This window comes from Pleurodeles waltl, chromosome 5, assembly GCF_031143425.1.
Source record: "Pleurodeles waltl isolate 20211129_DDA chromosome 5, aPleWal1.hap1.20221129, whole genome shotgun sequence".
Classification (NCBI taxonomy): Eukaryota; Metazoa; Chordata; class Amphibia; order Caudata; family Salamandridae; genus Pleurodeles; species Pleurodeles waltl.
Genome location: NC_090444.1, coordinates 284637803 through 284709891, shown reverse-complemented (window position 1 = coordinate 284709891; position 72089 = coordinate 284637803). Strand labels below are relative to the sequence as shown.

At 42.7% G+C, this 72089-nt stretch overlaps 1 protein-coding gene across 1 annotated transcript; it reads right to left on the bottom strand.

The window, feature by feature from the left end:
- Nucleotides 1-16903: 16903 nt before the first annotated feature.
- SOCS5 (suppressor of cytokine signaling 5) lies at nucleotides 16904-60497 on the bottom strand. The gene is made up of 5 exons (XM_069234024.1): nucleotides 60011-60497; nucleotides 55514-55617; nucleotides 46269-46379; nucleotides 44395-44524; nucleotides 16904-20264 (listed from the first exon to the last, which is right to left on the bottom strand). The coding sequence occupies exon 5, from the start codon at nucleotides 20250-20252 to the stop codon at nucleotides 18645-18647; it is 1608 nt and encodes a 535-aa protein (XP_069090125.1). The 5' UTR covers nucleotides 20253-20264; nucleotides 44395-44524; nucleotides 46269-46379; nucleotides 55514-55617; nucleotides 60011-60497; the 3' UTR covers nucleotides 16904-18644.
- Between the last annotated feature and the right edge of the window lie 11592 nt (nucleotides 60498-72089).

Genomic DNA, 72089 nt, shown 5'->3' with positions numbered 1-72089 from the left:
GGACATCAGTTAGGACTTCATAAAGGGTAACAAGGGTTCCGAGGTTGAAGCCCCAGGCTGAAGCACCTCAGTCAGGAGGTTAGTTCTGCCACACAAGGGAGTTTGAGACCGAGGATCTCAGTCGCCCTTCTGACCACCATGGAATAAGACACTCCCTCCTCTAGCCAAAGTAGGGGAAGAGAGCATGCCAGCATCTGGGGAGGTATCCAGACCACCAGTCTCACTCAATTTCTGTGCTCAGTCCATGTCAGGATAGTCTAGCTGGTATTCTAGAGGGTCCCATCCAAACTCTCCACCTACCCATAAGAAAAAGGGTCAGGATCCAACCTGGGGTGAGAAGACCCCATTGAAGACAGATCTGACGTCGTTCAGGCTCGTCAGTGATAAGTATTGGGTCAATGTCGACTGTGGGCCCAACTGACACAGGGAGCGTTGGCATGACTGGCGTCAGCACAGATCCAACAGCAGATCCAGAGGGGACCTCAGTAGCTGGGGCCAAAGCCGCCGCATTTGGGGGTGTGGGGGTTAGGGGTGCGGTCTGCCCAAATAGTGAGGTGCATAGCCTCATAAAAATCACATAGCTGGGTAGGGGAGGCTCTTGCTCCTGGAAACTCAGGGGGCACGAATCCAACCCAGAAGTATGCTCTGCTGACAGAGGCCTGGAGCATCGATCCTCTTCCCGCGTTGTCCGAGCGATGTGGCATAGTCAAAGAACATTTGGTCTTCTTCGACTTTTTTCCTGTGACCCGGAGTGTCCCGAGGGCTTCGAATGGGACATTGAAGGGCAGTGGTCACTTTGCGAGCGGTCTCATGACCTTCCTCTCAAACGAGACGGGAAGCGATGCAGAGTCGAATGCTGGGCCCCCATGAGGTTCAGGGACTGCTCCCTCAAAGCCTTCGGGTTCATAGCCTGGCACTCGAAGCACAGCTTCTGGTCATGGTCGCACTCCATACACAAGCACACGAGGTGTGGATCTGTCACCAACATCATAAAGTGACTGGAATCACGCGGTTTAAACCTGGTCTTCCGCGACACCCTCGACGCACAAAAAAAAAAAAATATAAAAAAATTTTGGTCAAAACCGTCAGTCAAAAACCGAGGGTAGCTCTCTCCGGACCTAGGCATAAGCTGGCATGGAAAGAAAAGAACTGACATCAGAGCACCGGGCTGGTGCCTTTATACGACCACAACGTCATCACAGTGACCCCAATGGACCCAGTCGGCAGACGCCACCTGACCGCGCTCAAGGGTATTTCTCAAAGAAAAATCTCCAGATCTAGTCTGACACCTGGGGGAAATTCTAAGGTAAGAAATCTGCAACCAGATGTCTCTATCAGATGATTGCCTTTTTAACTGGGTTAACGCTGCTCTCTATCCTGACCCTTCTATTACTTTGTGCCTTTGATGTGATGTCTTGCCTTGAATCTTTTTAACCCTACAAATTTGTACTGTTAAAGATTATATGGATAAATGGCATTTGTATACAGGGTGTAACGAGAATTGTGTGATTAATCATGTTGTACTCCCCTTACCTACTGTGATAGCCAGTTATGGTTTTAACTAATAGACTAAGTTTTCATTCATTTGGTAAATATAAAGATTGGAATATGAATATAAGGGAAACCTATGTATTTCTGAAATGTACACCACATACTGAGTTTAGGAGAAAAAGTTATTTGTACATTTTTTAATTTGTGGATAGTGATCCTAGCTTATGATTCAGAGGGCATTTTATAATGAGGCACAAATGCAGAGCAATGCATTTGGTAATAACACATTTTCTACTATTCTGTATTACCATGTCTCCTGATAAGAATGATACCTCACTTTTGAGGGCAGGCCTAGCGCTTGTGAGAGGAAAAAGCCAAATCGCAAAATGGATTTATTGACAATGAAAAACTGACCCTTTCTGTGCAAGGCTGATAGCGGTGGATTTTGGGTCCCATCGCAGTCAGCACCCAGAGAAACCTAGCACACCTGCACATTTTTTTTTTTTTAAACTAGGCACTCCAGTGGAATTCGGGGTGGGGTGACCTGCATGGCTCTCACCAGGTTTTCCTACCCAGAAATCCATGCACACCTCAAACTTTGACAAAAAAAAGAAGCACACTTTCCTCATTTGTTTAAGGCAAACTTCTGGAATCTGTGTGGAACAATAAAATGTCCTACCACCCAGTATCCCCTATCCCTCCACCCCCAGTCTCTCGTTAAAAATGGTACCTCACTTGTGTTGGTAGGCCTAGTGCCCGTTGCTAGAACGGATCAAAGCAGGGTCAATCGGAGTCAAATGCAAGGATTACTATAGGCCCAGCCACACAAGTGAGATAGTGTTTTTTATCAGGCTATGCGGGGGAACGCAGAGTGGTAGGAATTTTCTGGATCCTGGAAGCTACCATCACAGAAATGTAAGAACGATGCATACAATGTTTGCAGGGCATTTTGGGTGAGAAAATCGTGAGGGACTGGTGGAATATTCTGGACTTTCCATCTGGGAGGCTAAGCCAGAAACTGCTCTGTGTTCAGAACAGCTCCGTGGAGAGGGGAAGACTGGTACTCCCGACAACCACAGATAAGCTGCAACCACAGCCATCAACTTGGTGAACACTCGAGGGGCACTGGTAAGGCCAAATGGAGCACAGCGATTTGAAAGTGCTTGTGGCCGACCATTAACTGCAGTTAACGCCTGTTGGCAGGCAAGACAGGAATATGGAAGTGTATACGCTACCAACCAGTCTGCGGGGGTTGAGGGGAGACAAAAATTCTTTTTCAGGAAGAAATTGAGAGGGCGCAGGTCTAGGAGGTTAAGACAAAGGTCTCCATACTTTTTGGGCACCCGATAGTAGGGGAAATAAAAACTACAACCTACGTATAACATCAGTACCCTCGCTACAGCTCCTTTAGCCAAGAAAGCTGCCATTTCCTGGACGGGTATGGAGAGATGGTCCTCAGTCCTTCTATTGCAAGTGGGAGGCATGGGTGGAGGGATAGTCACGAAGGGGAGGGAGTAGCCACTTCAGACAATCTGGAGAACCCAGCAGGGTCTGATATTATCGACCTTCAGTGGTGCAGGTGATGGTGTATCCTGCCACACACTGGGAGCCCATGATAGTTGGAGGTCAACCAGTGGGCGGGCAAACTAAAGAGAATTGGAGACTGTTGCTGCCCAGGGAGGGGGAGAGGGGTGCTGGGTTGGCCAGCCCCTGTCTGTCAGACCCATGAGGTTTGGGGGGTGGGGGGTTACTATGTCCTCAGCCCAGCAGTCGCTGGGGAGCTTGCATGTTGTGGAAGCTTGGCGAGTAAAGATGAGGCTGGAGGACCCTCCTGTGGGCACAAAAGGAGCAAAAGAGACTGGGTTTGGGGTGGGGTGTGGGGCCCATCAAAGGGCGTGTCCATAGCTTGGACATCCCCTGAAAAGCCATGGGCACAACCTGAGCAACAGAAACCCAAAGTGAATTAGAACAGCCCAGTGTTCATGGACCGCAGTGCCAAGCTGCTGGAAGAAAACATTTTCTTTCCTCGGGTTCCAGCCTCTTGGATTCCCTATCCGGTGGAGTGGTAAGAAATGCGCCAGGATTTACACAGGAAGTGGAGACTTGGACCACCGAGCTCTCCGAGATGGACAGGACTCCCTGTGCTGGCTTGGAACAGGCCCACCGAGCAGACCGTCTGTAAGGGTTTCTTCATATGGGAGAAGCGGTTCTGAGGGGGTAACTCCCAGCTGAAGCACCTCTGTCAAGATGTTTAGTCTGGACTGCCACCGAGGGCAGGCTAGGGTCCAGGACCTTGGCCACACTTCTCACCACCATAGCAAAAGAGGTTCCTTCCTCCATAGCCACAGCAGGAGAGACCAAGTCAGTATCTGGGGAGGTGTCCAGTCTAATGGCATCCATCAATTCCTCATATCAGTTCATCTTGGGGGTTAGAGGGTGGTATTTTTTAGGCTCCAGTGGCCACTCCCAATCTTCCCCAAGTCCTAGCCCACAGGAATATGGAAGATAAAGCCCCAGCCAGCACCCGAGTTGGGCCACGCCCTTCCAGTTCCATGTTGGAGTTGGGGCGGAGAACAGGGACAGTACCTCCGTAGAGTGCCAGCAGCACCAGGAGTGGCAAACCTTTGACAGACAGTATAAAAAGAGCAGTCAAAAATTGCCTGGTGGTAGCTCTCTCCGATTTGTGCTGATTGGGCAGAAAGAAAAGAACGGATCGTGCATATATAGGCCCATGTTTGTCACTTCTACTGCAAACACCACACAAGGACAAACAACGCCACCTACCAGCGCACAGGAAGAATGCAGCTATAAGTCTCATCAGATAAGGGAACGATTGCTCTTCTTTGTGCATTCACACTGCAGATGGCATAAGAGTTTGGCAAGCTGCACTGACATGATTGTGGTAGGGATGCAGGGAGTTGTCATACACAAGACTCAGAACCACCCTTCAACTGCATAACAGCTGCTTGCTGCTTTTTTAACTGGGATACATGAGCACTTTTGTGTTTGTAGGCTTTGCTATCAATAGTTTCAACTTCGGTATATCCACAGTTGTGTGGGTGTCGTCAACTTTGGAAAGTGAAAAGGTGCATTAGTGATTCAGTAAGGAGGGATTGATGGGCAAATTAACAATTATTGCCAATGAGAAACTCTTATTGAAGATTATGTAGATAGACAAGTTGGATAGGGACAAAATTGAACACATCTTGATATTTTCTTCCCATGCATAATTTTAAATATTAATGTCAAGCCTTTCTTAGACACTTTTTCCAACAACAACAAAAACTTAATAGAGGCATATTGTTAAATATTTCTTTATTTCTTTAAGACAGAATAATGAATATAAAGCACCAAAAGTGTCAGCTTTAACCGTTAGAAATTGTGATTACCCTAGCTTCTAAATTTGCATCTAACATGATTCACTATAAACTGAGACAATTGAAAAGAGCACAAGCAAAAAAAACTAAAGTACACAAAGCAATTTTAACAGACATTTGTACAACCTTTAGAATACTTCCATAAAGATTTAACAGGTTAGTACAATTGAAGCCTGGTAGCATTTTAACAAGTTAAATACAATAGACATGAAATATACAGAAACTGCACCAAATCCATTGACTAAGGCATGTCTAGTTGCACAGATGCTGGAGTTCAAATCTCTCTGTATATCCTCTGAAAAATGCTCTCAACACTACCAGTTACTGCATGAAATCTGGTAATTCAAACCACTGCTCCACACTTCAAACAGAATATAAAAGTGAAGGAAGAAGTGCCTTCCATGCAGGCTGTAGACAAATATACAAGTTATGAACTAACTGTGTACAGCATATTGACATGGCAAAATCATAAGTGCGTAGAAAGCCAGGCCTCAAGTGCTGAAACAAAGTAGCAGCTGCTTTGTGCTAGCACCCTCTACTAAGAAGGAGCAGCATTAATTTCTAACCACGGGGAATACAAGGGCCTTGCCAATGTAATGAAGAGGCTCTATCCCACTTATTTTACTTTTGTAACAAATAATGGCATTGTATATTTTCCCCCTTCCACGACTGATCTCACAGCAAGAGAAGTTTCAGATGTCCTGTATGGCCTTCAGGACACAGACCAATGTTTCCTAAACAAACTCCTCAGCGGTAAAAGGCAGCATGAGCAGTCATGTTTACTATTAAATCCCAAAAATAGAGGATGAAGTACCAATTACTCGTATTGATTAGAGAGACACCCTTTACTTTAAGAGTCCCTTAAAATGCTGGTGCGGTCTACATTCAATATTTATCAAAATGTGAGTGTCATGCAAGTTTTCTGCAGCATTGGCACAGTGCATTCAGCAATTCATCAGCTGTTCCTTGCAGTAATTAAGCTGGCTTTAGAACTACAATATCTACTACTGACGGTTTCCCTGATTCCCAGTATATCACTAAGATATTCGTATATCCACCAAGAGCATTTTGCCATTTCATTTACCGATACAGAATACTTCTGCCCACACTGTGTATCCAAATGAATCATAGTGCTTAAAACAGCATCTGGACTGGACACTATTTTTTTCAGCACTTTATTAGTTGGTTCAGTCATACAGTAGAAATTAGTAGATATTCCTCTTAACATGTGTTACCCATGATTGGTGACTAGATGTCTACTAATGAACAGAGCCTGTTTGGAAGCTACTTTTAACATTACCGCGCTGGCCTGTACTGGCTAATTTAGGACCAAAAACACAGCCAAGCAGCTGATTACCAGACAAGTTGAAGCTATATTTGAATACATTAAAACTATTTGCATGTGTTATACAACAGCTCCACCATGTGCAAAAAATATAAATTCTACAACAAAGCGAAATAAATTGAAGTTCACTGCAGGTTTTGCGCTTAGTATTCTCCAGTCCACCTTCTCAAAGACTTATAAAGAATGCATACATTAACATTTAGTAATCCATGTTGCATAGCATTAATCTCCAACACTACCCAAATAAACATGTGGGATCCCAACCAACTGGAAACCAATAGCTTTTGTAAGCTAAATGTTTAGCTTGCCATTCATGTGTTCAATGGCCAGTATGAATGCAACAGCATGCATGGTATGTCAAACAAGCACAAACAACATGTTAAGAGTACAGATGAAGAATAGACCGAAAACTGCCATGCAGTGCTGAAACGTGAATGTCAGGTAGCGAAAATTAGGGCATTTTGGTGCTGCACTTGACAAAGTTAAGTGTGAAATGTAGCAGCAATTTCTTAAAATGACCAGTTGCTTGATCCTAGAAAACAAATCACTATTTATTTTTTTATTTAAAAAAGGAACATTTGTATCCCTTTCAGAGTGCCATGCACTATACATGTTACAAGATCTGTCAAGGATGAGCGTAAAAAAAAAACCAAACAAACACAGATTGGTTACATAGGCTGTCCTGACAAAAAGGTAAAAGGAAAATGAAACAGGGCGAAGAAGGGGAAAAGTGAGAAAACAAGATAGTGAAGAGTAGGGAGAATAAATATGAAAGGATAAAAGGCCTTCTCAGCCAACATGTTAAGCAACATGAATACAGAAGCAGATGGGAGGGGTGCGTTCGACGTTCAACATTACAGAGATAACTGACAAATGAGGGGTCCAAAAACATTAACTTTTATTACTTCCCAATCTTCTCCATTAACCCCTTTCTTGGGATAATAGGTGATAAGTCAGTGCTAAAGGATAGCTTATTGATTTGTGCCATACAAGCACCAAAAATAATTTAACACCGAAGCTCTTATGGTAGTCTCAGCCTAGATGCAAGCTTACTTATTAAAAATCATCACAATGCAAGACTAGCAACTGTTTAGCCAATGGAACTGTAGGACCAATACAGTTTCTGTAGGGCAGCAGTTATTGAAACCTTACCATGTGCTAGGTCAGTTCATCATAGTTAACTCAACATTAATTATTTCAGACTTGCCTTTCTTGAGCTGCATCTTCTAAGTTGTAGTACAATCTTTTATGCAATGTGACCTCGCAAGGATGCTTACTAGGGTCCCAATCAGAGCTAAGTGCAAATATCAAGTCCAGAAAAATGATGACTTTTGAAAGAGGTTTCATAAAAGGGAACAGACAAATTGTTTGGATTTTCACGGAACAATTACATTAGAAAGCAGTTTAACATTATACCCAGGCTTTTTCTAGAAGAAACGTGAGATTCTGGTCGATGCAATTTCATGCAGTCACCGATTCTGAAAGGACAGAGACACCTTTAAGATAAGCAATAGAATTGTCAAGGGAACTTAAGATATCACTACTTATTAGCACAAAACAATCTTCTGCAGTCGTTACAACAAAGTGGTTAGTGCTGCCTGCCTGAGATGTGACTAGAAGTAGACACTACGTGCAACCAAGCACAATACATTGCAGTCAATTGTCAAGATGCATGAGAACTTGGGAGTCAAAAATATGGATCCTTTAAATAAAATCAAGAAACCACGAACTACCCATCTACTGTTTTGGGACACCACTTTACTACCTCACTCCTACGCAAGCCCATAGCATTACATTGAGTGGCAGCTTTGGTATGTTACAATACCAGATGGAGGACAATAACTCAAATAATCAAGCATATGCTTACGCAAATAGGGCCATTTATATACTATACAAAGAGGGTTGAACACTATTATTCTGCATGTATATCCCAGGGGAGTCACCAAGCCCAATACGAATTGAAAAAACACAAATGCCTTCAATGAAAATCTTGAAGCAATGTTCAATGATTTTCCACCAGATGCTGAGAATATGTTTTGGCATGAAAAAGGGGTTTAAAGAGATGACACCAACCTACAGCGTGGCACTTTCTCCCCCACTCCCTCATCAGAAAAATTGTTACTGAAGGCAAGTTACTATTGGATACCTTTCTTCTGCAGATTCTTTACCTCATGAAAGTTTCAAAGTGACGAATGCCCAATTAGAAAAGAAACCTGTCGCAGCAAGATTCTAAAAGATCACTTTCGCAAAAGGATTATACTTTACTGCAGCAGAATGCGAAAATCAATAATAGGTAAATGTATGGTTGGAGGACTGGGTTAGCCGGTTGTTCAAGACAGGAATACAGCGAGTGGAAGTCCATCGCTGCATATCTACCACAGATGAATGAGGACTTTCGTAATGAAGCTCGAGATACTATAACATCGACTGCAATATAGTCTAGTCGCTTATTTTGACCAAGCAAAGTGTACATATATAGCTGGTCAACCTTCCTGAACTCAGAAGACCAGTGGACGAAAAGACATTCGAATTCTCAAGATGAATTTGTCCTTGAGGCAATCAAAAAAAAAAAAAGAAAAAAAAAAGAAAAGAGGCTTGTGCCGATATTGATGGTACATCATTAACCTTTAAAGCAAAAGACATTAGCACAAGAAAGATGGCAACCATCAGAATCTTCAAGAAACTGGTGAGCATGTGCTCAAAAAGCTGCCATCAAGTTGAGATCCTAGGGAGTGGCGAAATTGTCTTAGTTGGAACCAAACTAAAACTTCTTTTAAACTGAATTACTGTACACACTGAAAAGTAGGAAAAAATCAAGCAAACTATAACAAAGCACTGGCAAAGCTAACAGGCCTGCAATTTGGCTAAGAGAAGCCTTTATTAATAGTCGGGTGACTGGTGTTGCATCCAGTTGTTGTAGATATAAAATCCCATAAAAAAAGCAAAATATTAGACTATAACAATATGTAAACTGGGAGTAAAACTAGTTTGCAAAAGAGACTTCGTTAGAATTAAGCTGTACCCTCAAACAAGCAGTCTTGAATGAATGGATTGCACCGGCAGTTAGTGCATTGTGATGATACTGCCACCAAGGGGCCACATAACCTTTACCCAAGAGAGGGGAATAGGCGTGACAAAAGACAGTTTGACTGCCACTCAGTGCCAGGAGGTTCAAATGAAATTGGCTCTTCTTGGGTTCCTCTTGTCGCTCACCAACAAGCCTGCCAATCACCTCTTTGCTAAAGTGAGGATATTTATCAGGGCCACTAACCAAAGAGTGATCCTGCTATGCCATGTTCTAGCATGCAACACCACTCAAGATCACTGTAAACATGATCGTAAATAGCGTCCCAGTCAATTCTTAACACGGTTTCTATTAGAAACAGGGTATCCACTGCAGAAAGTGTATCAGTAGGTGAGCCTTCTGCACCAAGATTATGCATGAAAGATTTAGTCTTAAGAGACCCTGAGCACCAACAGACTGCAGGCAAGCAAAAGTAGTCCCTTGAGTAAATAAATCCTCCAATAAGAGTCTGAAAGACATCCAGGGAAACCCCACTATGGAATGAATGGCTGTGCTCTGATGACCTCTGCTTCACTAACTAGTCATTCAGGTAAGGGAAGGCACAAACGTTTTCTCTCGATAGGTGAGAGCCACCATAGCCACCTTGTTGAACACCGTAACTTAGGCCAAATGGGAGAGCAGAAACCGGCGAATGTTCTTCTCCTAAAACAAGGAGGGAAATTTTTTAGCAGGTGCCTAGTTGGAAAAGAAAATATATATCCCACAGAATGTCATGAGGAAGTAGTCCTCTGCCAGAACCAATAGAATATCAAATATTTGTTTAAAAAGCAGCACTCCTATAGAGGATTGCTAAACTCACCCTTTCTTTAGTACAAAAAACATAGCTGGAGAACAAACCTGGCCTCATCCACCTAGGGTACTACAGTCACTTCCCACCCTTAGGTTGAGTCAGGATATTTCAGGCAAATAATGCTATCTTTACATAAAGGCGTTGGAAAGATCAGTGTCTTGGGGAAGGGTGGGTGGAAAGGGGTGAGAGAAGGAAGAGGAGGAATTGACTGGAAAAAGCGACTGAAAAGGCCAGTGGTGATCTACTCTTAGGAAGTTTGTAATTCTACCACTCCCTCCCACACCAATTATTGTGATGTTAGCCTCACTTATCAGTTGCTCTATTAGAAACCAAGTAGATTGGGCTAATTGGTTAACCCATTATCGTGTATTACAGGTCGGCACTTTGATGAGCAAAAATGCTGCTGCTTGTTTGGATATCTAACTCTGTTGCAAAGTCTTGAAAAATCAGAATAGTTCACTATTGTGAAAAGATGGACTGCTGTAGAGAAAGCCTTAAGGACATTTCAGTTGCCTTATTTGAACTACTCCAGAAACTCAACAGTCTTTACACTAATGAGGTGCAGCCAATCAATGGACAGTCCCTATCCCCAAAGAATGCAGGAGGACCCCTCCACATCAATTACCAGCGACAAGATAGCAAGACATTCCCCTAAAGATCTAAAGAGGACTAAATCCCTGGCAGGTTTCCAAAGGCATAGGGTATTTTCCCTCAAACCAAGTCTCCAACAGTCAAGGAAATCCAACTTCATCAATTCTCCATAAGGCGGTAGACTTGCAACAGCATTACGTTCTTAAGAAATGTGTTCTTTTCGTGACAAATTACCAGCCAAAAATCCAAAGCATCTCACATTTTAGAACTCTTGTGAAAGAAGTAAAGTCCTCTTGGCCAGTCATAACGCATGCAGTACCACAGGTCTGTTGAACTGTTGGTCCAGCAAAGGTGAATTGTTAAGTCCACTGGCATCATGGAGGTAAAGGAAAAAGCCCATCTACGATGGAACTGGTGCAAATAGACTCTTATGATGATCACACTCACCTAATGGCTTATTTTTGTCTCCAGAAACCCACTCGCTGCCATCATCAATTCAGAGATCAAAGGTCCTCGAGAATCAATAATTTAAAATATGGCAGAAAGCTCACGCAAGACTTCTTTGTGTGTCATCTTACCTAGCAGGACGGCCTCAAGAAATGAGGGGAAGGCCTTGGGGCAGAGAGCCGATGCCAAGTGCAGCATTCACCTTGGTGCAGAGTAGCTTATCATGGTCAGAAAGGCTTTAATCTCAGCATAGATAAGACTGTCTAACTGAGAGCTGAATAGAAGCAGACTTGAAGGAAAACAGTGGGACTACAGAGGGTGAATAGGAGCAAAGACATGTAAGGTAAAGAGCAGACTGGGAACAAGAAAGGCAATTTTCTTGAAGATGGACAGTGTGGCCCTAAACTAAACCTGTAGCTGATTATAGTGGCAGAGGCAGGGGGAATGGTATCCCCCACTTTTTATAATAGCGCCTTCTGGGACATCAACATTTTTCTTCTTATGGAGATCTCTTAGCAGGCGCTAAATTGACTGAATGGAGAACCAGAACTGTGATCTCTAATACTATAACTCAAAGGAGGGTGACAGTTCAGTCTAGCAAAGCTTCAGTTGAAACGGGGTGGAGGGGCTTTGACTAGTGAGAATGGGGGACGTGGAGAAGGACTGCTGCTGGTCTATCAGCAAAAGTGAACAGCACCCTCTTATCCAATACAATAAGAACAGTGAAGACCTTCATCATTCATTCTTAGACTACCATCAGATTCATCAACTACACTGTTGCATTAGAATTGGTGTGGTGGCAGGAACTAATACAAGGTTAGCACAGTGACAAAAAGCTCAGAAAAACTTGTGTTGAAACCAAACATCTAAACAAGACTGTACTGCAAAAGAGGTGACTAACATAACAGAGTACAAGTGTCTTTATATATAATTATGATGTTCTTATACTGGAGCAATACTTAATGGTGTACAAATATTTCTGAATCTGATCTACAACTGGAGCCAACTGATTTGATTGCATTAACAAATTCTTGCCATGAAAACATTAGCACTCCATTTCAATAAGTTTGCTTCTAATCATAAATATTCCTCCTTCCTTACTTTAGGAAAATACTGATGTGATTAGGTTATGGAAGAGTGTGACGAAAAAACTGTTTAAAAGAAGCATGGCTGAAGTCCTTGGAAACAGAGATACATACATTTCTAGAAAAGAAAGTTACCATATTCTGCAAACATGCAAATGGCAATCTAGGTTATAAAGTTGTGGTAAAATGCAGTGAGCAAAATACAAAGAAATGCCACTACTGGGGCGTTTGATGTGCCAAATAAAAGCTAGGCGCGCCCAAAAGCCCTTCTGCTGGTTTTGGCAGCAGATTTTTTGTGAATAATTCATTCACTGAAGGTTGCTGGCCTCGCATCCTTCTAGTCAGTTTAGTTTTCTGACCCCCTTATCTCACCTGTCTTTTTGTCTGGTTCTTCACAATCTCAAATTCAATCCTCTCTCAATCACCACACTGCTCCTCAAAAACACCGGAGATTTTATTCACCTGCTCACCCCCACCCCACCCTACCCTACCTCTCCCGTCTCAAGACCATGTGCTCTCATCACCTCAGGTGAACAGGCAGAGAGTTAAGGATTTTCTGTATTACAATAATTTTGCACATTTTCTTATTTTAATTATTCTTACTTGAGTCAAAGTATTGTGGAATGCTATAGTTTGTTCCAATGTTATACACATTAGCACCTCAAAATACTTCCAACTACGTTGCAAGACGGATTAAAGGGGTAGTGGTATTTACACTTACTCAAAGCTCTAGCGCTCTGGCCAAATGTGCTTCATTTTTTTTTAGTTTGCACAGTATGGCGCACTACGTATATCTACTCATTTGTTCAAACCATGACAGTGTCAACAGAAGCAAAACTTGCACATTAAGAGCTTGTGGAAGGCTCCTCTTCCGAAATTCCTTCCATGGAGTGTATAGCCCTTCATTAAATTCACCCTTTCCATCAGGACTTTTTAAAATGTTTCTTGTTCCGACTATCCATGCATTAATTACAAGACAAAGCCTTGCTATCTATCATAAAATGATGTACTTGTTGTGTAAACTTATTATGGCCACCAATAAACTTGAACTCTGTGGTACTGCATATTTATATATGCATAAATCCACACTTGGTGGATCACTCTGTTCTTGGCTTGACAATGGTCACCTAAACGTTCTTCAGTATTTGAAATAGCTGCATTAACCAGCCAATTTTTTTTTTTATACTGTTCAGTGTAGTAGGCTGCTGCAAAGCACAAACAAACTATTGGATCATATGTGATCTCAGTTAAATTCAAAGGTTAATGCAAATAAATGTAGTTGAAATATTTTGTTTTAATAATTTTAGCCATGAACATATATGTTTAAGAGACACCACAGGTACAGACTGTCTCATACTAAAAAAATTTAAAATGCAGCTGTTCAAATGCATCAATTCTAGCTTTACTCCAACAAAGTCCTGCCCTGCATCCGAAGGTTCAATGTACTAAAAAAGAACAGAAAGTACCAAAAGAACATGCATAACCCATGCAGATCAAAAACTACGATGGCAAGGGCAGTTTCTAGGCCACCAAGGGAGAGTCGGACTGAATGAAAGACATCAGCTCTACATAATATGTACACAATGTGACAATTTAGTACACAGTCACAGTTCTCCCAAAAGCAAAGGAACTGTTTGCCGACAGGTGTTAGCTAGAGAACAAGAAAAATGAGAAAATTGTATAAAGCATAAAATGTAGCAATGTACATTTTGGTCGATTTGTAAAAGAAAAGCACACTTGCAATCTCACAAAGCAAGGATACTACCTTTATGAAAATCAGATTCTGGAATAAAGGTGAAGAAGCCATTGTTACTCTTGCTCTCAAAAGGGAAGACATAAGATATTCCAGAGAACTCCATTTTTAATTAATACAGAAACGGCATGGTCTTTAAGAGATTTAAAGCTGAAGGATGCAATAGTCTCCACAAATTGCCAGTGGATCATTACAGAGCATTTTTCACTAAATCACTAACCTCTTCAGACCTACTGATGGTTATCAACATTAGGATCTGGTGCAAAAACAAGAACAGGACATCGAGTCAAACAAAACTGAATGTTTTCCACTTAAACGACCGATTAGCAGATGCAATACAAATACTGATCAAAGAATATATGCTGAATGAGACTGACAGTGAATGTCAAGGTACATTGGTCAGGAGACTAGATACAGTGAAACTAAGGTGGATGGATGTTTTCATTATGTTTTACTAAAGCAAGTTGGACAGCTTGGTCGAAAAAAAAAAAGTACTCCTATTCAGAGGATGACAATGATCAGTAGTAACAGGCAGCTAAACCGATGCCGCTACACAGCATGAATATAATGCGTTAATACAGACTTTTAAAAGGATCTACCCGTTTTTACTGTAATGCAAGGCTTTTTTAGATGAACTGGGGAAACATATTTGCAGCAGACCATCCAATTAGAGAATATCAAGGTAGCCAATATATTCACAAGATATCTATTAGATGACAGAATTGGATAATAGTTAACACTTCACATTTCAAAATGTGTTTAGTGATACAAACTTCGCCTAATTTGTATCAAGCACAGTTTTAGCAGCTCTAAAAAGCAAAAGAACACCTGTTATTGAGAATAAAAGTTACATACAAAAACTGCCTAACAGTTAACCTAAGTTCAGACTAATTAAAAACTTTTGTTTCTAAAATATTGACTCACTTCAACTTGTACTCACTGAACATTACTTAGTAGTATTTTACATAAGAGGACTTAAAAGTGCTCCACGTGGAAAGGTTACAGTACATTGCCCCTTACTGTTACGTTCTGGTCGACCATGTCACTATTTTATTACCATGCCACATATAATATTAAAGTAGTTATACAGGCAATGTACACCATAACAACCAATTCAATGCATTTGATTAAGTAAATAGTCACTTCTGTAGTATATTTAGCAGTTACGATGTTGTCTTTATGTGCCACAACAGCTAGTAGTTTGTTTAAAACTAATGTGAATCTTTGGGCAGCAGAAAATAACTTTACAAATGCAAAGGTTGATTTTTATAAAAGAGTGTGTGTGTGAGTGTAAGTGTGAGTGTGTAAATTCAAGACAAATGACTCCGAGGGCTACATGCAACACAACCACCAACCCTGGTACAATGGTACAGTAAAGCGTCGGGGGGCACTGTGTAGGTGTTTAAACGATACCATATAGCAATGCAATGAATAAAATACATGGCACAAGGATAACGTTCGTTTTCAAACTGTGCACTATTGGAGTTTGTGTTAAATATTAAATGCTTGGAAGCTCAGCACTGAAATTACTATACAGTATGAAATGCAAGTTTGATAGATTGTCCATCTATAACATTATTAACGTAAATATTTGAAGGTCTTTAGCACTGAATGATGAATATGCTAAAGGCTTATGAAAAAACCATCAAACGCTATGTGCACTTTAGTTCAAAATACCACTGATTTTACAAAAAGGCATGTCAAAATATGTTTTCTTTAAAAATACTCCATACTGGTGAAAACCACTAAAATAATTCAAGAATAGTGAACTGCCGAACAAGAATTAAGTATTCATTAATATGCAAAATAAGCAAAAGCAAATTTTCAAAAGGTTGCAAGGTTAAATACACTGCATAGTGAAAGGGATCTATTTAGCTTCACTGTTTGAAAATCTTACTGTTTAAATCTAGCTCTGATCCACAAAAAGGGACCTGCATCATGATTTTTTTTTAAAAGCCTGTAGGTCGCACACTCCCTGGAAAAATGCATTCAATTTTAGTTTGTAGATTACCTTTAAATTTTTAGCTTCTATCGTTTTTGGAAAAACTTTATAAAAATATATCACTTTCACAGGTCTTTAGATATTTTTTGGCAGCATAAATCCAGCCTCTATACTTAGACATCTAAATATCAAGCCAAACCATTTGCAATAATATCAGCAGCAGTTACCAGCACAGGAATTTAAGCTGCATAACCTCAGTGCACTGTGTAAATAGCACTTGAGGAAAGGTGAGTTTGTATCAAAGAAATTGCATGCCAAGAGAAATGCAAACAAAAACATTTGTTATTTTACAAAATGGGCTGGACTTCACATCGTTATTGTACAGGAACTGTAGCAAGCTCATTCAAAGAATGTGAACAGGAAATACAGAGAGACACAGCTTACTGACACTTGGTGCAATTTCATGCTGGTGACTTAGTTTAAGGAGCAAGTCAGATTTTTTGTAACTGAAAATTTCATGTTCATAATCACTACACACACACACATATATATATATATATATATATATATATATATATTCACTTAATAGTTACTATAAGTTTTACACTTTCACATAAGTCATAAAACAAGTATCCATTTTCAAATATTTGTTTTCAAAATCTGAAATGCGAGAAAGTGCGTTAAAAGAGGCAACAGGCTAGGGCAGTTTCCTACAAACAAACTTGGCGTCCTTTGAAAAGCAAATGCTATTTGTCAAATCAAATACATGCACCTCAGGACACTTTGCATATAGGTACTTTTCATACTCATTCCAAGTATTTGTTAATTAAAATGTGAAATGCCAGGAATCTTACTGGCTTGAAAAACATGAACGTTTGTAATTCAACCCCATTTTACTGTTTCATCTCTATTGCACATAAAGCTAACAAGGATCCAAATAAGTGTAAAATACTTTGGTTTACTAAAGTTTGGGAAAGAATTAACACAAAACTTTTTTAGACTACCTCTGCACACATTTATTTAAAAATAATCTTTGGCAATTAAAGCAAAAAAGTAGTTTGAGGAGATGTTTAAATGGTCCCAAAGCTCATAACAAACGGTGGAAAGAAGTCATCAGTTATGCCAGGTCAGCCCAATAGTACTCCCAATACAAAGTGGGGGGTGGGGGAGAGGAGTTGGTTTAGCAAGTCAACTTCCCTACGGTGTAAAGCCAGATGTACAATAAATGCAACCAACACCAGCAAGATATGGAAACTTCACCAATACAATTACAAAGAAAACTGTACAGTACACAATATACACTGACAACATAAAAAGTGATGGTATCTGAAAATGTGTAACAATTATACCAGAGCTAAGCTTATTTTCACTATAATATTTGGCGCCATATATCTGCATTTAATTTGCTAACTGAGAAATTATGCTCAAATAATGATAAACATAACCCAATTAGCTGCTACAGAAAATGCAAGCATTATAAACAGCTTACACCACAGAAAACTAAACATACTTGAGAAGCAGTTACAAAAAAGCCATTAAGGGGCATCACAAGAAGAAATACACATTGACAGAACAGGAAATAATGCTACTGTATACAAATATAGTCTGTTTTTCAGCGTGTCAGTCACAGCCTCACAGTCTTTCCATCAAAAGATGAAATTCTATGTAGCAGTGGTAAAGAAACTAGGGAACAGTCACCATTAGTACGTGGTCAGAACAACATTAATTTAAAAAGATAACTTCGCTTATATTTAATAATCACTGAAAGTAATTATATTCCACCAAAAGCTCTCTGATCGTTCCTGTAATTTGAAATTACATTTAACCATAGGTGGTCATCATGAAGCAGGACTTTCTAAAGTACTGAAGTTTCATTAAAGTGCCAATGCAAATACAAAATATTTACAATTCTTAACATTTTTCGTCACTCATAAAGAACAGGTGCTTAGATTTTACAGCAGACATTTTTTAATTGAACATTTCACGTTATGACCCACTCAACTGGCTGAGGAAAGCTCCACACAAACATCATCTAGTATTACTGCCCTAATAGATTTCTTAAAATTTTGAACATTAATGATTTCGCTAATCCAATTTTTTTTTTTAAATCCACTCCAACCTTCTGCAGACAAAAATACGTATATAGCTGCTTCTGTGATCCATAGAAGTCCAAATTATGTGTAGCCTGTCTTTGTTTACAATAGATGTCAAGGTACAACAATGTGAAAAACATGTGGCATTAAGCAACTGCAGTTATTCAATCATCTGCCAGAAGTAAGGCACCAATTAGTTTTGCTATTACAATGCCCTTTTTAATTCCTTCATTATTCATACAACTACATTAAGTAGCAGCAGATGAATCTTAATTAGAGAGGTGTTTCACAAAGAAAACGGTTTTAAAAACTTCAAAAGTATGTGTTTAAGGAAGTTCAAATGTAACACTGGTAACAGCCCCTGCTTCAATTGCCACTACTGTGGTTAAAGGAACACGACAACAGAGATTAGTAAGGATACTTTAGTTTCGGCCCTGAACATGCAGATTAAGTTTCTGCAATGGTCTATTGAGATTTAATGACTAACAGAAAGCAGGAAAAAGAAGAAACTAAAATATAGAAACCCCAACTGTGTACTACTTGAGAACTCTAAAATGTCACATGTGTGCTTATGCATACTCTGTTATGACCACAAAGTAGCAGATCTGAAACTAAAGTCTAATGGGCTCTTAAAGCAGCACCTATCTATTTAACTTTAACAGGCTCCCGTTCCAGCCAGCGGACCCGTACTTTTTGTTTATAGTGATACTCCTTTAGAAAGTCTTGCAATATTGATGGCAATGGAAGTGCATCAATTCCATCGTACGTTGTAGATCTGCAGATGACTGCCCGGCAGACATACTGCAGATTAAATGGAAAAGTTCTGTTGAGAGGAACAGTTAGCAATGGTTCGAAAAACATGCATGAACTTGGATCTTTGTAATGTTCAAGGAGTCCTGTAACGGTGGAGGAGTGAAACACGCAAGGGTCATGGGCATCAAAACTAAAATTGTGGTTCCACTGCTCAATACGAGCATGCAAGGATCGGTTGTACCGACGGAAGCTCACGGAGAAGAGGTAGTCCTCCTGTGCAGAATCTCGGAGCAAAAAAGTGCCTTCCGGTTTGCCCTCTAGAAGTGCTTCTGCTTCATAACGGTCCATCACACCCCAATAACAAGGATTACTTGTAATCTGAATCAAATCTGGTACAAGGCAGTGTATATAATCAATCTGAGTGTGCACTTTCCAAGCACCTTGTCGGATTGTCTGGGCATGACTGTCTCCAGAAACCTGACGTTGCTTCTGCCTACGCGACTGTAAACAGAGAGTTGTCGTGTCCCCTTCTGGTTCACTATTCACCTGAGGGACTGCACTACTTTCACCTGAAGCATCAGCCATTCCAGCAGCTAATTTTGGTCCAAGTTTATATATTGGATTAACCTGTGCTGTGGCCTCAAAAGTATGTATTTGAGCATTTGGAGGTGGGTCAACTCCTTCTTCAATACTGAGTCTCCGTCTCTCTCGAAGCCTATCCTCTTCGTCCTCAGCAGAAATCAAAGTAGAATCAAATGTATCAAAAATAGTTGAATGAGGGCTCACAGGAGCAGTGTGCTGTTTAATTAGATGCCACTTCTGAGCAAGATCTGATCCAGGGGCAAAAGGACAATTCTCTAGCATTAGTTCAGAGAGATGGATTTTTCTTTTAGTCGCAAACATACATCGAGTCTGCTTGCTCCCAGTTCGCATGGGGAAACACAATCCTACAGTATCATGCAGTCGCTGACGTAATGAGCGAGCTCCAACAGTTCGGTTTGACACACTCTCCATATCGTGAACAGAGCTAACCCCATACCTTCGCTCCCTTCTTTGCAGTCCATTCCTTGTTCTCCCAAACCTTTTGTCGGTGTCAACTGAGCCCTGTGTTTTGTTGGAACATGAATGTTTCTTCTTTCCTCCCCAAGGAGCATGACGTGTGTATGAGTCTCTCCGGGCAATTCGGGCCCCACTGCCAACTGCTGGATCATTTTCTTTTTCAACACTTACTTCAACAATCTGTGGAATCTCTGTGGCACAATTTTGACTCCGCCTGAGTGAGTTATTTAAAGGATCTAAAGCAAGGTGTAAAGCAATGTTCTCGCGTAAAGGGCTGCTGTGTGATTGCACATCAGCACTTGGTGCACCATCAATTTGATCCGTCAATAAACAACCTTTGGCATTCACCTCTACAGGTTCATTGCGATTTTCACCCTCGTGGTTAAATAGGCTCTGACATCGGTATTTAAAGTTATTCCACATCTTGCTCAATTTATCCATTGACTTGTTCACCTGCATTCAAAAGAAGAAAACTGTTAGAAGACATGACAATTTTATATTTAAATGTTAAGTAAAACAAAATGACAATCTGGATTTGAAAAGGAATACATCTGCAAAATAAGCAATAATTAAACATAGGATGTAAGAGTTGAGGTCTCAGTTCGCAGTCAATTGAAGCCTAACATTTTAGAACGATAAATTGCTGGGCTGAGTGAAGGAAATTCCATCTGCTCTGGTAAAAAAAAAAAAAAAGTATTTTTTGCTTTGAAGACCCATACGTTTTCACCTCTGTCATTTTACAGACTGTGTTCCCCAGATCCTATCAATGCTGGTGCATGTCACAGCATCATTGCTACAATGGGTTGGCAGTGATGACTGTTTAATTTGAAAACCAACATATTTTAGTTTACTGAATAATACAAGCCCAGTTACACATAGTAGCAGTTATGAGGCTCTGAAGTAGCACATGTGGCCCACAATACTGATCTATGCAACTGGCAAATCCTAAGCATAAACAATCTTAAGGTGCAGCTCTGTTTCTTGAAATGATCCATTTGTTTTTGTAATTTAAGGCCAGGAGGCTTCTGATGTTATGATGCTTACATTGAAAAGATACTTTTGTTTGGAATGACAGGCCAAAAAGTATAATTCAAACGTATTAAAAAAAACAAATAAGCAACAATAGTTTCATATTTTGCAGTCAGAAGGAATTCAAGGAGCTATTTAACATTCCTCAGCTGAGCAAGGAAATCTAATTCAGCTTACAAAAGTTTAGCCTGGTGAAAGCTGCAAGTAGTGTGCAACTTCTACCAGCACAAGTGATTTTATATATATATATATATATATATATATATATATATATATATATATATATTCATTCCTCTGCTACTAACATCTGAATTGCTTCTTCCTTGCAGCTACTATTTATGATCTACAGGTGTAGTGTCATATACTTGTTATATTAAAGGCAACAACCTTTATTAACTGTAGAAGCATTTCATTTTAAAGACACCACTTTTCCAGTGGTGAAATACCAATTTCATTTTACCCACTTGTCCACTGTGGGATTTGATCAGCCTGAAAGCAAATATCAAAAACCCTTTACAAAATTATGCTGGAAGAGAGAATGTTATGAGGGCTAGAATTCGTTTTTTTCAGCTAGACATTCTCTATCTAAAGACATGATTAGATGGGTTTTTAAAATGTCCAGCACAACCGCATTCGAGTGTGTTGCAGGCCTGCAACAAATGTGGGTAGGTGGCATGCTTGGTATTTTCCAAAGAAAAATGTAGCTTGGAAAAAGTCATTTGGTCAAGAGGAAGCTGCTGACCTGTGTTGCGCAGTCATCTGGAGCACTGGAACACTGAACCACAATGGAACCAGTTATGAGAAACAAAGTTGTCTTGTGTGGAACGTATCCCTATATTTCAACAACTACAGCTGTATCCCCTACAAGTTGAAGAGGCAATGGAGAATTGCCCTGCTGATTTAAAAAAAACCTGATGAAAGCATAGCTAACTATAGACATAACCAAAAATGTAAACTTTGTACTAGGGGATGGCTCAACATTAACGTATCAAGCTAGCTGAGAACCACGTATACTGAAGTGATACGAGCGCTCTCAAAGGTTTTAGGGAATCTAACGGATATTTCAATTGCATGTGGAGGTGACCAAAAGGAATCTGGTTATGAGATAGCCTTACCAGGTACCCAGTACGTAGATTGCCTCACTCAATTAATCCAATTCACAGGACTAAATAAAAAATACTCAACTCCCAAAATGGAATTGGAAACCTGAACGAACTACAACATTTAGCTGGTAGCCTTCACATGTAGATCACCTAAGATCTAGGAGTTTGTACTCCTTTGAGTAATGTTGGCCGATGTCCGTGGGTGATAGGGATCTGCCACTAGATGGATCTTAACACATTGGAGCCCTGCTTCGACAGTCTGTCAAGTATCAGACATTTAAAAAAAAAAATAATAATAATAATAATAAAAAAGTTTTTTAAAAATCCCAATACTTTCTCAAAGTTTTAGGTTTTCCATTGTCTTTTACTGTTTTAACATTATTCCAGTGGTGACATTATAGTGAGTCAAAAATTATTATTATTATTTTTTTTTTATTTGTGACATTTTAATTCATATTTGGATGTTGTATAGCCGGGCAATGCTGTAATACAGATTTCTGAATTTATCATGTGTAATTATTTTTGTCTTTCCAATGAATTTTGGGAAAATCTTTTGTCATTTAGTGGTTATTAGAAATATTTTTGCATTTCTTATAACTTTTGAACCCTCAACTTGTTTTCCTCGTTTTTGCTGTTTAGACATTTCGCTACACCTATTTAGATATTTATTAGGTACTGAACTATTTTCATGTTCAGTTTTTTAAATTTGTGAATACTTTACTGACTTTCTAAAAGTGCTGTATATAAATGTAAGCGGTATTTAAGATCATTTGGAGAGAGTTCGTGGACTGGCAACACAGACACATTCATACTCAAAAGTGTTAGGGCAGAATACTCTATACCAACTAGTTTAAACGGTCTGAAACTTTAGGCACCAGAGATGTGGTAGAGCAACAAGAAAATTTGGCAGAATGTAGGGAACTTTAATAGGTATGAGGTATAAGTCACTGCGACTAAGTACAGCCATTAAGAGTATTTATTTGGTTAACAATGTGCTCCTTCCTGAATTTGACAGACAACCAACCTGGAGGGATTCCCGAAAACCGAGCTGCTGAAATTAATGGCAGTTTAGGATTTCTTTTTGTTTGCTAATTTATCTTATTGCAATGATCAGTCATGGCTGTACTTTCTCAATTCCGGGTTAGCATGTTTACCACACACACGTGGGGGTGGGTCATTGAAGGGGGTGGCATTGGCCGTCCTGCAGTATGGTCACCATTTGGTGAGGCTCTGACGGAGAGGTGTGGTAATCCGCAATTTATCCAGGCAGGACAGACCCTCTAGGTGCCTTGCTTGCGGGCACTCGGCAGCAGGACACTTGTGAAGCGTCCGAGTGAAGAATCGGGCCGGCAGGGGGGGAGAAGTCAGGCCTGCGCAGGCAGCATGGCGGCTGATCCGGCCGGGGAACCGGCCGGGGACGCCTTGGTCGAGGCGGCTGCCGTGGATGTGAAGCAGCAGGAGGTGGTGCTGCTTGCCCACTTGGCCCCCCCCACCTTGTTGAGCACTGGTGGTGACGGGCGGTGCACTATCGGGGACCCCGTGTAGAGGTGCGATGGCTCTAGTGTTGTGCGGGGTGCCCCGGCCGCAGGTGCGGTCGAGGCCTAGAGCCAGAGAGGTCATTGAAGCTTGGCTGGGCCTGGAGCACCCCCCCCCCCCCAACCCGCTGCCTGCCCCCCTTTTTCAAGAAAATAGGTGCGGGCCCCTTGGCTGCGGGACTCACGATCTATGAGGCCTGGTGGTGGGGCCCTAGGCGCTAAGGAGGTGTGGGACGTGGCTGTGGACGTGCAGCTGGAGGCTTTGCTCCTGGGAGGACATCGTGGACCTGGTCCATGGCGGCTGGGATCGTGAGGTGGTCTCTGTAGTGGCCTTGTCTATGAGCAGCTGGTTGGGCTGCTGGAGATGGCACTGTATGGTGGAGCCTGATGCACGGTCAGGGTCCATTTGGCGGCGATTTGGTGGGGTGTGTAGGAGGAGCCGAGGTGCTCTTGCTGCCAATCCTCGCTTGTGTGACCAGTAAGGAGCGCGGTTTGGATAACATGGTGAAGAAGGATACGAAACAGGCACAATTGGCCTTTGATGGGAAAAAGAAGGGCAGCCAAGCGGGACGATCAATGGAGGAACCGCCGCAGGAAGATGACCTGCAGCTGTCCTCGGTCAAGGCCATGTTTCTAGACCTGAAACACAGTTTGGCAGCTATAGACACCAGCTGGATCATTTAACTGACCGAATGAAGTATCGGGTGGATGACCATGATGCCCGTATAGGACAGGTGGAATCTAGGGGTTCAGACATGGACGATGGCCGGAACCGAGATAGCGAGCGACTTCTGCAAGTGGTGCGGGTGCTGGAGGTTATACAGAACAAAAACGAGGACTTGGAAGCTCGATCCCGGCGCAATAACATTTGCATCCTGGGGCTCCCAGAGTCAACGGCTATGGGGCCGATGGAGGACTATGCAGAGGCAATGCTGGTGGCGCTCTTCCCTGGCGAACTTTCCCTGTGATGGTGGTGGAGCAAGCGCACAGGTCGCTGGGCCCGCCGCTGGGGACACCAACAAGGCCGGTTATTGCACGACTTCTAAACTACAGGGATAGGGACACAGTCCTAAGAGTTGCATGCGACCGTCGCCCCCGTAGCTACAATAATAACTAACTAAGCATTTTCCCAGACTACACTCCTGGTGTACAGGCGGCGTGGCGGGCGTTCCTCCCGATTGAGCGTACACATATGGAGGCCAAATACTCCCTCATTTACCCGGCTAAGCTGCGCGTCCAACACAAAGGACAATTACATTTTTTTTTTTTTTTTTAACAGACCTGAAGCTTGCGCATAGATTTGCAAAAGGCCTTCCCAAGAGGGTGCGCCGGCACCTGATGAGGATGGGAATCACTTAAGTGACACTGACTAAATAAGGTCATCCATGGTGGAGTGAGGTGGATTTGGAGGCTGCTTAGAGACCCTAGCGGGCCCGTCAGTGAAGTTTTGCCCAGTGGCTATCTGTCCTGCCATGTTTTTTTGTACTGCTTGATGGCTCCTGCCCACCTCCCCATGCTGGATGGGCTGACTGATGGCCTTGACATCGCCCGATGGAGGAGTCCAAGTAGGGGTTTTGAATTGGGTGCGGTTTGCGGGTGGGAGTGGAGGGGGTAGGGAGAGGGGGGCCCTCGAGGTCCAGGGTGAGGGCTAGCTGGATTGGTGAAAGTCATATGGCGGTGTATGCCTGCTATGCTCGGGGAGTGGTTATACTACTTTGTAAAGGACTGTGGTGGCGCACTGATAGAGTGATCACAGACCCACATGGCCGATACGTTATGTTACGAGGCGCGCTACAGGAAAGGCCCTTTTGTTTGGGATCAGTCTACAGCCCCAATGTGGAGGACCCAGAGTTTTTTGGTGAGGTATGGCGATTAATGAACTCCTTGGGCTCGGGCTCTCAGCTCAGGGAGGGGAGAGGGAGGAGATTTCAATGTGGTGCTGGACTCTGAGGCGGAACGGGAGAGCCGGGCTAAGCCGCAACATGTGGCAGCCGCAAAAGAATTGTCCTCTATTATGGCAGAGGGGGCCTTGGTGGACCTATGGAGGACCAAAAATGCCATTGATAGGGAGGGAACATGCTTTAATTACGTACATAATAGTTGGTCCCGCATTGACAGATGGCTCGGTCCTAGAGATGTTGAGATTTGGGCTGTGGCTATTCAACATATGCCGCGCACCTTGGCAAACCACTCCCCGGTCCTGCTGGAGCTGGCGATCCATGGGGGAACCTGCCTTGGGTTTAGCGAGGCGATTCGCACTGCTATAGCAGGCTATTTTGTGCCCTTCTCCGTATAAGACATAATACAGGCCATTCGCAGTCTGCCGGGAGATAAGGCCCCGGGACTAGACAGCCTGCCGGCGGCCTTTTATAAAGAGTGTGCAGACATACTTGCGCCACACCTGCTGGAGGTCTATGTAGAGGCGATTGAGGGAGGTATGCTACCCCCTTCACTTAGGGAGGCCCTCATAGTGACAATCTTGAAGCCTGGGAAGGACCTGTGCTGCTGCGACTCCTATAGACTATTTTCACTAATAAACATAGATAATAAGATTCTAGCAAAGCGTGTCACGACTAGATTGCAATCCCTGCTTCCTTCCCTGGTCCTGCTGAACCAATCAGGGTTTGTGCCTGGATGCTCCACTTCATATAACCTCCCCACTTTCTTTGTGATATCTAGCAAGATCGGGCTGGACAGGCGCGCGGTGGCAGTGTTCCTCGATGCCACTAAGGCATTTGACTCTCTGCCATGGGCGTACATGTTTGGCCTGCCGGCGAGGGTGGAGCTAAGTCCTCGGTCTATTCAATTGATTTGTCTGTTATACATGTCTCTTTTTGCTAGACTGAGAATTAACGGGACGGTGACAGACTGTTTCCCGATAGCTAGGGGCACTCTGCAAGGTTGCCCCCTCTCGCCGCTGTTTGCGGTGGCGATGGAGCCACAGGCGGTGCGATTGAGGCAACACGATAACCATAGGGGGTTGACACTCAGGCAGCGACCAATACTTGTTTCTATGTATGCAGATGATGTTGCACTATGTTTGTGACCCACATCTCCATCTTGATGCTCTGATAGACGAGATAGTGCATTTTGGTCAAGCCTCTGAGATCATGATCAACTGGACGAAGTCGGTGGTGCTGCCTCTGTCGACCGCCACACAGAGATGTCCATCTAGATACCCTCTTGGATGGGCTGAGGGACCAGTGAAGTATTTGCATATATGGCTTAGCAGAGAGGCGGACGAACTGTGGTCGGCCAATTATGTACAGCCATTATGTGGCTCGAGGATAAGGTGGAGCTCTGGCGGTCGCTTTCACCGACGAGCCTTATAGCAATAGCTAAGATGGTGGTGCTGCCCAAATTCCATTATCGGTTTGTTATTATACCTCTAGTTCTGACAACTGGCTTCCTAAAGAGACTTCGATCTTTACTTATCACGCTTGCCTGGGCGGGTAGACAACCACAAATTTCATGGGAGAGACTGACGTTCCTGTTCGAACAGGGTGGTTTGGCAACTCCGAACATGGAACTTTACTATAAAGCTGTGCACAGGCCCATTTTGCACACTTTTGGCTGCAGCATATTAAATATTTACCGCATCTGTCTCCAGAGGGGGACTCCATCTGGCCCGATCGATTATCTGGGGCGAATGGTAGGCGGCTCAAATCCAGACTGAGAGGGATAGATACTGTGGCATGCACGAAGCATGCTTGGAGAGCTCTTCTGAACCGGGCGGAGGTGGAGAAGTCCTTTGCGCCTTCAATGTCGGTGAGGGATATTATGGAACTACAGCTGTCAGAAGAGGGTTGTGTGAGGACCTGAGTCTTCTCAATATGTCCACTCTGGAGTCTTGGTTTCGGCACTGGGTGAGATGCATGATAAACGTGATGTACTGTTTGCTCTTCCTAAGAATTAAGGCTACGATACAAGCGCAATACCTCTGTTTCTCTATGACACGTCCAGTATGCAATGCATTAGAGCTTGTGTATAAACTATCGTCCCCACGTGGACTGATCACGGACCTATATGTTTGTATGCAGAATGCGACGGCGTTGAGCAAGACCATGGCTCAGGTGAATTGGGAGAGGGATATAGGTGAAATTCTCTCAGACGAGGTATTGCGATATTGCTATATGCAAATGTGACAACTCTCCCCTATCTATAGATTGTGCTTAATTCACTTACACTTCCTACACCGTTTATACTATACGGCAAGCAGATTAAAGAAAATGAGTGTGAGGTTGGATGCTCGCTGTGAGAGATTCTCGGCTCCAGAGGCGGATTTTCTGCACCTGGCGTGGAGCTGTGGAGCGCTGCAGTGCTACTGGACAGAGGTGATGGAAGCGATCGCTGAGATGGTTGAGCAGGAGGTCCCACGTACCCCCAAGGTAGCTCTCTTGGGATACGTTCGAGACATACCTCCCGGAAATTGACTGGGCTACTGCTAGCTAAACGCAGGGTTGCGACGTGCTGGGGGGAGGAGGCAGACCCCCTGGTGCAGTGAGTGACTTGGGGATGCTGCGTATTGTCAGGAACAACTCATGGTCTATTGGGAGCGGATGCCGGCAACTTCTAGGGCCCGAGACATATGGGCCCGCGCATTCCGCTCTAGTGACTTGAAAATGAGGAGGGGCTGGGCAACCGGCCAGCAGGGTCGGAGACTGGGCAGGTGGCGGGTTCCTCTGGAGATATGCAATATAGCTTCCCCTCTGAAGGTGGGGAGCAGTGACTATGCAGGCTCCTCCCCCCTCCCTTACTTACTTCCCCTCCCCTCCTGTTTCTTTGTATGGTGTTGAGCTAGCGATGTTGGTCACAATAGCCAATACCACCGGATACTGCGCTGGAACATCCAACTATTAGCAGTAATATTCTCACTGCTCCTTTTGGGACTGTTACTTGACTGAAGCAGATGTTGGAGATATCCTATATTTCCCCGTTGGGTTTACAGCTGTATATGTTACCCCATCATGAGGCTTTTTTTTCCCTAGTTAAATCGACTCAATGGAAAGTTGTGTTTGGCTGTATCTATTGTTAAAATCACAAAAAAAAACAAAAAGTTTACCACAAAGGGAAAATGTGATGGTAACTGTAGGGTGTGCATGTACACAGGAAGAAAAAGGCAGGGCCAGGGAGCACAAAAGAAAAGTACACATTTGCTCATTCTTGTTCTGGTGTAGTTTATATATGTAGTTCCACTTTAAGAATGAACAGATGCAGGTATTATTTTGCATTGGTCCATATTCAATCTGTGTATAAGGCTCTATTTAAACAGATACTAATATGAAGTTAAGAAAAGAGCCCATCTTGGATGGATTTAATATTACAGCACAGATTTCAAGCCTAAGTAATAATGGGTTCAAGTACACAAGTTACAACATTATTTTGAACCGCCTAAGTGGCAGAAACAGCACACAGACAAGAAGGATCTAGTATATTATGCTGATTAAGCAATCTTCTGCGGGGTTCTAAGAGGGGACAAATATGGCCACGTTTCCCCCTTTAGTAATTAAAGTATGTGCAGTAAGCAATTATTTTGTTTTCAACAGGCAGTAAGAAACCTATTTTACTATTTATTTGATGGGCTTTAAAATTATTAGACTGACTTCTGGGCAAGAGATAAAAATGTTAAATCTGCTCTTATTTTGTTTTTACTTGTAACTTACTGTAACTTCGCCACTACATTAATCTGTGTAAAATATGGAACACACTGTGGGGTACCATTTGTCCTGATCTCTAGCTGCAAAGGCTAATTTATGCCATCACAAAGGTCACATTGAAGATGCAGACTGTCCTAACAATTCTGTTGGTTGGGGGCACTGCAGCTTGCAACACTGCACTTTGGCATGAAGTTTCATGTTCAACTGTTCAAAGTATAATTAAAATTGCAGTAAAGAAAGCCAAAAAAAAAAACAAAAAAAAAAAAAGGGGCATTGTTATTCTGCAGCCCTGCCAACCAAAACTCAGTCCCGGTACAGCACTAGACCAGAATTCTGCTCCCACTCCTGCAAATGTCTCAATTTCATTCAGGCAAGAGGAATCAGAAAGATGAAAGGAGATTCAGCCAAGAAGAGAGTAACTATCCGAACTTAAACAGAGGAATGTGAGCTCATTCTCGGCCAATGGAACAGCATCAATATGGGTGTATCCAGCAAAGATTCCTGAGACTTAGCCCTGATTTGGGGTGGGTGAGGGGAGGGGGGAGAGTCACGGGCAACTTCAAGAATTATGTTGTTTTCTAGTCTTTAAAAAATGTTTAGTTGGCTCTCTCAGGGGTGTAGAATTTAACAAAATATCTACTTGTCCATGGAAGGGTTGCTTCTTAATTCTTAAAAAAAAATTGTCCCTTTGGTGCCATGTAGTGCTGCAACAAATTATGGCAGCAATCTCATTATGTAAGAGCTCTGATTACAGCCTCTCTGATTCTGAATATGCCACGGCTATTACTATAGTAGGGCTTGAATACCTGTCATTTCAATCCCTACCATAGCAATTTCCTTATTTTGCCATCTTACGCAAATCTACATACTTGGGCTGGAGGAAGCAGTAAGCAATAGTTCCAGGGCTGGAATGCCTTTGAGTCTGCAAACCTACTAACCCGCATGTTTTAAAGATTTTCACCAGCTTCTCTCTAATATTTTCCCATAATAAGAAAGGTTGGACATTTACTCCTGACAATGGCAGAATTAGAACTTCTTCCAGGGTTGGGAAGAAAGTGGCTGGAGGGAAAATTAACTTGCAAACGCTCAATAGATTTTCACATGAGCAAATCTATACATCGTATTTACCCATGCTAAAATACAGTTCACAAATATTTTTTAGGGGTACGACATATACCATGGGTGCACTTTTGTGACATTCTTTAAGAATTTGGGGCCACATGTCGGTAGGTTCATTTGCGAGTCGCAAATCCGAATGTAGGATGGTGTCCCTGACAACATCTGTGATTCGCAAGGGCTTCGCAAATGCCCACCTCATGAATAATCATGAGGTGGGTCGCAATTTACGACCCCCTTGCGAATGGCGGCCCTCACAGGGATGGTGGCCTGCTGGAGACAGCAGACCACCATGTCTGTGACTGCTTTTCAATAAAGCAGTTTTTTTTTTGTAATGCAGTCAGTTTTCCTTAAAGGAAAACGAGATGCATTACAATAACGAAAAATTAAACGTTATCGTTTCATTTTTTCAGAGCAGGCAGTGGTCCGCTCTGAAAAAATGTTTACAGTGACATTCACAATGGGGGAAGGGGTCCCGTGGGGACCCCTTCCCTTTAGCAAAAGTGTTAGCACCCATTTGAAATGGGTGCAAACTGCGATTGGTTTGCGCCCGCGGTCACAAAACAATTCTACATTGCACTGCGAGTCGCAATTAGGAAGGGAACACCCCTTCCGAATTGCGAGTCACAAACCCGTTTTACGATTCGATAACCAGGTTACCGAATCGCAAAATTGGGTTTGTGCATCGCAATGTGCTTTTTGCACGTCGCAAACAGCGAAAGTCGCTGTTTGCGACATGCAAAAAGCTACCTACATGTGGGTCTTGGTCCCTAATTAGGTCTGGTGTTAACAAAGACATTTTGTTTTTATTAAACTTCTATTTCTCTCTCTTTCGGCTGGCTTTACTGTGAGTGATCGCATTCTGCTCTTCCACAAGGAGCATATTGGCACACAAAGTAGTTTTGTTCAGTGTCAGGAACTACAGTGGCAATCAGTGACGTAACGAAATTGGAGGGTGCCCCTTTGCAAAGAACATGGAGGAGCCCCCTCTCCAGACTCACTCAGGCCAGGTGCTGTGCGGAAGGGGCCCCCTGGAGGGCGGCTGCGGGGCCTTTGTTATGCCACTGGTGGCAACGTGTGCTTTTAGAGTTCAAAAACTTTTTTTTTTTTTTTTGCCAGTGTTTGTTACAGTGTTGAGGGCCTGGTAGCTCCCACAACAATAAAGTGTTAGAAAAGCCATGTCAAAACAAGACACACATTGATGAAACTAAAAGACTTATAAAAATATGTCAGATCAGTTGGCTTTGTCAGTGTTTGTTTATTTTCATGCTTCCCTTAATCATGTTGAAAATTGTTACACTGATTTTCCATTAGAAATATTTTTGGGAAATACTAGCATGCATCAACACATTTTACTAAATGACACTTCATTTGCATCTAATCAGAGAGCATTCTGGAAGCATTTTACATAGCATTATATTGTTAAACTTTTCAAACGTGTAAACTTTTTTTTTGTTTTTGTTTTTACTGGAACCACTGCCAGTAGTGCAGTGTGACCTTAAAACGATTATGTACAGTGCTCACCCTAATAATGAAGGCTTTTAATTAATGAACCATCAATACAAGTTTGAACAGCATTAATATATGGACACACATTACCTGAACTGCAGACTGTTCCCTTCTCTGTAAACTGGCACCCAAAGGAGTTTGTGCTGTAGGGGGTTGGGCCTACTTGTCTCAAGGACAAAATAAACATGAAAACTTGTTGCCCTTGACCTCAAACAATATGTCCCGGGCGTCGGGCAATAGGAATTTCACATCCCTGCTTTCTAAATTTCTCTGTGGAGGCGCAAGCCTTTGTCCAGGAAGCAGCTTGCTCAATTGATTACCTCCGCTGAATCCTCAGACAGAAGGCACATCATTACTGGTCTGGAACTCCGGACGTCACAGGTCTTTACCAGTGGCATTATGAACCTCTCAAAAGCAGGATGGTAAATTCTATATAGTAGCATGAAGTTTGTCAGGGATTTGGGGCAGTACCCACAAGGTACATGCCAATTACATGATATGATGTTTTTAAGCAAGATGGGAAGAGTGACACTGCCTGTCATGAAGAGCAGCCTTTTCTGTGATGAAGTGAAGTTCAGAGAACTGTAGCTAGTTCTCTGGGTATCAGCAAAATAACATTTTCACTAATTCAGTACTTAGGCTAATGAATGCAGCTCTTATCACATGTAAACGCTCCTTGTTAGATTTTTGGTTTGGGTTCTGCAGAGCTGACTGTTGAAAACTGTTCCATTAAATGTGATGTATTTAATCTTGACAACATTTTAAGTAGATTCAGCACGATTGGATTCTCGGAATCTATGGCTTTTTTCCCTCCATGTTCTCCCTATTAAGTGAGTTGATATGATAAATAAGACTGGTAGATTTACATCCCTTTCTTCAATTAATGCGTAGCCTAAAAGAAAAATTATATATACATGGAAAATGTCACTTACCCAGTGTACATCTGTTCGTGGCATTAGTCGCTGCAGATTCACATGCTGTGCACATCCCGCCATCTGGTGTTGGGCTCGGAGTGTTACAAGTTGTTTTTCTTCGAAGAAGTCTTTTCGAGTCACGAGATCGAGGGACTCCTCCCATTTCGGCTCCATTGCGCATGGGCGTCGACTCCATCTTAGATTGTTTTCCCCGCAGAGGGTGAGGTAGGAGTTGTATATGCTAGTAATAGTGCCCATGCAATGGAGTGAATATGTGTGTACATAATGTAATTTAAAGTAATATATTTACAAATATACAGATGTTCAAGATCAACTTCTAAACGGCTACAGGCTCCCGGGGAGACGGGTGGGCGCATGCGAGTCTGCAGCGACTAATGCCACGAACAGATGTACACTGGGTAAGTGACATTTTCCGTTCGATGGCATGTGTAGCTGCAGATACACATGCTGTGCATAGACTAGTAAGCAGTGATCTCCCCAAAAGCGGTGGTTCAGCCTGTAGGAGTTGAAGTTGTTTGAAACAATGTTCGTAGTACGGCTTGGCCTACTGTGGCTTGTTGTGCCGTTAGCACATCTACACAGTAGTGTTTGGTAAATGTATGAGGCGTAGACCATGTAGCTGCCTTACATATTTCGGTCATTGGAATATTTCCTAGAAAGGCCATGGTAGCACCTTTCTTTCTAGTTGAATGTGCCTTTGGTGTAATAGGCAGTTCTCTGTTTGCTTTAAGATAACAGGTTTGAATGCACTTAACTATCCATCTAGCAATGCCTTGTTTAGAAATTGGATTTCCTGTATGAGGTTTTTGGAAAGCAATAAATAATTGTTTTGTTTTTCGAATTATTTTTGTTCTGTCAATGTAGTACATTGAAGCTCTTTTGAAGTCTAATGTATGTAGTGCTCTTTCAGCTACAGAGTCTGGCTGTGGGAAGAACACTGGTAATTCTACAGTTTGTTTTAAGTGGAACGGTGATATGACTTTTGGTTAAAATTTAGGATTTGTCCGTAGAGCTACTTTATGCTTGTGTATTTGAATAAATGGTTCTTGTATGGTAAATGCTTGAATCTCACTTACTCTTCTTAAAGATGTGATGGCAATTAAAAATGCAACTTTCCATGTTAAGTATTGCATTTCACAAGAGTGCATGGGCTCAAAAGGTGGACCCACGAGTCGTGTTAAGACAATGTTGAGGTTCCATGAAGGAAATGGTGGTGTTCTTGGTGGTATAATTCTCTTTAGACCTTCCATAAACGCTTTTATGACTGGTATCCTAAATAGAGAAGTTGAGTGCGTAATTTGCAGGTAAGCTGAAATTGCTGTAAGATGTATCTTAATGGACGAAAAAGCTAGCTTTGACTTTTTCAGATGTAGTAAGTATCTTACGATGTCTTTGGCAGATGCGTGTAAGGGTTGAATTTGATTATTATGGCAGTAACAAACAAATCTTTTCCACTTATTTGCATAGCAATGTCTAGTGGTAGGTTTTCTAGCTTGTTTTATGACCTCCATACATTCAAGTGTAAGGTCTAAGTGTCCGAACTCTAGGACTTCAGGAGCCAGATTGCTAGATTCAGCGATGCTGGATTTGGGTGTCTGATCTGTTGTTTGTGTTGCGTTAACAGATCTGGTATGTTTGGTAGTTTGACATGAGGCACTACTGAGAGGTCTAGTAGTGTTGTGTACCAAGGTTGTCTTGCCCATGTTGGTGCTATTAGTATGAGTTTGAGTTTGTTTTGACTCAACTTGTTTACTAGATATGGAAGGAGTGGGAGAGGGGGAAAAGCGTAAGCAAATATCCCTGACCAACTCATCCATAACGCATTGCCCCGAGACTGATCTTGTGGGTACCTGGATGCGAAGTTTTGGCATTTTGCGTTTTCCTTTGTTGCAAATAGATCTATTTGTGGTGTTCCCCAACTCTGGAAGTAAGTATTCAGTATTTGGGGGTGAATCTCCCATTCGTGGATCTGTTGGTGATCCCGAGAGAGATTGTCTGCTAACTGATTCTGAATTCCTGGAATAAATTGTGCTATTAGGCGAATGTGGTTGTGAATCGCCCAATGCCATATTTTCTGTGCCAGGAGACACAACTGTGTTGAGTGTGTCCCTCCCTGTTTGTTTAGGTAATACATCGTTGTCATGTTGTCTGTTTTGACAAGAATGTGTTTGTGGCTTATTATGGGTTGAAATGCTTTCAGCGCTAGAAATACTGCCAATAGTTCTAAGTGATTTATGTGAAACTGTTTTTGGTGAGTGTCCCATTGTCCTTGGATGCTGTATTGATTGAGGTGTGCTCCCCACCCTATCATGGAGGCATCTGTCGTTATTACATATTGTGGCACTGGGTCTTGGAAAGGCCGCCCTTGGTTTAAATTTATACTGTTCCACCATTGAAGCGAGGTGTATGTTTGGCGGTCTACCAACACCAGATCTAGAATTTGACCCTGTGCCTGTGACCACTGTGATGCTAGGCACTGTTGTAAGGGCTGCATGTGCAACCTTGCGTTTGGGACAATGGCTATGCATGAGGACATCATGCCTAGGAGTTTCATCACCATTTTGACTTGTATTTTTTGATTTGGATACATGGCCTGTATTGCATTGTGAAATGCCTGAACCCTTTGTGGACTTGGAGTGGCAATGCCTTTTGCTGTGTTGATTGTCGCCCCTAAGTATTGCTGTGTTTGACACAGCAGAAGGTGTGACTTTGTGTAGTTGATTGAGAAACCTAGTTTGTGGAGGGTTTCTATGACATACTTTGTGTGTTGTGAACACCTTTCTAGCGTGTTGGTTTTGATTAACCAATCGTCTAGGTATGGGAACACATGTATTTGCTGCCTTCTGATATGTGCAGCTACTACTGCCAGGCACTTTGTAAAAACTCTTGGCGCAGTTGTTATTCCGAATGGCAACACCTTGAATTGGTAATGTATCCCTTGGAATACAAACCTTAAGTACTTTCTGTGTGAAAGATGTATCGGTATATGGAAATATGCATCCTTTAGGTCTAGTGTTGTCATGTAGTCTTGTTGTTTGAATAGTGGGATTACGTCTTGTAATGTCACCATGTGAAAGTGATCTGATTTGATGTAGGTATTTAATGTTCGGAGATCTAATATAGGTCTCAGACTCTCGTCTTTTTTGGGTATGAGAAAGTACAGAGAGTAAACTCCTGTTCCTTTCTGGTGTTTTGGTACTAATTCTATTGCTTCTTTTAGTAGTAATGTCTGAACTTCTAGTCCTAGAAGATCTATATGTTGTTTTGACATATTGTGTGTTTTCGGTGGGACGTTTGGAGGGAATTTGAGAAATTCTATGCAATAACCATGCTGGATAATTGCCAGTACCCAAGTGTCTGTTGTTATCTCCTCCCAATGTTTGTAAAATTGGCTTAGTCTCCCCCCCACCCCCCACAGGTGTTATGTGTTGGGGATGTGTGACTTGGAAGTCACTGCTTGTTCTGAGGGGTTTTGGAACTTCCCTCTATTTTTTTGGAATTGTCCCCCTCTATATTGCCCCCGAAAACTACCCTGATGATATTGGGTTTGATAAGTGGGCCTTACTTGTGAGGTTGTGGCCTCTGTAGGTTGACCTCGAAATCCTCCCCTAAATTGTGTTTTGCGAAATGTGCCTCTGCTTTGTGGGGAGTAGATTGCGTTCATGGCTTTTGCAGTATCACTATCTTTTTTTAGTTTTTCAATAGCAGTGTCGACTTCCGGCCCAAACAACTGCTGTTCATTAAAGGGCATATTCAGCACAGCTTGTTGTATTTCCGGCTTGAATCCTGACGTACGCAACCATGCGTGTCTCCTTATCGTTATTGCAGTATTTACTGTCCTTGCAGCCGTATCTGCTGCGTCCATTGATGACCGTATCTGATTATTGGAGATACTTTGTCCTTCTTCTACCACTTGTTGTGCCCTTTTCTGGAACTCTTTGGATAAGTGTTCTATGAAATGCTGCATTTTGTCCCAATGAGCTCTATCGTATCTTGCCAAAAGTGCTTGTGAATTGGCAATACGCCATTCGTTTGCTGCTTGTGCTGCAACTCTTACCCGCAGCATCGAATTTGCGACTCTCCTTGCCTGGAGGTGGTGCATCTCCCGAGTTATGAGAGTTTGCTCTCTTGCGGGCTGCCCCAACAACCACAGAATCTGGTGTTAATTGCTGCGTAATATAAACAGGGTCTGTTGGTGGTAGCTTGTACTTCTCCACCCTTGGAGGCTCTGCCTTTTACAGGATCCTGAAATATTTGTTTGGAATGTTTTATCATTCCCAGGAGCATAGGTAAGCTTTGGTATTGGCTATGAGTGGAGGAGAGTGTATTAAACAAAAAAAGTCATCCTCAATTGGATCTGAATGCAAGGTGACGTTATGAAACGCAGCTGCCCTTGAGACCACCTGCGTGTAGGATGTACTGTCTTCAGGTGGCGACGGCCTCGCAGGGTAACAGTCTGGGCTGTTATCTGATACAGGAGCATCATAAAGGTCCCATGCATCAGGATCATCTTGACTCATTGCAGTATGAGTCGGGGATTGCATCAGTGGTGGAGTGGCTTCCGGTGATGTGTGCATTGATGGTGGTGGAGTGGTTTGTCTTGCCACCTTTGCCTGTGGCTGCTTGTCCTTTTCTTGAAAGGCAAGTCTTCTTTTCATTTTAATTGGGGGAAGAGTGCTTATCTTCCCTGTGACTTTTTGAATGTGGAGCCTTCTTTGAGTGTAGTCTGGCTCAACAGATTCAAGTTCCTCTCCGAACTTATGTCCTTGCATCTGGGAGGACAATCCCTGTTCCTCTGTGTAGGAACCTGTTTTCGGTTCCGAGGCTGGATGTTTCGGAATTGAAATCTTTTTGTTCGCCTTTTTGGGCTCCGAGGAAACCTTCTTTATTTTCGGCGTCGTGGTGTCTCGGTGCCAAACCATTTCGGTGCCACTATCTCGGTGCAGAGTCTGCTCGGAGCCGCTGTCTCGGGCCCGAGATTGTTGTGTGGCGGTATCTCGACGGGAGTCGGATGACTTAGTCACATGCATGCCCTTTTTCGGTGCCGATGATCGGTCACCTATTTTTCGGGTTAAGCCATGGCCTGTTGGCGGTTGCGTCCCCTGGGCTTTTGTTGTCTTCTCATGAGTCTTATGTTTCGACGTCTTACGGTTTTCGGCGTTTCTTCTGGATCGAGCTCGTCAGAGTCCGATTCATGGATGGAGAAGGTTTCTTCTTCCTCCTCGAAACGCCCTTGTCCTGTCGGCGCTGACGCCATCTGCAGTCTTCTCGCTCTTCGGTCTCTTAATGTCTTCCTCGACCGAAACGCTCGACAGGCTTCACAGGTATCCTCCTTGTGCTCTGGAGACAGACACAAGTTACAGACCAGATGCTGATCTGTATATGGATACTTGTTATGACATTTTGGGCAGAAGCGGAATGGGGTCCGTTCCATCAGCCTTGAAGAGACATGTGGCCTGGCCGACCAGCCCCCGACGGGGGAATCGAAAAAACCCCAAAGGGCCACCGGAGCTCTTCAAAAGTCGGTGTCGGTCCGTTGTAACTAACCCGATACCGAACGCAAACAATACCGACAATTTTTCCGAGATTCTAACTATCCTTTCGACCCGAAACACGGAGCGAAAAGGAACACGTCCGAACCCGATGGCGGAAAAAAAAACAATCTAAGATGGAGTCGACGCCCATGCGCAATGGAGCCGAAATGGGAGGAGTCCCTCGATCTCGTGACTCGAAAAGATTTCTTTGAAGAAAAACAACTTGTAACACTCCGAGCCCAACACCAGATGGCGGGATGTGCACAGCATGTGTATCTGCAGCTACACATGCCATCGAACATATATATATATATTGTTGATTAACTGTTTCTTTTACATACACCTGTGCTGAGGACTGATCATCAAAGTGACTTCAATTTGATCTCATACCACGGTTTCTAGGCTTTTTGACTATATTGCTGTGTCTGTTTGCAAATTGTATGATATCTTTAGCCACTCCTTGGGACCTTGCCAGTGTCTTCTCTGGGATGACTGGTTGGATACTATTATATTTGTTGTTTTAAGTATTTTACTGCACAATTTAAATAGTTTGCGCAATGACCTCTTGGATATTGTTTCCTAGATCATTATTTTATATTTCAATGCAGTTATTTTCAGAAACGTTGTGGAGGAGACATTAACTGGAAATACCAAAGTTATTGAGGATATCTTGTGGGAAAATTAAAAATATATTGGAATTCATGGGTGATAAGGAACTTTAATAAAAGTATAATCATTTTCAGTCCTCATTTTTGTCTTATATGAACCACACTGGGTACTGCCTCTAATATGAGACAAAATTACTTTTTCTGATCAAGAAATAAAAATATGGATCCTGGAGATTAATTCCAAAAAAGATGCTCCATTGATCAGGAAGGTGCTGTGGATTGCAATGTGACAATTTTAAACTTGTATTTCATGATATGTTTGTTGAGGCACCAATGGTCTTAAATGCACCTCTTTTCCCCCTTCTGATTCTTTGATCTATCAGAAAATATCCTTAATACACCTGTCATTCGTAAAACAACAAACCCTCTACTGCATCCTTTGACAGAAAGATTTAAAAGAGGTGAAAATGTCTTCCCTTGCTTTTAACAGGTCTTGGTTATATAGTCAGTGACTACTTACATGCATCTCAGGCATAATTTTTATTTCCTGATGATGATCCCAACAATCAAATAAGGGATCGAAACATTGTGAACATTTTGTACTTGTACTTAATATAGGTTTTGAGAGGAGCAAGATTTTAACTTTGCTTTCTGCCACATGGGATATACCTGAGCTGTTATGATTTATGGTTTCCAAGACCTTTTTCACTACACTGTTTTCTTACTTTTGTTTGGAATAAATATACCGATTTATTGTATGTTTTCCATATATTTCATTGTGATTCTAAGGGACCCTTGTTCCTTTATATTAATAAAATAAAAAAATAAAAGAAGAAGAGGTGGTCATCGAGATTGAACCTGAAACAGAAGGGGCAGCCAGTAACACCACAAGTCTATTGTTATTATCGGTTACCCGCCTCCCCTATAAAAATGCTAAAACTTCTCCATGACCCAAGACTACTTCCTGCCTACCATGTCACCTACTCATCAGAATCACCAGTGCCACTATCGCACAACTACAATGGCTGAGCAGGGGCCCTTGTTTCATGGAATACTAAATGTGAAAATGCTGAGGGCAAGTGGGCTTTATCCCTGGATGAGGAATCTGCTAAAAGGGGATTGTAATGCCAAAAAAGTAGGAATATTTTCTGCGATATCCCAGTGCGATACCAAAGAGAACCTTTTCTCGTGGTGAAAAGGGGAAAGTTGGGCTCCAATTAGGTCTGAAAACAAATCAACTGTGATAGCAGCAAGAGGCCAAAAAACAGACGTCTCAGAGGAAAGTCACCAGCTTCAAGAGAGGTAGCATCAGAAACTCAGATTCAGCATAAAGATGTTTACAAAGATAACGAAAACCATGGAAAGAGTGTGTGACTCCTAGAAGGGTTTGTGCCTAATGATTCAAGGAACTGAAGGAAACATGCGGTGCTTCAAACTCCACATGCTACCCGTTATAAACCCCATTTTTAAAGACTTGTTTTTTTGACTAACACCTTTTCATTATCATGAATGCAATGTCCAAAAGCCTTTACTATAGGAACTCTAAGATACCTCAAGAAATATAACACTTGGCTACAACGTGGCTGCATTCCAAGTTGGGAAATGGAAATTAGCGGACAACATTTTCATGTAATCCACAGCAGTCGTCCTAAACATTTGAATTCTGTGGACCCCCACTTTGTTACTGGAACCACAGCCAACTCCTACCCCCTACTGAATGATTATTGCAATTGTGTGAGTGGTTTAAGGGAGGGAACACAGATTGCATCATTCTATACTGTGGAGAGAGTAATAACCCAAATCTCGAAGCCCTGCCAAAAGTCCTATGAACCCAGAAATTAATCTTGAAAGTCACAGTGGTTAAAGCTGGAGCACATTAATTATCACATTGTTTATATATCTTGGCCATCCTTGTAAGCAGAGTGGAGTTTAAGCCAGTCCTCCTACACCTTTCTGTTTTCTAACACAGAACTATCATTTCGATTTAGCCCTATGCTTACCTTTAATTTAAAACAAAATCCAGATTGAGATGGATTTCTACAGTGAAAAGGATAAAAAGTAGGATCAAAGCTTTAAGCTCCAGTACGTGGGTTTTGGGGCTTTGAGCACCTTTTGACGATTTATTCGGACAGTTGTCAACAGAATAACAATGACTGGAATACATTTGTAACAAGGTTTTGTCTACCAACTTAACAGCTTAACGGGAGGTGCTGGAAGTTAGTACTGCTCTGCAGAAAGTTCAGGATATATTTGGTACTTTTTTGGGGGCGGGGGGAGAAACACACTTCTAGTTACTTCAAGTCCAGGAACCCATTCAAAGTTATATTTCATGAAATATTAGATCCTGGAGAGACATCAAGGTCATGGCAGGAAGATAACATTGCCATGCTATACATCTGGAGAAATGACTCGTTCTGAATTACAGAAAAAAAGATGTCACATAGTTAGAGCACGCACATTCATTATGTCCCAATTTCAAATAGTGCTGTTATTCTTCTAGTTTACATGATAAAGATTGTTGCTGGCCCTAGCCTGATGCACATCACCCAACTTAAGGTACTGAGAAGTGTTGGTTTCACCATGCTTGCCAGAAAGCTTCCATGCAAAAAGGAACATCCCAAATTATTATTTTAGGTAAAATTGAAGATTTGTTTGTGATTCCGCTAACATTTGATATGGTTTACAGCAGTGTCATACTCAAACTGCATACATTTGCTATGGTGTGGAGTAATTCAGAAATCCTACATCAAATGCATACTTCAGTTCAGTAAATCATGTTAAAATAAAGATGCTTTAAGATCTTTTGGACGGTGAAAAAAATACAACTTTTGTGAATCGAAAATAGAGCCAACTGCAAAATATAAGAGGGGAACTCTGGAAACCAATGCATCCCTTTTATAACGCAATATATTCTGTTGAATAAATCTTAAAGGTAATCTCAGCTACAATACAAGTTACCTTCAGGGCACATAAGCCGGGAGGAAATGCTATGCTACAATTGTAGAGCAGAAGGCAGAGTGGAAGGCATTACTGTACAGCTAGAATTTAGGTCCACTGCTTTCTCCTTCAATGTGTTCTGATTTTACAGTATTAAATACAGTATTAAGCACTATTACATGACAACACGAGTATATACTAAATCCAAGAAACCCACACCCCCAGAAAAAAATACACTTTTCCGGTGCACCTCAGAAAACACATATCAAGTAAACATTTATAGATTAACCCAATTAAATAAAATTATGGCAAGAAAGTATCACATTAAAGAACAATATTGGGGTAAAATTGACATCACTGCTCTTGTGCAACCTCAACACAATGATTATCAGGCAATCGAAAGCTGTATCACCTGCAAGGCTAGACACGTGGCAAAGAGAAATCCTTTGAATAGTATGGATAGAACTTACTTAGCATCATCTACCACTTTAACAATATTTTTGAAATGTGTGTTTTCTTACCCGTCTTTCTTTTACAACCACTTCAAGTCTAATGGTCGAGGACACAACAGAAAACAAACCGAAATACATAGGTAAAAATAACAAGAGGCAAAGAAGAAGATACCAGTAACTTAAGCCATGGTAGCTTGTAAAGGATTTTCCAGTGTTACCTCACATAGCCATTCTTTTATAACAGTTTTCCAGCCAATTATTAGGTGGAAAGTATATTTCATTTCACTTGCAGATTTAATTCTTTGGACTTTTCTTGGAGCAAACTGACCCAGTTATTGCCAAGAGACTGTAATAGACTGGTTAGCTCTCATGCAAGGGATCAGGTGAAAAAACCCTGGTTGAAATGTTATGCCAACCAGAGTGAAATCACAGTATCAAGCTTCTGATCAGGCCAAGAGTGGGCCAACTCAGAGCTGCTGGGTAAACTGAATACAATCTCCTTGCAAATAATGTCCAACAGTAAGCTCTAAAAGAGGGAGGAAACAAGACTGCTTTCAGACAGTCCTAATTTTCACACCAAAATGTTTTTAACAGAGACTATCAAGCCACTACTTAGTGGCATAAATGCATCTGTCAACAGCATGAAACCATTTAAGAATTAGGACATCACACAATCTACTCAGGTTTCTCCAAGTTGAGTATGCTAGCACATACAACCCCTAATCTCCCTTGTGCAGAAACAGCCACACCATCCTCCCTATCCAGGCAAAAGGGGATTTCAACATCATTGGTGTACAATACATAAAAGCCAAGAGATTGAATGAATCTGGCCAGTGTTCAACATGTATGTCAGAAAGATAAGGTCTTAAAGAGGACCCAACAGTGTGAGATACAGACACAAAAGCAGAAAGAGTTGGACCTGAAAATAACAAATATACTAAACTTACAGATTTGCAATGCTAGTCCCCCATAGCCTGCTCAGGGAGATGGCACAGTCAATGGTGTGATATGGCACGGATAAGAAGAGGAGAATAAGACTTCTGATTCTGTCTCCATCACCCAAAGACTGCCACCAAAAACGACAGGTTTCTCTGGTGAGAGCAGCCACATGGAGCTTCCAAATAGACAGCCACAGGAAGAGGTGAGATGGGCAGTCAGGTCTAGTGCAAGTGTCTTTAATAATAGCACAATTAAAGCTCCTTTGAACTGAGAGCACACAAAGCTTTGTGACACTGAAAGACGTAAGATGTTTCATATGGGTGTTTGAGTGGGGGCACAATTTAAAAAGATTGGCAAGGTATACAGAACAGAGTCCAACTGAAAGATCAAGAGGCTGTAAAGAGGACACTAGCCGCAACAACACAGCCTTCTGAACAAACTGACAAGCAATATTTCAGTGAAAAAATAAAGCAGGGAATAGCACAGCTGCGGAGAAGAAGGAATGATAGCATATAACCGCCAATGGTTAGATAGTTTCTGAACGGACAGAAATGTCTTTCTGATAGTTAACCGTTTTGCAAATACAAAATGGAACAAAGAGTGCCTCTGTAGATACTCTAAGCCCATGCAAGAACCAGGCGTACTCGAATAATCTTGGCTCCAAAGAGGGTGCACATCTCTGTTATGAGCTTCCAGCTTAGCTAGGTTTGCTGAACGTTTTGGGTTAGTATTCGCTCTAGAGGTGATAGATTTCGAAAAGGCAGGGGTCACATTCCCCATAGTAGATGAATATCACCTAAAATGAACACCCTATTTGATTAGTACCGATCGTTAGCAGAGTTAAGATTCTTGATTTAGCTTCTTTACGTATTTCTGGGGGTCTCCTAAGCGGAGGATTCATTGATGGGATCTTAAATCCTTTCAGAAAGTACCCTGGTCACACTATCGTGGCTACTAGATTGGAAGTGACAAAATGCAGAGTAATATCGATTAAGAAATGGCTTAGTTTGCTGCATCAACACAGGGAAGCAAAATAAAACAATAAACATAAAATTTAACAAAAGTAAAACAGTTTAAAAAGATCCAAATTAAACTTACACAAGGTGAGACAATTCATTTCTCAAACAGCAACAAATGTATACCTTGGGAAAGCAATGTCTTTGTGTGTGTGTGTGTGTGTATATACACACACACAAAGTTCAGTCTGCAAGAAGTAGTCTTTAACATACCTTATTTCAGTACCTGATCCCATTCTGATATTTAGTGACAACTTGATGTATTAATGTTCAGAAATACCATGTGCTCTCTTCCAGTACACTAAGCTAAATTTGAAAACGTTGCCACACCGGGACCAGAAATCTAGTAAAGGAGAGAAATGAAATTATTTACATCATCAAGCTTGTTTTGGAAGTATTAATACGAATTACTCGCTATCTCTGATATCAATTCATATTTAGTTTACAGTATTCCAAAGGAACAGCACTAGTTCTACAGTTCTGATGTCCTTAATTACATTATACATAACAAGCATTGGTAAAACCAATAGGACTCACCTATGCAAGAGCTATTAGCTTTGCCAATGTGTTTTAGCTGTAGTCTACACCAGTGTGGCTGCTGGTCAGCATGGCTAAAAATTAGTGGCGTAGAGGAGAATGGCGTGGGGTGTTGTAGACTGGAACAGCAAAGAGCGGAGAAGAGGGTCAGAGTGAAATGGCAAAGACTGGAGTAGTGTTGCCGAGTGGAATGGGAAAGAATAGAGCAGAGTGGTGGGAGTCATGCAATGGACTGGCAAAGTGTGGAGTCGTGTAGAGTTACATACACTGGAGTGACAAAGAGAAAAGTATACTGGTGTAGAGTGCACAGACGTAGGTAGAGTGCTGCAGAGTATGGTGGCATTTGAGTGCAGTAGTATTGAGAGCACAGGGGTACAATTCAGCAGCACAGAGTAGAGTGCAGTGGCGCAGAGTACAGTAACGCAGAGTAGAGTGATGCAGGAGGCAAGTGGCAGAGTGCAGTGGCGTAGATTGCAGAGTAGAGACAGGGGCATGGAGTGCAACACAGTAGCAAAAAGGGATGCAGAGTAGAGTATAGTGGCATAGAGTGGAATAGTGCACAGTACAGTGCATTAGAATTCTGTGGTAAAGAGAAGATTGTTTCAGAGTAGAGTGGAGAGGAGAAGTGCAGGTGCGTAGAGAGGCATGGAGTGTAATGGCGTAAAGTGGTGTAGAGTGCAGTGGTAAGGAGAAGATTAGAGTTGCGTACAGTGGATTGGCATAGAGCACAGAAGGATAGAGTTGAGTGTTACAGAGTAAAGTGCGTTGGTGTTGAGTGCAGTGTTGCAGAGTGGCACGGAATGGAGGTATACAGAGTAAATTTGTGCGGCCTGGAATGGTGTAGAGTAGAGGGGTGAAGATTGCATTGGCATAGAGTAGCATGGTACAGAGTAGATTAGAGAGGCATAGTGGTGTGGTGCAGAGTGCAGTGGCGTCGAGTGGTGTAAAGTGGCACAGAGTTGAGTATTCATGGTGTGGTAGTACACACCATTACAGACAACATATTTTCAATTGAAATTACTATTATTATGTTTGCACAGACATGCAGGTTTTACTACTAAAACTATACAGTGCACAGATGAAAATGCGTGGAAATTGCACCGTCTAGAGTAATGATTTGTTTTGATCATATTAAAGTATTTGTTTCCAACACACTTCAGAAATAACTAAAAATGTGCTATATTTGTGTTCCTAATTCTGATATATTCTGAAAAACGTATACAATTAATTTAAAAGGCTGTTGTGTGCTTGACGAAGGCTCTTTCCTGCCCCCAGTATCCATCAATACAGTCACATAAATCTTCTCACTTACAAATCAAAGAAAAAAGTAGACTAGAGTCTTTGGAAGATGGAGCCTGACATTTGACCTCAGACTTTAAATGCACAGCAAATGTAATGAAATAAGAACAAGATTTACAGGCCTATTTACAGAAAGGGAGCACACAGAAGGATACTGCAAATACAATTTGGGCAAGGGAAGGTATGAACTTGAGCTGGACAGCCTAAAATAAATAACACCAGCAAATGGAAAGCAAGAAAATGTTACAAACCACTAAGCCAATGGAAAGCAACTGGCAGAATGCATCCAAAGGTCAGCTTTCTGAATGGCTCCAGGATGTCTTTGGCGAACCAGACAGCAGTGCTATCTAGTAGGCTGCGACCTAAAAATAGATGCAACATGCATTACAAAAGGTCTAATACATTCCACAGAGTTTACCTTTGAACAATTACAAGGACTTATCGACCCCTGCCAACAACGCACGAAAAGTGGACGTTACCAGATTTGGAGCATCCTTAGACATAAATTGTAATAAGGTTTTCATATCCCATGAAATAGACATCTACCCAACAAGATGCGTTTCATAGCAAGAATAGTCTAGAGTCTGTAGAAAGAACAAAACTAAGTCCTCCTCCCTAAGTGTTGCCACGATTTTAGATTCGGCCACAGAGGAGGCTGGCCCTCCTTGTTCTTCTGAATAAATCACTTAATTTATTGACCAAAACACAATTTATCAATCTAAACTCCTTCCCATTTTCTCCATACCCAGATGGCTTGCTCCTTTTGCTGGAGTTTTTTTAATCTCTAAATGGAGTCACTTAGCTTAATTGTCCATGATAATGTCCTTTGAACAACATGCAGATGAAAGTCATCTAGACGCAAAGTTTCCAAACACTCAGATGTCACAACTCCAGAGATGCTCCTCAAAACGCTCATTAAATGAAAATCTTTCTATAAGTGAAAGTCGAGCAAACCTGAATGTCTTCTGTCCATACAAGCAATCCTCCTTCATCAGTCCAAAAATGGCTAGACTCCCCACACTCATCAGGAATTGTGCAGTCTCTGTATCAGTAAATTTCCTTGGTTTAATCACCAACTCTTGCCTCAACCTAATGAAACATATGAATTAACCAAAACAACAACACACCAACTGTACTTCCTGAGAAAATCACATCCTGAATTTCCCACACCAAATTAGACAACGTTGTTCAAATCCTCGCCCTTTCATACACCGAATAGGCAACATTATCCTACCAAAATCATCAAATGCACTTCTTCAAGCACTCCACATGGGACAGCCAGACTTGTCTTGAATACAAAGTCAGACTATGTCACTCCTAGTCTTAAGAAGCTACGATCTTTCCCTCTAAAAGCCTTCGCAGCCTTCAAAATCGCCTGCATCAACCAAAAGGTCAACTAAACTGGCCTTCCATCTTACTGCTAAGACGGACTCCACACAATTGGTGGCAAAAGATTCACAAGAAGGAAAAACAACCCAGTCTTAAAATCCCTAAATTAAGTAAACTTAAAAACAAGCCTTCTCCTGGCTGTCCCTTAGCCTTTGAAGCTCCATCCCCAATGCACTCAGAATGGACTCAAACTTCCTTTCATTTAGGAAAGACCTCAAGTCTTGGAAAAACATTTTTGATGCTTCCACCCCCTCCCCCCCCCCCCCAGCACCCTCCTGTCTTCTAGTTTAAAACCAGGTTTCCTTTCCTACTTCCCTTGTTAAATTTCCCTGAAACTCAATCAGTCTGGGGGGCCTTGTTACTCTTTAAAGTTTGTTCCATCTGTCTTAATAAGACTTCCATAATGAGAGAATCTAGACTCTTCTGTCCCCTGCTAGTAGTTTAGCTAAGATTGTGTTCAATATATTATGTATGTCATGAATACTAGAAAGATCTGAAGCTGGAATTAGGATTCATCAACAAGGACATTCATTGCTCATCAGAATATAGTCTATTCAGGATTAAGACTGATGGACATACAAGAAGAATGCTTAGTCTCGAGCATACACATCACAGTCTCACCATATGTCACATGGCGTACTCTTGATTTTCTAGGAGAAGACACCGGACGTCCCTTTCCCCACATTAGAACTCTCTCGCTCCCCATTTCACACAGAATTAAAATTTCCAGTACGTATGATGTCACCTACTGAAAACTCAATAAAGAATCATTACAAAATTGTAAGAAGCTTTAGTTTCCATTACAAGCAGTAGGAGATCCCTACACAATAATAGTGATTCCAGTATGTTCTGAGGAGGCAGGTAAGTAGTAATCTGTCGAGAAACCTGTGCTACATCCTCCCCCAATGCCCTGTGCAAAGTGGGTTTCCTGCATTCAAACAATATTGGGCTTGTAAGGTCCTACTGCCTGTTTTTTCATCTGAGCCGTGGCGCCCTTGATGTTACCACTGTTATTAGAGGTTGCTAATAGTCTAGTATATCTTTCTGTAATTAAGGAGGGGGCACGTGCACCTTTTGTGAGTCATGCATTTGTGTACTCCTTTCTTGCACTGAACGTGCGCGGACACAATAACAAAATACAAAGCAAAGGACATACAATACACAGATATGAAAGTATCACAGGCATATAAATACAGTTACCAAGTGGTCCAGAAAAGGTCAAAGCACAGACATAGCAGCAACATAAATTGTTTCACACGTATGCCTAAGAACATTTAATGATGTCCTGACATCAATATGGGTAGGTGAGAGACTACGACCATCAGTTTTTTCTCTTCAAAATTCAAATGATTTTTAACAAGTTTTGGTAGTAGAAATGGCTTGTACACATTCCTCTGGTTAAATACTGCCAACGTGTTTCGACCTTAATATTGGTGGGATATTGTACAGTTTAAGAGGAGGTCCTCCTCGGGCTTAGTTTAATTTTATGTCTGGACACTACAGTGAAAGACAATTAGAACACGTGGTGCGAGTATAGGTTTCTGCAAAAATAAGCTATTAATTGACTGCATATATTGAACCACTTATCTACAGACCCACAAAGTTGAAGTAGAGTTGTGCTTCTTCGAAAGTCAGTAAGAATTAAAGACGGGAAAATTGCAATCTGAAAAAATAAAAAAAATAACAAAATAAAAAAATAAAACTACGGGAGGGGAAATGGCGAGACCAGGGTTAATGTGAGCAGTCATGTAAAAATTGTATGGTAAACCACAGCACCATGAGGGGTAGTTTTAGCAATGCTCTCACCAGAAACAGATCTTCAAAGTAACTTCACGCCTAGGAGGAAAGGAGAAGATTAGCATCTTTTACGGTAGCTCTAGGTTTCTTCGTACAACGACTTTCTACAAAAGTCAGTTCTTCACTTACTTATAGAGCCTCTGTGTTACACTTGCATTCGCTTAACAATGCTGGTGGCCTCAACAAGAGCACACCATTTGTCCACAGTGCCGTGGGATGCCAACCGGCTTCTCCGCACCAAAAGCAGCAGGGTACACGCTGGCAACACATGTGGCAGAGGTCCATCATGCTGAGTGGAAATCTGCTTTTCAAACAGAGTGATGCTGGGAATTGTAGTTCCTTTACAGTGAAAGGCAGTAGCGGAAGGGAAATTTAGAGAATATTCTTTAAAAAAAGAAAAAAAAAGAAGAAAAAAAAAGGGGGGGGGGGGGGGGGGGGGAGGGGGGAAGAGCGAGGGAGAGAACATAACCCGTTCAGAAATTTCGTTTAAGCCAGTTTCAGCTGTACCATATGGATGCCCGGGGAAGACGAAAAAGCAAAACTAGTACCATAGTACCTCAATCACAGCACAATTTGCAGAAGGACTAAAATCTAGCTGAAACTAACAGTACTTGGTCCATGCTCCCGCCGAAAGAAAAGGAACTGAAGCCGACATGCACTGGCCAGTTAGAACGCAGCAAATAAGAGACAATAAAGACAATATAAAATAAGCAATGGGTGGGCTGCAAGTCCATTGCTGTATACAATCTCTTGCTGGCAAGATGCCGTAAATGAGCTGTTGCAGGCGAGACCTAAAAAAAGGAAAGAACCTTTCCACTGTACCACAAAGCCTAGATAAATGGGCATGATTCACTAGTGCTGATGCATTCGTCAGGATGACCTCATGGAGCATTAACAGGGGGTATGCAAATATCAGGTTTAGCTTTAAAAAAAATCCTTTAAATTGCAACCTCACCTAAAGTTTACTGTAATTCCATGGCTATCCACCACACACTCACATTCGCCATTATGTAGCATGTCATGTCTGCAAATGTATTGTTAACAAATGTGCAGCTATTTTACTGCTCAGTTTTAAGCAATACTAATTCGAACAACTGAAATGGTCTATGTGCTGAAAAGGCCATTAAGCGCTTTCTTCCTGGGGATTTTATTCATTCTTGCAACAACAAGCACTGCAATTGAACAAATTAGGCAGTATATTTACACACCAAGCAATAAGTTTCGTTTTGCACTTAGCACTGTAATACTGCTGATGTTTGTTGATTAGCAACAATACACTTTGTTGTTGCGGTATGTGTAGGGCACTGTGTATTGCGGTGTCCAAATATCATGGATATATGATGCACTTGATGGCATCTCTCCTTTGCGAAGGCTGTTTTTCTCCATTAAGGCTTGCAAATCTGCACTTGCTTCTTCCCAAGCACCCATCCCTGAATTCAGTCCCATTGGGCTACCAGAGGGGAGAATGCCAGCCATTCTTTTAGTATTAGTACGTTCCCCATAACAACTGAAATACTCCGATCACCCTCTTCGTGCTGTAACGGGTTGCCAAGAAAACTTGAACAGATGCAGAGCTTAGCCTGCCCTGAAATCAGCAAATCCAGCTTTACAGGTCCACGTTGGTCTGTCCTGATGCTTGTGGAATGAGACCAGAGTGGTTGGTCATTTGAAACTCACAGACCTCTGGGTGGCTCGGACTTCACGTCCTAGCAACGAGAATACGTGCTCCATGGAACCAGTATTTTATTTTATTTTTCAAGATTGTTTAAAGACAGGGTGAGGGTGTGCTAAGCTCCTAGCCTCAAGTGCTTCCCGCAGTCCTGTTTCTAAGACTATGGCTGAGAGAACTTAAACATGACACAAACAGCTGTCAGACACGAGTCGGAGACGCTCATCTGGAAGGATGCCTTCTGCCCAAGGCTAGCTGTAGTACACGCCACCATGGTACCCGAAAGTGCACAGCCACTACTTCATCTTGGCCCTCGTGGACTGGGCATAAGGCTTGTGATTCCTGCCTCTCAGACATTCAGATACACCCTATTCGGAGAGTGTTAGGGCTACCATCATTTTTGTATACAGGGATGCCCTGGGGAGCTGGGATGCTGTGCCTTCTTAACTCCTGGAGCTTGGCATGATTCTCGGTACTGTTGCTGCTAAGCTCTGATTGTACTTGGTACACCCCCCTTCCTCCTACCCTGGGTATTTATGGGTTGCACTCTTGTCTTGCCCGAGTCATTTATTTACCTTTAGTTATGGATCAATCAGTTTCTCAATATACATATCAGTATTAGCCTTATGATGATGCCGAATACTACAAGGGGCAGAACTAGTCAAAGGGCTAAGCAACGTCGTACAGGAATCGGTTATTAAGGAGCTGGCTCTTACCTTCAGGCCTTTACGAGGCAATTGCGTAAAATTGCAAAATGGGTTCCTACTGTACTACCTTCCATTCCCCCTGGGTCTGCTGGACCCTCCAGCCGCTTCCCGAAAGCAACAACCACAACAGAAATCAGGCAAGTGGCCCCATTCCGATGCCTTCACTAAACTGTCTAAATCCTTAAATGGTAGACAATGGGTACTGCTTTCTTTCGATCATTGCTATCTACTTTGGCAGCCTTCACTAATGTCCCCAATGACTCATTGGATAAGTCAATGACTCATTGGATACGTCAGTCTAAACACTCCCAGCAAACAAGCCTGCCATCCCCACCAGTCTCTCACTGAACCTAAGCCAAAGAAAGGTAAGTCTAGGTCTCCTCATTCTCAGTGCTGGGAAAGCCTGGCCTGCCATCTGCTGTCCTTTGACCCTGATGAAACAGTGCAGCCCCAATCCTTCCAATTACTTCCATGATCTGAGGTAGCAGAGTACAGGCAGAGCCACTTTCGCAAGGGCCCCGATAAGGATGTGCGAACCAGGTTAGTTGTGGAATGCCCCATACAGCTTTGAAGGGTAAAGTATGAACACCATCCTAAAGAGGTTTTCGAGCAAGCCTAAGAAGTGTATAGTCAGGACCACTTATTAGATAGATTGTGCCCTCTGACGAAGATCCTGGAAATGGCAGTTAAGACCACAGACTCAGGGGTTCCAACTGACCCAGACACCCTTGCAGGATGGGCCAGGTTGTGAAATTCCAACTGTGCTATCTCCACTAAAAGTAGAAACTTCATCTTGTTGTGTATGAACCCAAAGGTAACTGAACAGGCCTCTGGTGAGGAGGGCCTTGCAGCCAATGGTTTGTTTTTCAGTGGCCTTTACGTTAAGGATCTCGGGAAATTAGTCAGCGCTTTAAATGCCTTGCACAAGCCCCATGTGTGGGAAGGTGTTCCAGACTGGACTTTTGCAAGGACAGGGCGTCATCATGGATGATTGCCTAGACGGTCCTTCTTACAGGGTCCCCAATGAGCCTACAGTGACAAAAGTAGAGGTACTTTCTTTTCCACAAAGGCACACTACCAGAGAGACAGACTCAGACGGTTCACAAGCTGGCACTTACCACATCCTGCAAGCTTCCATTACAAGCAAGAGTAATCCCTTCTTTGGAAGCTACTTTTGAGGAAGGGGGGCATATGGAGGGAGGTTGGTTGTTCCTTCACAATTGGTCCCAGATCACTCAAGATGCCTGGGTGTTTCAGACAGTGCACTGGTACCAAACTGAGTTTTACAGGTCCCCCATTCAACAAGCTCGTCATAAACAACTATCTTTTTCACCTTCCTGAAAAGGCTTTCCTATACGAGGAGATTCAGGACTTACTGGGCATAACAGCTATCCTATTAGATTTCCATTAGCAAAGTTGTTTTTATAGCACAGAATGCTTGGTTCTAAACCAAACAGTCTGTCACACATTAATGTTAAATCAGAAAGAATGCAACCGTTGGGTTGTTTTTCATCACTTCAAGAGGGAGGGTATGCATCTTCTTAGAAGCATGCTTAAAGATAACCATTGGACAGTCCGCCTGGATCTGAAGGACGTCTATTTGACTGTTCTAATATTTGCTCCCCTCAGGCATTTCCTTCAGTTCCAGTGGTGCAATCACTCAGCTCTGCCTTTTTGGCCTGTCTCCTGCCCCTTGCTGTTTCATCAAGCTGATGAAACTGGCTGTCAAGATCCTAAGACCTTCGGGCATGCGCCTATATCTATCTAGACAATCTCATCCCCATGGCACAGGACAGGTATCTCCTACAATATTTATCTCGAACTGTCAATATCCTTTAGCAGTTAGATTTTTTTTCCTTAACAAGAGAAAGCACACGTTGCCTCCATGTTAGTCTTTTGAATTCTGGATTTTTATTTGTTCAAACTATCTACTGCAAAAGGCCAACATTTTTTTTTTTTTTACTGCAGGTCAACATATGCTTGCACACTCTGGTGATGAGTCTTCACTGAAACTGAAGAGAGCGAAGAAATGAACGTGGCTAACTTAAAATTATTCTGGTATCAGGGATAATAAAAAGTATAGTGCTTGTGTCAACTTTGCTGATGTGCCCATGTCACAAAAAGGTAACAAATAGTAAGCACTGAATGTCTTTGTTAAACAAATAATTCATGTAAGGTGGATGCACAAAAATACATATTGCAAGGGCCCTTCAGTTTACCCCAGAGAAAATAACAAGCATTTTCAATGAAATGGGTCTCGAGTTAGAGCTTTTAGCGTTGTAAATTCCTAACTGGACTTTTCTTGCCACATAAATTGAAAATGAAAAGTAAAACAGTTGACATAATCAAGTCAATTCAAAAGGAAAAAGAAGTTTGCTTGCAGTCAAACATATCAGCGAACGTACAATTATCCATGTAACTGGGTCGATGGCCAAAGCGGTAACAAAACTGCCCCAAGGAGGGACAAACCTAAAGCACTTACTAGTGATAAAGGATTTTTGAAAGGCAAGCCCATGAATGAGTGATAGTGATGGGCGTGGTTAAAATCCCACAGATAGATTACATGTCAGAGCGCTTGTGCTCGACCTAAAAATGGGCATATGTCATGTCAATAGCAATCTTCATCAAAATCTGGTAAATGGCATTGAGGATTACACAATTAGTAGTAATCTACCTTGGCAAACACAGGAACAATATTAGTTAGCAAGCACATAACCTGCCTAAGAGGCGAGGCACAAAACAGTATGTGGGGCAAGCATCAGCCTTGCAGTAGTAGAATATGAAAAAGGGACAAAGAACACGAGAAGAACGCTAACTACACAATACTAGCAGTAAGTAGCAATGCGAGTATTAGATATCAGAAGAGATGGAAACCTGAGGATTTTGAATCAAAGATATTATGTATTCCTTCAGGGCATTCAAGTTGAAACATGTTGCACCCTTCTGTCCAGATTAAGAAAAATAACCTCCCCGCCCCCTTTACGCTCTCATTATTATGTGATCTAAACTCACTACAGGACACATCAGGCTAAATTATGCTTTTTTACACTATACTGCTTATGGAAAAAAAACGCCAACAGTGTGGATAAAAGTTAGCCTCTTGGTACTGTCTGTAACAAATAAACTGGTACATCCAAACAAGTTACCGCTATCGACATCTTTTGTGCAGATGTGCCACGTATATCACAATGCAACTCTGCTGCCTGTCACACATTTTGATACTAAAATTCTAACTCTACTACGCAAAAACTTGTCATCAGGTACTCAACAATGCACTACATCAATAAGGTTCCCTAAATCTAGGCAACGTTGCATGCTTTGTCAGTACATCAGCAAATGCAGCCAAGTCGTTTATATGCTAAGGTCACTGACATTTTCAAATGTGTCACAAACAAACAGATGCAGTACAATTTAAATACATAATGTAAAATCATAATCAAGTATTGGGGGGCTGTAGCCTAAAAGAGATACTAAATAAGCATCTACTTCGAATGCTTTTGTTTTTCATTACACAGGACATAGAAGATAATAAGTTTGCGGACAGCCAGTACACGATCATCAAGCATGGTGTGATTTTGTTTAATAATAAAAAAATACAAAAAGAAGAAGGTTAACTGTGTTCTAACATAAAGCATTTATAACGAAGTTAGCTGCAACAGTCACAAATTGTAAGACCAGCCACATTCAACATGAACCAATACAACTGTTACCGTGTTATGGAACTATCTGCACCCTCACTAGAATTGGTACAATGCCAGTGTTTGGGGTACAAGCCTACTTTTTGCATAAGGACCCAACCTCAAAGCAATGTCAAAGTGAGAGACAACATGTAGGTATATAAGTATATACATGTGCAATGAAACATATAATGAACAGCAATATGTTTGAAAGATGACTACTAAAAAATAGAAGACTGTAAGACAGTGAGATTTACCTTAGATGCAATTCTGGATTCCTTACTGCATGATGTTCTAGTCCATCTAGACAGTTTAGATATGATTCCTTTGTTGGGAGCTTAGATAGCACACATCCTGTTAGCTGTTAAATATAAATGTAAATAACCATACATTATTCATGCACGGCAGTTTGTAGAGGTGATAAAGGGGCCATTTAGTGAATGATGCCACAAAGGCTTTACTTCCGAAACCAGAAAGCAGCAAGCAAATGTACATTTCAACATTCTTATTGTTGATGATGTCAGACTGAGTAAGAAGACAAAAGTTTTCTTTCCATTGGATGACCCATTTGAAGAATGAGATTTGGGAAGTTGTGATATACGAATTTAAAATGAATTTGATTAGATATGATCTACCTTTAAACATCCTTGGAATTCAAAAATGGCAGTCTTTCCATTATACATAATTTGTCACTTTTTCCCCTTACATCAGTGGTCAGAGCAGATTTATTAAAAGAGTACCAAAACACTTAAAGAACCAAGCAAGGGGACATCTAGGTTTACCTGACATAAGCAGTTCAAAAAGAGGTTAAATCAACTAATACTTTAATTTGACCACATGAGAGCATTCAGCAAGTTCAATAGACGGTTAGTTGGTAGTTTAAATGCTGGTCATTATAATTATGCAAAAACGCTACTAATTTTACAGCATTTAATAAGGAACGGCCTAGAAGGTAATGTCGAGATTAGAATAGATTTCGGATGCAAAAACTCAACCTCCTTAACTAATTTCATGGTAAGAATCAAGATTATCCCAAGTTTGTCTGGGGTGCGAGGTTTAAACTAGTAACGAAAGCAACCTCCATCACTGCTGAACCTTTCTAAGTTCCTAAATTTCACTGCGGTAAGAGGTGGGTGTGTGCATCAGAAAACATGGAAATGAGGAAAAAAAAAAAAAAAAAAAAATGCACGTATTTTCCTTAAATTTCAGAACTGGAGATGACCAGCTCGGCAGCCACCAGGACCTAGTCTTCCACAATCCTACTTTCACCCAGACTGCCCAGCACCACACTGCCATGTGTAGCTGCTGCACTTATGCAAGACCTAGGCAGGATAAGATGATGCAGAACTTCAGACTGCCACCATTGGCAACTGATGAAAGTACAGCACTTTGTTGCTGGTTAGAGCTGGTGATGGTGCTGCTGGTCTCTCAGATTGTATGGCCTGGAAGGACAGCCATGTTATTGGTAAGATCAGATAAATAAATACGAGATAATTTGTCAGTGTTATTACTTTCAGAGCAACTTACACCTCATCTGATGTAATTCATCTTGTCAGAAAGACTGAATCTACTCGACCTGTTATGCGTTTGACCATAAACTTTTCTCAAATTATGTGATCGCAGGCAAACATTTTATTCCACCTAGTCACTTTTTCTTTATTATCACTTACGAGAGCACGTAAATATGTGAGTTCAGCATGTCTGCTATTAAAAAAACCTATTTGATTTAATAGACTAAACTTGTCCCCATCTATAATAAAAAAATCTAGTTTACATATAGGGCACACAATACCCCTGACATGCCTCATTAGTACCACTGTCATGAAAGCAAGGGTAGAAGTGTTTCCCAGTTCATATTTAAAAACTTGCTTTTAATAAATACATTACTAAAGCATAATGTGGTCGCGCACAGCCATTTACAGGTATGCATTTTCCAATGAAATGATCACAAACTTTCCACTGACATGCAGTATTACTGACAGAGCTATTACATATGAACAATAATGTGTGGAAATCGGCTTTCAGCAAATATTTATCATTTGCACACTACCAAGTATTCTGGTTTGTTTTCATCCTCTTAATTTTTTTGCTTCAAGTTCACTTAAGAATTACAAAGAGTGCTCTTATCGACTACTGAACTGTATTTTGAAATATCTTTACAGTTAATTCATAAGCTTTTTAAATGCTGTGTCCAGCACAATTGTAGGGCAATTCACTTTACAAAATCCTCTAACTTTGCAGTCAGAGAAAGAAAAGTAAACACCATTCTCAGTATAAAATAAGAAGGAATTTGTTAAAAAGGGATAAACTGACATTTTACCTCCGTCTTTGAAAACACAGCACATGTGACAAGACAATAACAAGATTTTAAGGCACCTTTATTGCTCATTCACTTTCTGAAAAAAAGAAAAAAGAAAAAAAAAAAAAAAACACCCCCCCACACACACCACCTCCAGGTCTCAAACCAGACCAAGCCAGTAGGCTCTAAAAACAGCTCGTTCCGATAAAATCTGACTTGCCATAGGGAGTGCAAGTAGATTTCTCCAATCCTGCCTAACCTTTGAAGCCAGGTTCACCAACTAAGTGGAGGGAACCAGGTAGTATGAGAGGCTCCATCGAGGGTGAGATGCCATAAGTGATTGCCATGCTACACTAGGCCCCACATGTCCTACAATTAAGCATATGCAACATTATTCTGACTGTAAGATAGGGATTTCTGCCTTTTATGAACTAGTGGTCATTTTAGAATAGAGCTTAATTAATTTTCAGACCCATAAATCTATACCCGAGGTGCAGCTATTGCATCGATTTGAACTAGTTTTCAGTTTGTCTATTGTAAGGTATGTTTATAAATATAAACTTGGAGATGTTACTAATAATATATTAAAAGTATCTTACAGTGGATTTCAGATTTTTACTACATTGAATCTAAAGCTTTACAGCGAGATTTTGTCCTTCACCATTTACTAAACATTGACTACACTTTAGTGACAAGAGGGAGATTAACTGCCCAGCTCTTGTCTAGCATTTGATGAAGCATCAGGGGGAGCCCTTCCTTTGGGCAATACCACTGATAGTTGAGGAGAAAAATAATATATATATATTCCTTGTAAGGTTTACTGTTTTTGTAAGTATTGCACCGTAGCTGCAGCTCACAGTATCTCCTCAAACTTTAAGGAAAAAAAAAACATGCAAGCTATTTTTTCAAAATATGTGTCAGAACTATTGACGATTGTATCGAGCTCTGTTATTGGGTGGGGGCATATGAAATTATTTAGCATGACACTGGTAAATTTACTGGGAGCACTTGGCAACATTACAATTAACCTTCAAACTGGAATTCTGGTGTGAATAAGATTTTGAAGGAGTTTGTGTTCGACAGCCTGCAAGGAACTCTTATGAATTACTTGATTGAGCTCAAAACTATGAGACTGTAGGGGATAAATAAAATATATATATATATATATATATATATATATATATATACATACATACACACACACACATTTCCTATACTTAGGAAGAGACTCTTAATTACTGAATTAAACTAATTTGATGCGGTCTGTTAAGACTTAAGATCAATACCTTGAATTTCTAACATTTTAAAACAAAGAGAATTTAAACTTGCTTGGTGCATTTAAAAAGAGCAGTTTTTAACAACAAGAAAAACAAAAACTCCGAACTGAGTGGTATCAAGCTTGAATGCCATTGATCTGACGTGAGGGCTGGCCTTAAACGATCGTGATGGCTCCATTTGACACACTGTCTTATTGAAAGCAGGCATTTTAAAATACTAGAGCCTCCTGATGGTCCGGCCACTGAACATGGGATTTTAACATAATTTATGGGCAGGGCCAAGAGCCACAAGCCTTTATCATCTCGCGCGTTTTACACAGTAGCACTGGCCATTTTAAATGGCCTGTGTGAATCATTTCACATTAATTTTTGAAACTTTTTTTTTTTCCCCTTCCAGCAGCAAGAGACTCCTGTTAAAGGCAAATAAGGCATTGGGCGTTGAGCTGGGAAATGCCTGCCAGTGGGGGACAAAAAAAATGAAGACCACACGATTGCACAGTGGACGAGTCCCTTCAGGTAGCATAACTGCACATTGAGATAAAACAGCTTCCTTGGAAAAGAGACAGATGCACACCACCATGACACAGTATAAATGCAGTAACCACTAACCGGGTAACTGTTCGAGAGCACATCGCGGCTTCAGAAACAGCATGCACTCACAGAATGAAAGAATAACATTTGAGGCTTAATAATAGTTAACCAATTGGTCAAATTCTAAACGTATAGCCACAAGTTTATCGGTAAACAGCGAAACTACATTTTATGTGGGCAATCACTTTCATACACAGACATTTCCAGGTCGGGCAAGTAAGGGACAGTGCCTAATAGTAATGCTGGAGTACAAATACCACAAAAATTAATATGTGCACGGCAGATTAGTGAAACTGGGTTTACCGGCTGACTCGAGAGAGACCTGGAATGAAAGAAACACAAACGAAAACACAGTTTTCACAATGGTGGCAAAATACCCCTTCACTGCCAATGCGATAGGCTACGGCAGAACCACGAGAGTGGGTGGGTGCAGTGCACCGAGCAGCTTAAGCCCAACTCAGTAGCAGATCGGGGAAGCAGGCCCCACTCACAGGGAAGGGTAAGGGTAAGAGCGGGTTGGGCGAGGGGGGGGGACAAGCCCATCCCCGCGGGACTGTGTAATCCCTCTCTGCAAATTAGTCACTCACCTTTCTCGTAGCAGGGCTCAAAGTCGATGGAGGTTCAAGACAGCGGTAGCGCGAACAAGGGAGGGATACCCAGGACTGCGCCCTACGTACACACCGTTCACCCTACAACGGTGGCACAGGAGGAGGCCTAGTCCCGAGCGGGAGCGGCGGTATTCCAGAGCAGCAGGAGGGAGGGTGGGGCGGAGGTGACGCGTCCCCGACGCAAGTACAGACCGGGTGGCTCCCGACGGCGTCTACACCAGTGAGGTCCAGATTACGGCCACAATGATCCTGCGTTGGGGGAAGGTCTACACAGCGCCAGTACAGTGGCAGAGGGTCACTGAATATTCAGTGTGGGAAGCGGAACTTTTCCCATAGTGAAGGCTCGGCATCTCTGTCATCTTCTCTCCAGAGTACCCCCGCCGACTGACACATGGACTCGTGGTATCCGAACTCTGTCCTAAAGCGCTACTGCTGCCAGGGGCATTATAGTCAGTGAACTAGTGCCAAGCGTTTTAACAGCCAATCCCAAGCCACGGTACAGTCTCTGAGGCCTCGAAGCCAATGAACAAGCAGTAAGAGTTCCCCAGCCGAGTCAACGTCACCGCTCACTCCCTATGCTTAAAAGACTGCAGTGCTACTTCGCCTATTATTATTATAATATTAAGGTAGTGGTTCTTAACCTGTTGATTTGTGATGACCCCCCCTCTTAATCATCATTGGAATCTGGGGACACCACTAAATCATTATTGGAATCATTATTGGAAGGGGGAACCTCAGTCTGAGCATTTTCGATGCTTTGAACCATAAACCAATACTTACAAATTCAGAAGCAAGCATGCATCAAATACACAAATGATAACATATTTTATGTTACTCATAAACAAAATACGAAAATTAAGTTTCAATGGGAAGATTGTAACTTTTCTAAATTTAATTGAGGCCGCTTTAAATGATCAGGAGCGCTGGCAGTGTGTCTGCAAATACCAGGCATACATGGGGCCCTCGTGGCCCAGGAGAAAGAAGACACACAGACATGGGTAGATTAGTTGTCGGTTCCGGCGCAGGTAGTCTGTTATGACTGCGCCTGCCCATCCTGATGTTTGTGATGCCTGGGCCACTTGTCCGCGGGTCCAGACCAACACACCCCAGTGCAGGTAACAACATTATACTACCCCTCACTTATGTTCCATAGTCCCCATGCACTAGTACCAGTTGCTTTAGAGGTACGACATAACATCCCCCCTTTATTCTGAAAACAAATGAAAACACCGCATATATGACCATAACAACAGATACTTAATATAATGACCAAAATATCAGGAATGCATTACCTGGTGAGACAGTATACATAGTAAACATGGATTACCTGGAGTCGCAGAGCATAACATCACACCACATGCTCTCGGAACCAGGTCGAGGGTACCAAGTTGCTGCAGAGTTCATACCTGGTGTGAGTATTCCGACTCACCAGTTTGTCTGGTTGCAGGAGTTCTGTTCCACACGCTGGGGCTCCAGGGTAACTGGCCTCACCGGGCCCCCTACTCACTGGCTCGAGGAGCATAGAAAGTCTCCTCTCGGTTATGAGAGCATACTCGGGATCACCCAGTTCACTGTCCACGACTTCAGGTCTTCGGTCCAGGATAGTCTGGGGATGAGACTGCTTGAACCAGGATATGTTTAGGGTCACTTCTTCTCCGCAATGCACTGTCACTTTTGTGCCATTGAGAGAGCGTAGTTTAAATACTACATATACTAAAAGTGAAATGCTGCTTGATGCCGCATAGAAAACGACAATAATTAGTGTTTTGCTTAAACACGCATTTGAATTACGACTATAATGTGTGAGATTACCAAAATACGTGAACTAACAATAATGAGTAAAAATGTTCATGTTATGGTTTATATTAACATTTACGATATTGAATTTGTATTAAAAATCTCATAGGCCTTAAGTTAGCGTGAGTTGTAGATTTAGCTGCCTAGCTCTCATATTACAGCATTTTTCTCTGTTTTTCAGTGTGCTGACTCGCAAAGGGCCATGACCCTGCATTTGTTCCTTTCCTTCATTTCATGTATCAACTTAGATTCTGTTCTCACTCGCATGCTCGTTGTTTAGTATGAGTTATGTACAAAAGTTGAAACAAAAGTAGATTAATGTAATGTACAAGGACGTTTAAACATGGACAAAGGAAACTCATGACCCGAGAAGACATGCCAAATGGTGAAGCAAAATCCGGATGTACCACCTCCGAAGGCGTCAATTATGAAGACCAATCAAAATGTTATGGATTATCATGGGGTGACAATTGGGATTACCTAATGCTTAATTTGATAGGTTAAAGATAGTGGGGTATAGTAAATGTCCAATAGAATTTTGGGGGAAGGTATCACGAAAAAGGGATAAAAACCCATGTCACAGAAGGGTCGTTAGAACTAGGTAGGGAATGCTGCTGATTTTATCCAGAAACTCTGTCACTTTGTCTGGTGACTTGAGACTTAATAAACCATCCTCACCCATAGACTGCCCCTTACACTTCTCCTCCTTACGAGGGAAGTGTCTCTTGTCCTTTAGACAAAGTTAGACTGATGGCGATTTGACTGATGTCCTGAAGACGAAGACTGATCCTGTGTGCTGACCTAATTCTTGGAGGGTAATTATGACAATGCGATATGTAATTTGTCTGTTTGCTTTTCCTTTCTAGGTACCAACTGCTCATTTTTGAATAGAGGCCATAGTTAGATGTTTTCTAAATTGATGTTCTAAATTATTTTGCATGAAGCCCCAACATGCTGATGCTAATTAGTGGTTAGGACAGATAATCACTCTGACTGACGCAAATAGACAGAGGCTGACGTTGCGCTATGCTGAACTGAGACATTCATGATATTCTTTGTATTCTGATCTATGTTAACGCCGTGCTATGTTTTTATGTTTGTGATTCTTGCACTAATTAAATCATATCACAGTTGCCATATTGTGACTATGCTCTTATGCTTCTTGGTTGTGAGATTGACACTTTTGCTAGTAGATTGTAATCAATAGGGAATAAAACTCATAAAATTCTATCAAGAGGTGTGGTTACTCATGGCTGAAAGGTCATGGTTGCGTCGACAATTTGATTAATGTCTTTAACCAAAGTAAAGTACATTGTGGTGGTGAATATTGATGACATCATTGATATATTGCTTGACATATTGATCAGTTATCTCGTCCTACGGTTTCTCACCACTGGGTCACAAGATTCATTGGCCTAAAACGAGTCCTAATGTGTATAAATTAACATAAAGGGACGCGTTAACAGTTCTTGTAGCAGAGCGACGGTTTTGGCCCTTGGGGGCCCTAGGACGGAGAATCATTGTTTAATTTGTTTTTCTATGATAATGCAAATTGGAGGTATGATGGGTTTCTAAGTTCACCATGACTTTCCCGGGATCTCGGAGCCTGCCTAAGTGAGTTGGGGATGTTCTCAGTGCCATAATGTGTGTGGTTTAGGGTATTGCGCTTGTTTAGCTTATGCCTTATTGCAGATGATTGTGAGATTTGTGTGTATTTAGGCCAAGTAAATGTTGTTTTAAGAGGAGTGGGTGTACTCCGCAGTATGAGAGTAGGGAAGTCGGCGTACTTCACATGAGTGTGGCGCTTGGTGCTAAAAAAAATTATCCACGTGGTTGGTTGTTTATGTACGGACCTGTCGTGGTCTAAGACTCCGGAGTATGTAGACAAGTGTAGGAGACACTTGGGTTTATGTTGTAATCTGTGCGGTTTAATAGGTCAATCCGGCGTGGTTGACAAGTCAGGTTTGAGTTAAAACGTATGTGTGAAACCTTCGATGGAGATTTGGCAAATTCTAAAGTGCACTAGGACGAGCCATTGACAAATCGAGAATAGAATTTGTGGGCCGAATTCTACTTGCGTATGCGGGAACTGACAAGGAGAAAGTAGCGGCCGAGGCTTCAAGTGAAATCTCTGTAAAGTTCTAAAGCAAATGTGTTACCCTTCCTGTAGTAAACCGGCAGATTTGTGTTGTGTTTAAGGTGCCTGCAATAATTTGCATTAGTTTGTATGAATTCAGTGAGGAGCGGACGAGCCGCAAGACTTTGTCAGCTGCAGTGTGTGTGAGTGTGACGTCAGTGGTGCCGCGCTGAGATAGGTCAGTTGTCGAGAGGGGTCGCGCACGGATTGGCTGCCGTCCGTGAGAGGCAATAGGTTGAGAAAGGTGGGTGAAGAGTGTCCTGGGAACTAAGGGCCATATGTAGGAACACATTTTCCCATAGACACAAAATGGGTAAAACCCTTTGCTACATCTGGCCCTAAGTCACTTCCGAATAAAATACAAACAAGAGAAAATCGCAAAATGAATTTTGTCAAGGCATTTAAGAGCGCTCTGAAAGGAGACGCATATATTATAGCGACTGAGGGGGAAACTACACCACATGAGGGTACTCCAGCTTATATAGTCATGGAAGAGAAAGGTGTCGCGCCATGTTTATGGATGAAACAGTGGCACAAATTGACAGAGAAGGAGGGATGTTTAGCATTCCCAGAATATGGAACATTCAATACGAAGGTGCTAGAAAATTTGAGTTGGATATTAAGTACCCAGAAACAACTTCCAAGGCCAGCACAGTATGAGGCTTTAGCAGTTTGGGAACTAATGGCTCTTAAACAGAGGCAAGAAAAGTTTCAAAGAAGGCTGAGAAGGGCAGAAAAATCATGCGCAGAGGCTAGATGGGATGACGAGAGTAAGATGTGGAGAAGGGGAATAGTCGATGGAATAAAACTGTTCCCAGCAATAACACAGGGAGAAGAAACACAGGGAAAGAAAGCCTCCTGTAAGACAGATAAAGACTCAGGCAAATCTAAAGAGAATAAAAGACCTTGGGAAGAGGAAGATGATTCTGACGATGAGGAATTTATGGATAGATTACTACATGATCGCCACCACCTTATGCGGTGAGCAATAGTGCTCCAAGCACTAGCATGGATCCTGGGAACCAGACGCAGGAAAAGGGAGTTGCTGATACGGTACAGACTAGTGGTACGGCTTTGATACAGAATGGTGTCAGTGTACCCACTGCACCAGACATACCGACACAGTTGCAACCTCCACCGCAGATACAGAGAACCTACCCAGACGTTCCAGTACTTGAGACTACTACAAATCTGATAGTGCCGCCAGACCCGATATACACAAAATCAAAGTTAGTACAGATTGAGTCAACTCCGAAATTACTGTCCCAACCGCAACCACAGCTGATACCAGGGTACAACCCTGTAGCTGGTCCACCATTAGTGCCTGTTTCGGGTACCTTGGAACAGACCTATGGAGTTACTGCTCCACGAAGTCTGGGACCGGGTCAGACACCTGCTGCCATATCATTGCCAATTACTGTCGGTCCACCGGTGCCATTGTATGCGCAGGGCAAAACTGGTGTAAGTGATCAGGGAGTGATGACCCAAGACGTGATAAGAGGAGGGTCTATGGGAACCCCCCAGATAATGGCCCCAGGAGAACAAACGGTTGAACAGCCGAGGTCTTTAATGGACCTTAGTCCAGTGGGAGCACCCATCGAAGCAATGCGTCAAGCAGGATTAGGAGTTTTAACTCCACAGACAACGAGTACAAACGCCTCGCATTCACCAATGATACATGCAGGGAACATCTCATTGCAGGGTTTCACAGTCCAACAGCTAAATGAATGGTTAGAAAAGACTTATACTTCACAAAAGGCTGCAGTGGTTACAGTCGAGCCAGAAAAAGAAAAGCAAGACGAATACCTGAACTTTGTAACACTAGGGGCAGAAGCTGCTGAGTTAGTGGAAGGTACAATGGGAGTAAACAGATTGGAATCATACACGGAAGCAGAATTAAGATTCTTATGCCCTAAGATTACCAAGGAGGTAGGCAAGGTGCATCAGAGATTAGCGAACCTGGAAGATAAATACAATATTGATATCGGAAATACTAAACATCTGAAAAGAAGTTACAGATTGGATTTTGACTCCAAAGATTTTGAGTACATGAGGTCTGCGGGAATGAAGGCACATTTGAAAGAATTGTTGCAAAGTGCGCAAATCTGGGGTGCACTGGAGAAATGGGAAGGCAGGTGGGCAAAGAAAAGAGACAAGGAAAAGAGTGACAGTCCAGGGTTTAATCAAGCCAAGGCCTCACCGACCTGGAATCAGTAAAAATATTACCTATGAGAGAAACAGCTGGTGGTGTCTTGGTCCATGTACCGTGGTCCAGAGGAGACATCCTATCTTTTACTAACGATTATCCCAGATTGAGAGAAAAACCGATTGAGTGGTATCAGCAAACAGATAGGTTTGTGAAACTTGCGAAGTGTCCCTGGGAAGACTTGAATACCTTGTTTGAGATCATTGTTCCGCCTGATTTGTGGCTTGAGTGCAAGAGAGGGGTAGATTGGCCAACGAAGGAACCGGCAAGGGATAAGGTGACCAGGGGACCCTCTGAAGAGGTGATGAAGTATTATCATAAGGTGATTGCGTTTTTGAAGCAAAAGGTGTCGCCGAAGGTGACTGATTGGCAAAAAATCGACCGGACCTCTCAAGAGGTTAAGGAATCAATACATGCTTACTATGAGAGATTGCTAAAGGCATTCAAACACTATAGTGGTACTAAGACAATTGAACCGAAGGACATGAATCATCTTGTGTTTAGGTTCGTCGAAGGACTGAAACCAGAGATTAGCCAGATGATTAAGAATCATTTGATTTGTTGCAAGCGAAGCCGATTGATGAAGTGTTGCAGTATGCGAAATACTGTAGTGATGAGATTGAGCTAAAGCAGAAAAAGCTGAAAGAGAAAGTGATGGTGATGCAGATAAGGGCTGCACAGGCAGGAATACAGGGAAATGGAGTTCAACAGATGATACAGCAACAACCGCAAATGAATGGTGTGTTTCAGACACAGCCGAGAGGTCGAGGTCGAGGGTTTGTGAATCACAGTCCAGACTTGAATACTGTTGTGGTTCAAAATGATGTACAAGGAGCGAAAAAGATGTCACCATGTCACACGTGCGGGGGCGTGGGGCACTGGAAACGGGAGTGCCCCAATCTGGTGCAGGATGGTGTTGTTCAGCAAAGTGCCAATGTCGGTACATTACAAAATGTACGGGGCCCGAAAATGAGGCACCAAAACCCGAACTTTCAGAACAATCTAGTACAAATGCAAGGGGTACAGCCCATGCAACAGGTACAAATGCCGCGTTTTCAGTCAGTGCAAATGCAACCAGTGCAACAGTAGATTCCTATGGTACCTAGACAGCAAATGCAATTACCAATGGCTCCGATGGGACAGCAACAGGTGATGGTTCCTCAACAGGTCACAGGTCAGGTAACAAGTCAAAATAATACAGTACAACAATTCCCGTTATGAGGTGAAAACGGAATGAATGAAGAGTGGTCAGATGATAGCTCAGACAGTGAAGAATGCAGGCTTGCAGCATCCTTAGAGGTGGATCAGAGGGGCCCATATGTGGAAGGAAAGATGATGGGTTACAAGGTCTCGTTCCTGGTGGACACGGGAGCCACACGCTCTAGAGTCCGAAGTGCAGAGGTTCCAAAATTGCCCCTTTCAGGGCGTACCATAAGAGTGGTTGGAGTAGCAAACCAATATTTGACAAATCCGATTACAGATCCAGTGCAGGTTGAGATCGGCAACTTTCAGGGGCTACATAGGTTTGTAGTCTGTGATTCAAGTCCGGTATCCCTACTGGGAAGAGACTTACTGTGCAAGACAAAATGCTCGATTACCTGTTCCAATGACGGAATCGAAGTGTAAACAAATAGTGATGATGAGGGAGATGAAGGACAGTTTTCAGAAGAAGACACAGGAACAGCTAATGAAGATTATCCTTTGATTACTCTGTTCCCGATGCTTACCTTAATTGATTTACCTGTCGAGTTACAAGGGACAGTGACAGAGAAAGTATGGGACCTGACCGGAAAGGAAGTAGGACTAATAAAAGGGGTAGAACCAGATAAGGTCCAGATAAAGCCAAATGCGGTGTTCCCCCAGGTGCCACAATATCATATGACACAAGACGTTCTCATCGAAGTGTCGCAAATAATTGCAGATTTTCTCAGGCAGGGAGTCCTGAAAGAAGTTTTGAGCAGCCCATGTAACTCTCCCATAATGGGTTTAAAGAAGCCCTGTGGGAAAGTTCGAATTGTACAGGATTTGAGAAAAATAAATGAAATTGTGGTAAAGTGTTGCCCTGTGGTGCCCAATCCAGAAGTAATAATGTTCCAGGTTCCCTGTGATGCTGAATGGTTTACTGTCATAGATCTTTCACAGGCCTTCTTTTCGATACCTCTTCATGAGAATAGGCAATTTTTGTTCAGTTTCAAATTCCTGGATAAGGTGTACAGTTGGTGCAGAATTCCTCAAGGGTTTTCTGAGTCACCGTCCATCTTCAATCAGATATTGAAAAAGGATTTGGAATCCCTGGTGCTGCCTTTTATTTCGACTCTTGTGCAGTACATTGACGATTTGCTGATTGCATCCAAAACTAGGGACAGTTGTAAATACGATACCATTGCATTACTGAATCATCTGGGAAAAAATGGGCATAAGGTGTCACCCAGGAAACTACAATACTGTCAGAAAGAGGTGAAATACTTAGGGCATTTGATCGAAAAAGGTTCCAGGAGAATATCAAAGGAAATAATAACAGCCATCTTACAAATGAACCCCCCAATGACAAAAAGAGATGTCAGGATGTTTTTGGGAATGGTGGGCTACTGCCGCCAGTGGATACCCAACTTCTCGATCATTTCAAAACCTTTGATAAAATTGACAGGCAAAGAGATCAAACATGAGCCATACACCATAACCTTGTCTAAGGAAGAACTTGAGTCATTAATGGAGTTAAGAGAATGCATGTGCAAGGCACCAGCGTTAGGAATGCCTGACTATACTAACCTTTTCTGTTGTTCTTTCATGAACGTGATGCTTGTTCTTTGTCTGTCTTAACACAGGTCCATGGAGATGCAAATCGCCCTGTAGCATATTTTTCAGCTACCTTGGACCCTGTCGCAGCAGCCTTACCGTGTTGTTTGCGCGCAGTTGCAGCAGTTGGTCAGAGCCTTCCACAGTGTGAAGGCATAGTCATGGGATATCCCCTAACAGTAATGGTTCCGCATTCAGTTGAAATTTTGTTGACTCAAACTAAAACTCAGCACATGACAACTGCTCGTCTCACTAGGTATGAGATAATCATATTGGGGTCGCCAAATGTTTCTCTCAAGCGGTGCACTGTATTGAACCCGGCAACTTTACTTCCTGTTGAAAATACTGAAATCAAAAATGAGAAAGAATTTGAACATGACTGTCTTGAGGTAACTGAGCTATGTACCAAACCTCCCCCAGACATTCAGGACACACAGTTGAAAGAAAATGACTGTATCATGTTTGTCGATGGGTCCTGTCTAAGAGATTCTGCTGGAACACTGAGAGCTGGCTATGCGGTATGTACCATAGCTGGTATCGTTGAAGCCTCCTGGCTCGAGAGAGTGTTTTCCGCTCAAGTGGCAGAATTAATCGCCCTTACTAAGGCATGCCACGCAGCTGTGAACTTGAGAGTCACTATCTATACTGATAGCAGATACAGATTCGGAATCGTACATGATTTTGGCCAACTTTGGTCACAGAGAGGTTTCATGACCTCTTCTGGTTCGCCTGTGAAAAATGGTGAACAAATAAAGCATTTGTTACATGCAATTCTGTTACCTCTTGAAATTGCCGTGGTAAAATGCAGTGCTCATATTAGATCACAAGACTTTGGCCCTCATTCTGACCCTGGCGGTCGGTGATAAAGCGGCGGCCAAGCCACCAACAGGCCGGCGGTCTAAAATATGCAATTCTGACCCTGGCGGGAACCGCCAACACAGCCCGCCAACTTAACACTCCGACCGCCACAGCGGTACAAACAAACAGCGCGGCGGTTCCAGCCAACAGCCCGGCGGCAGACAATGTACCGCCCACCCTATTACGACCCACCAATCTGCCACCTTTTCCGGGGCGGGAGCACCGCCGATAAGAACACGGCGGAAACAGACTACGAACGGGAAAACGCTCACCTCTACGCACTCCACGCGAGATTCCGGCAGTATGGAGCCAGAGTTGCAGGTCATCCCCGCACTCCTATTCCTGCTCATATACCAGGAGCACGCCCGGCGGCGCGGAAGACATCGGTGAGTACTGCACCTACGACACAGGGGAGGGAAAAGATTACCGGCACACACCCACCCACCCACACCCACTACAACACACACATCAATCATTCCCACAGATCACTGTCACAACCCACAAACCACCCCCCTCCGAAATAATGCAAAGACCAAAAGAAGAGATCATAAACGGGCAGATATATTGAAATATGGACACCAGTAATCCCAATAAATAAATAAACTATGTACAAAATATATACAGCTACTAAATGTAGTCCAACCACTGTCCGTGGATCACAGGGGTCCTGTGCAAAGGGGCAAGGCCCAGTCCCACGACAAGAACTCCACGGAGAGAACACTGCAGGGGCATCAGAAAGAAAATAGGACAGGCACCTCAGGGGGAAGGGAAGGGGGGGCACCTCAGCCACTTGAGTACACGACGCCAGATCCACGAGGGGACTCCATGACCACTGGCCCATCCTGGGGAGAGCAAAGCCACAGTCCAAACAGTCCATACAGTGGGTGGCCTGCCCACTGGGCCATCCTGGGGAGAGCAAAGCCACAGTCCAAACAGTCCATACAGTGGGTGGCCTGCCCACTGGGCCATCCTGGGGAGAGCAAAGCCACAGTCCAAACAGTCCATACAGTGGGTGGCCTGCCCACTGGGCCATCCTGGGGAGAGCAAAGCCACAGTCCAAACAGTCCATACAGTGGGTGGCCTGCCCACTGGGCCATCCTGGGGAGAGCAAAGCCACAGTCCAAACAGTCCATACAGTGGGTGGCCTGCCCACTGGGCCATCCTGGGGAGAGCAAAGCCACAGTCCATACAGTCCATACAGTGGGTGGCCTGCCCAATGGGCCATCCTGGGGAGAGCAAAGCCACAGTCCATACAGTCCATACAGTGGGTGGCCTGCCCACTGGGCCATCCTGGGGAGAGCAAAGCCACAGTCCATACAGTCCATACAGTGGGTGGCCTGCCCACTGGGCCATCCTGGGGAGAGCAAAGCCACAGTCCATACAGTCCATACAGTGGGTGGCCTGCCCACTGGGCCATCCTGGGGAGAGCAAAGCCACAGTCCATACAGTCCATAACAGACCCCACTGCCACTGGAGGAGGCAAGTTGGCCAGAGGACATCCTGCAGCCCTGCCCGAGATAGATCCTGCCCTGCCACGTCTGCCAAAGGGCCAGCGGTTCTTGCCCTGAAGGGCCCAGTTCAGCGGTTCTTGAGACGACGGGGCCCAGTTCAGCGCTCCTTGCCTTGAAGGGCCCAGTTCAGCGTTCCTTGCCTTGTAGGGCCCAGTTCAGCGTTCCTTGCCCTGAAGGGCCCAGTTCAGCGGTTCTTGAGACGGCGGGGCCCAGTTCAGCGCTCCTTGCCTTGAAGGGCCCAGTTCAGCGGTTCTTGAGACGGCGGGGCCCAGCGGAGCGGTGCGTGAGACGGCGGGGCCCAGCGGAGCGGTGCTTGAGACGGCGGGGCCCAGTTCAGCGGTTCTTGCCCTGAAGGGCCCAGTTCAGCGGTTCTTGCCCTGAAGGGCCCAGTTCAGCGGTTCTTGAGACGGCGGGGCCCAGTTCAGCGGTTCTTGCCCTGAAGGGCCCAGTTCAGCGGTTCTTGAGACGGCGGGGCCCAGTTCAGCGGTTCTTGAGACGGCGGGGCCCAGTTCAGCGCTCCTTGCCTTGAAGGGCCCAGTTCAGCGGTTCTTGAGACGGCGGGGCCCAGCGGAGCGGTGCTTGAGACGGCGGGGCCCAGTTCAGCGCTCCTTGCCTTGAAGGGCCCAGTTCAGCGGTTCTTGCCCTGAAGGGCCCAGTTCAGCGGTTCTTGAGACGGCGGGGCCCAGTTCAGCGGTTCTTGAGACGGCGGGGCCCAGTTCAGCGGTTCTTGCCCTGAAGGGCCCAGTTCAGCGG

Excerpts from the sequence above, each read along its gene's own strand:
- SOCS5 (XM_069234024.1), bottom strand. The coding sequence starts at position 20,252 with ATGGATAAATTGAGCAAGATGTGGAATAACTTTAAATACCGATGTCAG.